Below are 72,089 nucleotides of genomic sequence, written 5' to 3' on the forward strand. Positions count from 1 at the left end.
CTAACCTCAGTCTTTAACTATACTGCAGTGTAATCTGAAATAGTGACATTTCCAATTATACAGGATGTTACCAAATCCAAGGATGATGCAGGGCTTAGGAAAAGATCATTCCTGGCATGACATTTGTGCAAATTAGAAAAGAACGTAAAGTCCCTACCTATGGGATGAAAACACCTCCAAATATCCGAGGTAAAAACAATGACTGCAGATGCTGGAAACCAGATTCTGGATTAGTGGTGCTGGAAGAGCAGCATCCGAAGCTCCTTGGATGCTGCCTGAACTGCTGTGCTCTTCCAGCACCACCAATCCAGAACCTCCACATATCCACCAATCTTAAGTCCTCGAGATGATTAGATTGTGAAATGCATGTTGAGGGGCCTTTAGGCATTCTATCCATCGCAGGATCCATGAGGCAATTAAAGTTTCCCCCTATAATAACCAGCCGCGGTGCAAGAGCTGTCAGTTTGGAGAATGCGTCTATCAAAAATTTAAGGAGGTGCACTGGGGGACAATAAACATTCAAAATACCATACTCTTCTCCATGTATTAAAGGAAGAGTACAGTCAATCAAACCCACCCTACTGCAATTTCAAATGTTCTTTATCATCGAGATGAGTCTCCTGCAAAAGGGCAATGTCCTTCCTCTCCTTTCTAAGACTAGTAAGCCCCTTTTTCCTCATAACTGGCGATTGGCTCCCTCTAATATTTCAGGTACACCATTTGAGGACACAATTAGATATGACTCTCTACAACATCATTTAATCTCCAAAAAGGAAGAATTTGATTTATCGACTGCTGAGCATAAACAAAAAAGGACTCATGAAATCTAAAAAATACATAAACAAAAACTACTACATCTAACATACTAACAACTACATGAACAAAAAACCAACAAACTAAACCAAATATAAAACACTTAATGAGGGGCTCTACACATCCCAAAAACACCTTCAAACCTCCTTTCAGCTTGAGCCGCATCCCAGACTGAGGCCAAAAAAGGAAAAAGATAAAAGAATATTAACAAGGAAATTAAAAGTAGACACTCTACCCAAGCCCAAATATATATTAACCTCCATTAATATCAGAAAAGATTTGGCAACATTTACTTTAAAAAAAAGGAGAGAAAAAGGAAAAATAAGCACTATTATTCACATCAGTTATCTGATCTATTTTAAAATATCCAAAAAATGTTTTCACTTTTTCTGAAGAGTCAAAACAGCTCACAGATCCATCGTACGTGAAGCGATGCGCTGCCGGATAACTCTGGGAATACTGGATACCAAGGTCTCTCAGTCTTCAGCAAAGGTCTTCCTTTTACGAATTACACCTGCAGAGAAGTCCTGAAAGAACATTATCTTAGAACCCTCATAACTTAAGGCCTGTGGATCCTTTTCCTTTATTCTGGAGGCCTCGATAACTTTAACTTTGTCCTTGTAGTTGTGGAGTCACTCTTGGATCGCGCGAGAACGCTGGTTCAAACCAGTCCTGTGCACCGCGATTCGATGGGCCCTTTCACACGGTCTGATGTGGCCTCCAGACCAAGGAATTGCAGCAGCCAGCTTTCAAAGAAGCTCGCTGGCCGGTTGCCTTCTACTCCCTCTGGCAACCCCATAGCGCGAGCGTTATTCCACTTCCATCTATTCTCGAGGTCGTCAACTTGCTCCTGTAAGGTAAGGACCTGTTTCTCCAGTATTCAAATTCGTTCTTTTGAAGCGTTGATCGCGGTTTCCGAAGCTGCTGTCCTTCTTTCATCTTCTTTTGTTCGGCGTCCAAGGCCTTCCATCTGCTCCTCGTGCTTATGGAGCATGGCCGCGATTGGGTCCAGTCTGGTGTGGAACTTCTGCTCAGTCGACGACTTGAGCATGTCTCTCAGTTTCACTAACTCCGCAGCAAGGGCCTGGTGAGTGAGCGACGCCGATGGACTAGCGGAAGGAACTGCAGCTGCGGCCGGGGAAGTGTCCGACTTCTCAGGTGAGTGATCCGTGTGTTGGGACTTAATGGAACCTTTACCTTTTGTCATGTTCTATAAGTTCTAGAGCTCTTTAAATGCAGAATTTTCATATAAATAACTTGTGGGGAGGTGAGAGTGTTATTTTGCCTGAACTGAGATGCAGAGCTCAGCAATGCAGACCTCTCAGATCGCCGCCATCTTGGATCCTGCTTCTGCTCTGATCTGCCTTTCCAAAATACAACACCTCACATTTATCTAAATTAACTCCATCTGCCATTTCTTAGCCCATTTGCCCATCTGATCAAGGTAACCTTCTTCGTTGTCCACTACATCTCCAATTTTGATGTCATCTGCAAACTTACTAATTATACCTCCTATGTTCATATCTAAATGATTTATTTAAATGACAAAACTTTGTTTACACTATCCCATGAACAGGATCTCCACATTCTGTTGGAGAATCGCAGTGCCATCTTTCCATTCTTCGGTGTACATCCTTGATTGGGTAGAGCACCTCAGAAATGCCAGTGCTCATCTGGATGCATAACAACCTTTGAAAGCTAGTACAGCTGCAAAGGCTGCTGGTCTTCCAGCAGACATCTGCTGACTGGTGAGTTGTTCTCAGAATGGCACAAGGTAAGATGGTGTAGAAATTGTACATGATGAATGCCAAGAGGAGGAAGAGGTACTGAATGAAATGGTTTCATTAAGATGATAAGACGCGGCAACAAGAAATCTCGCTAGACCTTACAACGGGGAGAAACAGCATCAAGACTTGGCCAAAAACATGCAAAATTCAGCCTGATATTTTTGAATAAGAAAAGAAATTCCAAGAGTATAAAAAAGTTGCGAATGGCATTTTGTGACAGTTCTTTCTTCCAATCAGCAATTTTTTTTAGAAAATGTGGAAGTTGAGTTTGTAAGAGTTCGTTGTTCAGGTAATGCTATCCATTTGCTTTTGACTGTAATTTGAGCAAATTAGCATGATTACATAAACAGATAGTGTTCTTAAACAACTCAGGAAAGATGATTCTTAGCTCTTGATATTTGACATTTTTGAGTAAAGTGCCTATATGGTTTCATAAACTATATGAGACATTGGACTATATGTATACTCATAGACAAAAAAATAATAATTAGCGTTGGTTTAATGCAACTCAGACAGTCAGTTACTTGGCAAGTTTTTTGGGCATTGTAATGTAATAGTCTCAAGAAATTCAATATTCCTGAGGTAAAGTTAAACAGATCAGGAAGGGAGGAGTAAAAGTATAAACAGTTTCATGAAACAATTCCTTTTTAGCAGACCAGATGAAGTAACATATGAGGATGGCTGCTGCATTGAATTAATTTTCAACAGGCCACCAGAAATTATTAGCAGCTTAGAAGCAAATAAACTCATGTTCTAGTGAACAGCAACAGAAGCAAAACATTGAATTATGGAAAAAATACTTTTAGGATTCACTTCTATCAGAAGAATTAAGTAACAGTAGAAAGGTAGTGGGCAAATTAAATAGGGAAAGAAAGTTAAGAACGATTTTAAAAGACTAACATCAAAATATCACATTGACAGAAAATAAGTTTATGATCATTAAGATTAGCTTTGCAACACGGAAGAGAACAGTAAGAAGCAGTAAGAATCATATGCAGAACATTTTGCAGCTAATTACAAAATAGGCAGAATGTCAAAATTCAGCTAGGTCCCATAAATAGGATGTTAAATAGAAATGAGTCCAATAATTTAGGCTGAATAGGAAATCAGGAAATGGCAGATGTGTCAAATTAATTATTTATATCAGTCTTGGCAAATGAAAACTGGACAAATTCCAGATTTGGTCAAACTAGTTTGGGAAACTATAACATATGTGGAGGTCAGTAAAACATATGTTGTGAAGAAACTTGAAGAATGTCTGGAGGGCACTGGGGCCAGATGGGATTCGCTTTTGAATCTTTAGGGAAATTAGTTAAAGGAAAATGTGGGACGGTGATTAATATTTTTATGAGTTCCATAGATATGAAGTTGAACTTGAATACTCGGGAATAGCATATATAATGCCACCATGTAAAAAAGAAAACAGATCAGTTGATTTGAACATAAGTGGTGCGGAAATCCTCAAGACATCCTTTTGGGCTCATTTATGTATTTTTTAAGATCATAGAGTGCCATAATTAGTAGTCATATTGGTTTTAGAAGCAAATGGTTGTACTTCATGAATCACAGAATTTTTTCGTGGTAAAGACCAGATTGTTGATGACGGTTATGTACAGGATTTAAACTATGAAGTATTTAAAAGCTATGTTACTTTGGAAAACTGGACAGTTAAAATTGGTTTAGGCAACTGATCAGTTGAAATCCTGCCCAGATCCTGCAGTCTTTTTTAAACTGTCCTGAGCAGGTGATAAGGACATCTGCCTGCAGCTGGTGGGGTCTTTCTTTAAATATGCAGATCAGAGTCTGAGTAAATAATTGGGCCCAGATTGCAATCTTAAATCTTTACTGAGTAGGCAAACCAACACAGTTAACCTACCAGGTTAAGAAAGCAAAAGGGGAATTCAGAGGTGGAAGAGGAACACAGAATTTTTGCAAAGCTTTCACCAGACGTAGGCAAGGCTGTCCAGCTTCTATCCTGTGTGATCCTCCTAAAACCCCTATCTGCAATGTACCTGACTGTCATGGGCGTCTCTCTAAGGCCACTAAAATAGGTTGCGAAATGGTGGTCATCTACTGTTCACTTCCCACCACTGGTGACCACTGAGTTTGCACCCATGATGGGTTTGTAATATGCATGTAAGGCCAGGAGTTAAAATCTATTGGGTTTCCAGCTAGTTTCAACCAGTACCTTACACCACTTGTCTGCTGACTGATATTCAACATTGATGTTCAAATCAGCCATGAACTATGTAGGTAATATTATTATAATTACATAGAGGATGAGTCAGGATCGGAAAAGTCTCCTCTGGTCCCAAAATTTTGGAAAAACATATTCCAAAATACCTCTCCACTAAAATCTTCCACTAAAATTTTCTTCACAAGCATCTCCAATTCTTTTTCAAAGTTACTGATGTAATCAGCCTACTGCCTCACTTGATAATCCATTTCATGCATTCACAACCCTCCAGGTCTATTTTCATCCAACCATCTGGTGGGAAGAATAAAAAGGTGTTAAAATGGAATAGCGTGTTGGTGTTTTACCCCACCATGCTAAATGATCTGAAATCTGGCATGAAAAGAATGCCTGACCTTCTTAAAGAAGTGAGGGCCTAATTTAAACAACAAAGTCACAATCAGTCCAGAAGTGCAGTGAAGCCCACGATTGTATTTAATTGTGTTACCATTGTTGACTATTCTTTTTGACTTTGCATTTTTCCCTGTTCATGTACATTCCATTTGCTACCGGGGATCCTGATATAGCACTGTTTTACCTCTAAGACCTTTGAAATTGGTTCCGCCAATTATATAATCATTACTGCAATGCAGCAAAATGTGGTAACTAATTTGTAAACAGCAAATTCTCACAAACAGCAATAAACTAAAAAGCGAGAGAAACTGTTTTTGGTGGTACTAATTGAGGAGTGAAAATGGAGCAGGATACCAGGAGAACTCCCCTGTTCTTTTTCAAAATGTGCCCTGGGATCACTTACATCCATTTGAGAAGGACTTTGGTTTAATGTTTCATCTGATCGATGTACCTACAGCAGAACAGTAATCTCGAGCAGTACTATACTGAAGTGTTAGTTAGAATTATTTGCCCAAATCTCTGGTGGGGCTTGAAGGCTGTGCCATCTGGGTCTTTTTATTTGATCAGCTTGTTCCTTGGATTGAGTTGCACCTGATTAGCATCATCTGCGAATTTGGAGTGTTTTATTTCTGTCTCCACCTCCAAATCATTTATTTACATTTTAAAAAACAAAAGTCCCAGTGCAGACTTCAGCTGGTTACTTCCTTCAGTTCTGATCTATCCCTGTACAACCAATCTTTGCTTCCAATTTGAGTTCATTTTCAACTCATCTTTCAACGCTGTGCACTAGTTTTCTAGGTTGCATTTTACAAAAGCCTTGCTGAAATGTAGGAAACAACTTCATTGAGTTTCCCTAGTTCACAAGATTCTTTTCTCCCTCCCGCCCTGACCCCCCTTAAAGAACTCCCAAGAGATTCATCAGTCAGGCCTGCTGTGCATTTCCTGTTTTGATTTGAGATTTCTATCATTTGCCATTTTTCTTTTAACTGCTGGTAGGTGGCCTGCTTTCCTTCACCTGTTCACTTTCTCTGTTCAATGTTATTTTGATGCATCAGATTGACTGTTGATGTGACAAATAAGAGGGAGCCAACTGGCATTTGTTTAGCATTCTATCAAGTTCCATCATGGTACTCATGCGTTTGAGATTTCTGTACAATTAATTATTCATAACTTTGCCATACATCCACTTGTAATTGAAATTAAGAATAAGAGATGGCACAATTATCTATTAGCAAGTTGATAATAGATAAAACCTACACAATGTCAGAACAAATTCCGCTCCTTCACCACCATCCCACTTTTTCATTCTTTGCTTTTTGTCATGTTTCAGGGGGAGGTGTGTGGTGGGTGATGAGGAAATAAAAATGAAATTTGACTCCTGGTTGTTACACTTTCAATGCAGAAGGAATGCAACAAATCCCAAAAGCTTATGGATCAGAGCAGTTTATTCCCAATTCTAAGGAGGAGGAAGTATTAGTAAAGTCACGCAATGTTCTCAGTTGAAAATTCTTAAGTGACATCAACCACAGCTCATTAAATAGGAGGGTGGCAAAGCTGATATTCACAATACTCATTTTAAAGAGTGCAGCTCCACACTCCACAAAACACCTTTTCATGAGCAATGAATTGGCACCTGCGGTGTGGCCTGAGAATGCACTTGCTCCACTAGAGAGAGGGCAGGTCCAGGCAGGATGGAAGAGCAGCAGCAAACACAAGCCACATGCTGAGAATACCTTTGTTTTCAGAAGACTCAGCGAAATCATTGTGACAAAAACCAACACCCACAGCATGCCACTTACCAAGCAATGATCTTCTTTAAAACCTTTGAAAAGGAGGAAATGAACCTCCGCTCAATTGTGTACTGAATAAGGTTAGTTAGAGTGCTAAGACAATGAAATCCAATAATGGTCATGATGTCTGATACCAACTTTCTTGATCTGCAATGGCGCAGCCTTTTAAAATTATTATTCTTATCCACTGGCATCAGGTGCATTAACAGCTGGCAGTGACCTGTAAGAACCTTGTCTGCCAAAAAGGAATGTAATTCAGTACATCTGAATCACGTAATCATACGATATATGCTCAGTTCAGAAGTGTGATCATGGCTACATCTGATATGCTAACTTCCAAAGGCTGATGCTAACCACGCTTTCACAACAAAGCAGAACATTAGCTGCAGTGAATTAATCAAGAATACAGAAACAGGAACAATATTTATTAAGATTTACTTTCTATTCCAAAATTTCAAAATAATGATTGCCATGCTTTGACCATTACTAAGTAAAGCAGTATACATGAGGATCTAAAGGTCTAATGAGAAGGAAGAAGTAATTAATATGATTGAAGAAAATATATTGGAGACATTATTAAAACTAAGAAGAAACAAATTCTCTGCAGCTAATGCCTATAACATGGATTATACAAGGCAACTGCAGAGATAATACGGGAACTGATTTTAACGTTTTTGGATTCCATACATTCCAGAACAGTTCCCAAAGATTGAAAAGTGGCAAATATAACCCTGCTCTTCCGGAAGGAGGGAGAGAGACAAAAGGGAAGTATAAGCCAGTTGGCCTAACACCAGCCATTAGGAAAATTCTGGAATCCATTATTAAGGATGTGCTGACAACATAATTGGAAAATAACAACATGATTAGGCAGAATCAACACAATTTAATGAAATGGGAAATCAGGTCTGACAAATCTATTAGGGCTTTTTGGAGGTGTAACCAGCAGGGTGAATAAAGAGGAATCAGTCAATGCATACATAGATTTTTGAAAGCTATTTGAGAAAGTGTCATAGGGATTACATAAAGAAGGGCATATGGGATTTGGGATAACATGTTAATATGGTTAACGGTCAGAAACCAGAGAGTGAGAATAAATGGGTTGCTTTATGAATGGCAAGATTTAACTATGGAAGTGATTCAAATTGAGGCTTTTGACTGCCTTTGCCTGTGAATTACGTGGAGGTTAACAAGCAGATACAGCAAGTAATTAGCAAACCAAACAGAACATTTGCTTGCTTTGCAATGGGGCAATGGAGAAAAGAGTAAAAAGGTCTTTCTGCAAAAACTGATTTGGTTTGAATATTGCTTTGATTAGAACATACAAACATACATGGGATATATGACAAAAAGCAGAACCAGGTCATTCCGTTGTTTGAGCCTGCTCTGCTATTTAATGGCTGAGCTGATTTTAACCTGAAATCCACATTCCTGCCTATCCATGATAAACTTTCAGTTGCTAAACAAGATTCTATTCACCCCAGCCTCAAAAATATTCAGACTCTGCTTTCACCAACTTTCCAAGACTCGACTGCCCTCTAAACAAAATAAATTCTCTCATCTCTATTTTAAATGGGTGACCTCTTATTTTAAAACAGCAATGACTGGTTCTAGATTCTTTTACAAGAGGAAGTTTATCAAGACTTCTCAGGATCTTATATGTTTTGAATGAAACATGTAATAGGTGACTTAAGATAAGTCATCTCTTGCTCTTCCAAACTCCAGCAGATATAAGCCTAGCATGTCCAACTTATTTTTATAAGACAACCTACCTGTTCCAGATGTTGGATCAGGAAACTTCTCTGAACTGCTTCCAACACATTTACATCATTCCATCATGAGGTGATGTGTTCTTACCAGTGCCATGTCACATGAAGAATAATCTCCCTTGTTTTGTAATCTATTAAATCACAATAAGTAATAACATTCTATTATCTTTCTAATTACTTACTGTACCTGCCTTCTAACCTTTTATGATTTCTGTGCGAAGCCACCCATCTGCATCTTAGAGTTCTACAATCTGTCACTTTTTAGATAATAAGCTTCTTTTTCATTCTTCTTCTCAAAATGATCAAGTTTATATTTTCTCACATTTTACTACATTTTTCAGATCTATCCACACTCAAATTAAATGTATTTTTGCAGCCTCTTTGTGCCCTCTTCACTTCTTACCTTTCTATCTATCTTTGTATCAACAGCAAGTTTGGCAAATATAGCTTACATCCCTTTGTCCAAGTCACTTATATAAATTATAAACAGTTGTGGTCCCAGCACCAATTCCTATGGCATACGACTCAATACATCCTGCCAACTTGAAAAAGATCCATTTAGGCCTATCCTCTATTTCTAATAAATCAGTCAATCTTCTATCCATAATTATATGTACCCCTTAAACCTGAGCTTTTAGTTTTTTACAAATATTGTTGATATCATACCTCAGTAAATGCTTTTTAGAAATCTAAGAACAGTATATTCATTGGTTCCCCCTTATCTACTGTGCATGCTACTTCCTCAATGAACTCTAATAGATTAAACATGAGTTGTCCTTAATAAAACTATGTTGATTCTGTCTGGTCACCTTGAACTTATCCAAATACCCTGCTATAATTCTTTCATAAAAGTTTTGAATATGTTTCCTGTAACAGATTTAAGCCAACTGGCCTGTTGATTCCTTCTTTATGTGTTCTTCTCTTTTTGAACAAGGGATTACAGTTGCTATCTTCTGAATAATAGGACTTTCCCTGAATCAAGGAGAATTAAAAGCAAAACATCAACAATCTCACTATCCTCTTACTGTAAGACCATAAGATGAAGTCAGTCATGAACCAGGCACTTCCCAGCCCACAGCTCCAATAATTTACTCAGTATCACTTCCCTGATCAGTGAAATTTAAAGAATCATAGAATCCCTACAGTGGGAAACTGGCAATTCGGCCCAATAAGTTGAAATCAACCTCCAAAGAGCATCCCACCTAGACCCACCTAGCCTGCACACCTCTGGACACTTTGGGGCATTTCAACATGGGCCAATCCACCTAACCTGCACATTTTTCAACTGTGAGAGGAAACCAGAGCATTTGGAGGAATGTGCAATCTCCAAATAGACAATTGCAAAATGGTAGAATCAAACCCGGCTCCCTGATGCTGTGAGGCAGCAGTGCTAACCACTGAGCCACCGTGCTGCCTTGAGTTTCTTAATTGTTCTGAGTTTCTCCTTATACGTATTCAGTTCATTTACTATTTCCTTATTTTCTAATATTAATTCTCCAATCTCATTTTCAACAGGATCAGTGCTTACTTTGTTAATTTTGTTCTTTTTGAATATTGTAGAAACTCCTAAAAGCTCACTTTCTTTCATCTATGCATTTTCACCTCTTTTTATAAAGTCAATCTTTGCCTTTTCTAACACTATCCAATTTTCTGACCTGCAACTTGGCTTGTCACAATTATATAGTCTTTAATTTTTATTCTATCGTACTAGTTAACTGTGGATGGTGGGTATGTACCTTGGAAATTTTCTTACTAATTTTACCCTGAAATATCCCCATAAATCACTGTAACTGTATCCATTGACATTTTCTTTAACCTAATTTGCTAATTCACTTTGCTAAGAGTACCATGTACAATATGAGTCTCCTTACCTAAGAGGGGCTATTCATGCTTAAAAGAAGGTGCAATAAATATTAATTGAACTGATTCCTTAGTTCAAATGGTTTGTCTTCAGACAAGATTGAGTAGAACATTCTCTGGAGTTGAAAAGAATGAGAGGCAATGTTATTGAAATGTATAAAATTCTGAGGTGAAAAGAATTTATTCACCCAGAAGGTTATGAACTTTTGAAATTCTCTATTGCAGAGGGTCACTGCTCAGTTTAACGAGAATATGCAACATTTAAGATTGATAAGCTCAAGGGCAACTAGAGATGGGCAATAAATTCTGGCTCAGCCAGCAAAGCCCATATTCTATGAATTAAGAAGAAACTAAGAACATCACAAGATTTGAGATTAGGCCTTGAAGGTGGCATCAGTCATGATCTTAAAAAATGGCTCAAAGGCTATCAAGTTCACATTTGCCTGTACAGTTCAATGTTTTATTGGTTTGTCGCTTCTCTAGAGCTACATAGATCACAAGGGAAAAAAGAAAAAGTGGTAGAGAGTCAAAAACGTTTAGGGAAGGAATTGAGGTGCTTAGGACCTTGGCAACTCAAGGCATAGTCAGAAAAGCTGGAGCAATCAAAATCAGGATGCACAAAGATTGGAATTTCAGGTACTTCAGGCAACTGTAGGGCTAGAGATCTGGAGGGGCAAAGCCACTGAGAGATTCAAAAACAAGGATATTAATGTTAAAATCAAGGTATGGTTTAACCCAGAAGCTATAGAAGGTTAGTGCTCATTATCAATGTAATCTACTTCTGACTTGGGAAAATGTAATTATGACTATTAGAAATGCAATAAATATGGGAGTATAATTTTGCTATCTTGTGTACTCAAAATGTGAAAACAATATTTCCCTGGAATACGATATAAAATAGTTAGCGTTATGGGAAATGTAACAAGTGTGCCCTGTAAAATAAATAACCAAGTTTTCTCACCTTTTAATATCCATATGTTTGGAATTAAATACTGTCAGAATTCCAAATGAAATTAAAGGTAAGAATAATGTTAAAAATATATATTTGCTAATTACAAGCTGCTGACAACTGGATGTTTTTTGAGTGGATGTACAGGATGGTTCACAAATTGTAGACAACTGTATTCAATCCACCTTCCTCAACCATTCACAGAAACATGATTTCCTTCATAAATGAATCTAACTGCCCTTTCTAGGTAACGTTTGCAGTATGATATTCTCTTTGACATCAGCCTTGAACTTGTCTTTTATCAGTTTGTGCCTTTATTCACTTGCTTCAGTAAGGGTTTAGCTTGATTTACATCACATTGTGTCTTGCACCCCAAGTCTGCAGATTTGCATTTACCAAGCATCTTTAGTGCAAGAAAACATCAAAACACTTCAGCAATGTAATCAGATACCCAGCTGTGAGCTCACTGAGGGGGTTTTGGTGCATCAAGGATAAATGGTCCATTTTGTTCCAATCACAACAATATTGCATTCTAAGGTTCAGCTTCATGTGTCAGCCCAGGAAATAGTGAAGAGCCATAAATAAAAACAGAAAGTGCCAGAAAATCTGTGTTGAGAGAATCAGAGTTAATGCTTAGTCTAATATGATTCTTCAATCTTCACTGAAGAAAGGAGAATGTGGGTTTACACTATTGGAAAGATTGAGGGGGGTTGAAACAAGGGAAGGTCAGATTGACAGATACAAAGATGTGACAGAACAAAAGGCAGAGGGAATGGTAATATTGGTAATAAAGAAAAAAGCATTGGCCCAGAGCAGGTATTTACACTACTGAAAAGAGCAGGGGAGGTGGTCTGAAATGCATGTGTTTCAGTGCAAGAAATGTAATAGGCAAGGCAGATGAACTTCGAGCTTTGGTTAGTACTTGGAACTGTGACATTATTGTGATTACGGAGACTTGGCTCAAAGAGGGGCATTCCTGATGAAGGGCTTATGCCAGAACCGTTGACTCTCCTACTCCTCGAATGCTGCCTGAACTGCTTGCGCTTTTCCAGCACCACACTTTTAGACTCTGAAAGAGGTACAGGACTGGCAGCTGATTGTCCCAGGATTTAGGATCTTCAGGAGTGATAGAAAGGGATGCAAAAGGGGTGGGTGAGTTGTATTATTGGTAACGGAGTATCTCACAGCTGTACTGAGGGAGGATATATCAGATGACTCGTGCAGCAAGGCAATATAGGCAGAACTAAGCAATAGAAAAAGTTAAATCTTAATACTGGGACTCTCAACAGCCAGCGGGAGATAGAGGAGAGATTATATAGATAGATTTTGGAAAGATTAAAAACAGCAGGGTTGTTATGGTGGGTGATTTTAACTTTCACTATATTGACTGGGATTCACTTTATGTTGGGTGCTTGGATGGGACAGAATTTGTAAGGACCATTCAGGAAGGTTTCTTGAACATAGTATATAAACAGTCCAGAACTGAAAATGTGTTGCTGGAAAAGCGCAGCAGGTCAGGCAGCATTCAAGGAGCAGGAGAATTGACGTTTCGGGCATGAGCCCTTCTTCAGGGGAAGGGCTCATGCCTGAAACATCGATTCTCCTGCTCCTTGGATGCTGCCTGACCTGCTGCACTTTTCCAGCAATACATTTTCAGTTCTGATCTCCAGCATCTGCAGTCCTCACTTTCTCCCATATAAACAGGGAAGGGGTTATTCTGGAACTGGTGTTGGAAAATGAGCCTGGTCAGGTGAGTGAAGTTTCAGTGGGGAGCATTTCGGAGCAGTGACCATAATACCGTGAGTTTTAAGATACTCATGGATAGGGATATCAGCAGTTCTTCGGTGAAAGTGTTAAACTGGGGGAAGGCAAACGATAACAACATTAGCCTGGAACTGGAGAATTTTAATTGGAGGTGGTTGTCAGAGGGTAAATCCAAATCAAACTCGTGAAAATATTTCAAACAACATTTGATAGGAGTTCAGGAGCGGCATGTTCCTGCTAGAATGAAGGATAGGTATGGCAAGTTACATGAACCTTGGACAAAAAGATAAAGGAAGCATTCATAAGGTATAGGAGGATGGGGACTGATGAAGCCCTTGAAATACATAAGGAAAGTAGGAAAGAATTTAAACTAAGAATTAGAATGGCTAAAAGGAGCCATGAAAAGTCATTAGCAAAGAGGATTAAGGAGAATCCCAAAGCTTTTTACTCATTTTTAAAATCAAAAAGGTAGCCAGGGAAAGGGTTGGCCCACTCAAAGACAAAGGACAGAATCTATGCGTGGAACCAGAAAGAGGTATGTGAGGTCCTGAACGAACGCTTTGTGTCGGTATTCACCAAACAGAAGGAATTGGTGGAGAGTGATCTCAGGTAAGGGAATGTCAAATTTCTAAGCTAAGATGCTATTAAAGTGGCAGCGATAGAGTCAGCAGTGTCTGGGATCCTCAGTCCAGGGTTTGTCCATTCCATTCTTTTTTTCCTTTTCTCATTCTTCTTCTCACTTTTTCGTTTTTTCAAAAATACCTACCTTACAGTGATAGTGACATCATTGAAGCAGCTGAGGCCTGAGCACAGAGGGGAAGGCCAACGTACCCCGAGCAGGGCGGGGATGGTCAATGTACCCCGAGCAGAGCGGGGAAAGTCAACGTACCCCGAGCAGGGCGGGGATGGTCAATGTACCCCAAGCAGAGCGGGGAAAGTCAATGTACCCCGAGCAGGGCGGGGATGGTCAATGTACCCTGAGCAGAGCGGGGAAAGTCAATGTACCCCGAGCAGGGCGGGGAAGGCCAATGCACCCCGAGCAGAGCGGGGAAAGTCAACGTACCCTGAGCAGGGCGGGGATGGCCAATGTACCCCGAGCAGGGCGGGGAAGGCCAATGTACCCCGAGCACAGTGGGGAAGGCCAACGTACCCTGAGCAGGGCGGGGATGGCCAATGTACCCCGAGCAGAGTGGGGAAGGCCAATGTACCCCAAGCAGAGTGGGGATGGCCAATGTACCCAGAGCAGAGTGGGGAAGGCCAATGTAATCCGAGCAGAGTGGGGAAGGCCAACGTATCCCGAGCACAGTGGGGAAGGCCAATGTACCCCGAGCAGAGTGGGTATTTCCAATGTACCCCGAGCAGAGTGGGGAAGGTCAATGTAATCCGAGCAGAGTGGGGAAGGCCAATGTACCCTGAGCAGAGTGGGGATTTCCAATGTACCCCGAGCAGAGTGGGGAAAGTCAATGTACCCCGAGCAGGGCGGCGATGGCCAATGTACCCCGAGCAGAGCGGGGAAAGTCAATGTACCCTGAGCAGGGCGGGGATGGCCAATGTACCCCGAGCAGGGCAGGGAAGGCCAATGTACCCCGAGTAGGGTGGGGATGGCCAACATACCCCGAGCACAGTGGAGAAGGCCAATGTACCCAGAGCAGAGTGGGGAAAGTCAATGTACCCCGAGCAGGGCGGGGATGGCCAATGTACCCCGAGCAGAGCGGGGATGGCCAATGTACCCCGAGCAGAGCGGGGATTTCCAATGTACCCCGAGCAGAGTGGGGAAAGTCAATGTACCCCAAGCAGGGCGGGGAAGGCCAATGTACCCTGAGCAGAGTGGGGATTTCCAATGTACCCCGAGGAGAGTGGGGAAAGTCAATGTACCCCGAGCAGGGCGGGGAAGGCCAATGTACCCCGAGCAGAGCGGGGAAAGTCAATGTACCCTGAGCAGGGCGGGAATGGCCAATGTACCCTGAGCAGAGCGGGGAAGGCCAATGTACCCCGAGCAGGGCGGGGAAGGCCAATGTACCCAGAGCAGAGTAGGGAAAGTCAATGTACCCTGAGCAGAGTGGGGATTTCCAATGTACCCCGAGCAGAGCGGGGAAAGTCAATGTACCCCGAGCAGGGCGGGGAAGGCCAATGTACCCAGAGCAGAGTGGGGAAAGTCAATGTACCCTGAGCAGGGCGGGAATGGCCAATGTACCCTGAGCAGAGCGGGGAAGGCCAATGTACCCCGAGCAGGGCGGGGAAGGCCAATGTACCCAGAGCAGAGTGATGAAGGCCAATGTACCCTGAGCAGAGTAGGGAAAGTCAATGTACCCCGAGCAGGGCAGGAATGGCCAATGTACCCCGAGCACAGTGGGGAAGGCCAATGTACCCAGAGCAGAGTAGGGAAAGTCAATGTACCCCGAGCAGAGTGGGGAAGGCCAATGTACCCAGAGCAGAGTGGGGAAAGTCAATGTACCCTGAGCAGGGCGGGAATGGCCAATGTACCCTGAGCAGAGCGGGGAAGGCCAATGTACCCCGAGCAGAGTGATGAAGGCCAATGTACCCTGAGCAGAGCGGGGATGGCCAATGTACCCCGAGCAGAGTGGGTAAGGCTAATGTACCCTGAGCAGAGCGGGGACGGCCAATGTACCCTGAGCAGAGTGGGTAAGGCTAATGTACCCCGAGCAGAGCGGGGATGGCCAATGTATCCCGAGCAGAGCGAGGATGGCCAATGTATTCCGCGCAGAGTGGGGAAGGCCAATATATCCTGAGCAGAGCGAGGATGGCCAATGTATCCCGCGCAGAGTGGGGACAGCCAGTGGGCGTGAGGCCCGAGCGGAACAGAACAGCCACTGCGTCCATAGCAGGGACAGGTGTTGGACTGGGGTCCCGTGCAGGCGGCCAGTGTGTGGAAGCCCCCTGCATTGATCTAGTCCAGGCCCTTTATAGAAAGACAATCATGTTTATCTTTTTAACTTTAGTTCATTTTTGAAAAAACTTATACTATGAATAACTGTAAGGTAATGTAACTTTTTGAACTCTATTTTATATCTAAGATTTGTGCCTAGATACTTTATACCTAAGATGGCACTACGTGACACAACATTGTAAACTTTTCACAGTACCTAAGTACGTGACAATAAAAGATATTTTAATTCTAATTCTAAAAGGAAGAGATGTTGTGTATTCAAGTCCCCAGGTCCTGATGGGATGTGTCCCAGAGTACTGGGGAGGCAAGAGAATAAATTGCTGGAATGTTAACAGACATCTTTGTATCCTCTTTAGGCACAGGTTAAGGTCCCAGAGGACTGGAGAATATCCAATGTTGTCCCATTGTTTAAGAAGCGTAGCAGCAACAATCCAGGAAATTACAAGCCTGTGACTGTCATGTTTGTGATAGGGTAATTCTTGGAAAAGATTCTTAAGAACAAGATCCTTATACATTTAGAAGCAAATGGACTTACCAGCGATAAACAGCATGGTGCTCTGCTGTGGACATCACATCTCACTAATGTGATCACGGTGTTTGAGGAGGTGACAAAGATGATTCACATGGGAAAAGTAGTTGATGTTCATAGAGAGTCATAGAGATGTATAGCATGGAAACAAACCCTTCAGTCCAACCCGTCCATGCCGACCAGATATCCCAATCCAATCTTGTCCGACCTGCTAGCATCTAGCCCATATCCCTCCAAACCCTTCCTATTCATATATCCATCCAAAGCCTTTAAAGGTTGCAGTTATACCTGCCTCCATCACTTCCTCTGGCAGCTCATTCCATACACGTACCACCCTCTGCGTGAAAAAGTTGCACCTTAGGTCTCTTTTATATCTTTCCCCTCTCAACCTAAACCTATGCCCTCTAGTTCTGGACTCTCCCCACCACTGGGAAAAGACTTTGTCTATTTATCCTATTCATGCCCCTCATAATTTTGTAAACCTCTATAAGGTCACCCCTCAGCCTCCGATGCTGCAGGGAAAAAAACCTCAGCCTGTTCAGCCTCTCCCTATAGCCACAACATGACCTCCCAACTCCTGTACTCAGTACTCTGACCAGTAAAGGAAAGCATACCAAACGCCTTCTTCACTATCCTATTGACCTGTGGCCTAGGACCTTACCATTAAGTGTATAAGTCCTGCTAGGATTTGCTTTCCCAAAATGCAGCATTTATCTGAATTAAACTCCATCTGCCACTTCTCAGCCCATTGGCCCATCTGATCAAGACCCTGTTGTAATCTGAGGTAACCTTTTTCACTGTCTACTACACCTCCAATTTTGGTGTCATCTGCAAACTTACTAACTGTACTTCTTCTGCTCGCATCCAAATCATTTATATAAATGACAAAAAGTAGAGGACCTAGCACCAATCCTTGTGCACTCCACTGGTCACAGGCCTCCATTCATGGGGAACCTTGTCGAACGCCTTACTAAAGTCCATATAGATCACATCTACTGCTCTGCCCTCATCAATCCTCTTTGTTACTTCTTTAAAAAACTCAATCAAGTTTGTGAGAATGATTTCCCATGCACAAAGCCATGTTGACTATTCCTAATCAGTCCTTACTTTTCTAAACACATGTACATTCTGTCCCTCAGGATTCCCTCCAACAACTTGCCTACCACCGACGTCAGGCTCACTGGTCCATAGTTCCCTGGCTTGTCTAATTGGACTTCAGTAAAGTTTTTGACAAGATCCCCCATGACAGACTGGCACGAAAGGTGAAGTCACATGATATCATGAGTGAGCTGGCAAGATGGATACAGAACTGGCCTAATCATAGGAGACAGAGGGCAGTTGTGGAAGAATGCTTTTCGGAATAGAGGGTTGTGACTAGTAGTATTCCATAGGGATCAGTGCTGGGAGCTCTCCTGTTCATGGTCTACATAAATGATTTGGAGGAAACCGTAGCTGGTCTAATTATTAATAGTGCGGACAATACAAAGATCAGTGGAGTCGCGGATAGTGAGGATCGTCAGAGGATACAACAGGATGTAGATCAATTGGAGGCATGGGCAGAAAAATGGCAGATGGAGTTTAATATGGACAAATGAGAGATGATGCATTTTGGAAGGTTGAGTACAGTTGGAAATTATACAGTGAATGACAGAACCCTTAGGAGTATTGATTTGCAGAGATCTGGATGTGCAGGTCCCCAGGTCACAACATGACAGCATAGGTACATAAGGTAGCAAAAAAGGCCTATGGCATGTTTGCCTTCATGGGAAGGGGCATTGAGTATAACAATAGACAAATGATGCTGTAGCTTTGTAGAACTTTAGTTAGGCCATACTTGGGAATATTGCCTACAGATCTGGTCACCACACTACCAAAAGGATGTGGAGAGGATATAGAAAAAGTTAACCAGAATGTTGCCTGCTGGACTTTAGCTATGAAAAAGGTTGAATAGACTGGGTTTGTTTTGATTGGAATGCAGGAGGTTGATGGTGACCTAACAGAAGTTTATAAAATTGTGATTGGCATGGATATAGTGTGAAGTATGAGGGTGCAAGGTTCAATTACCAGGGGACACAGGTTCAAGGTGCGGTTTAGGGGGCGGGGAGGAGGGAGTGATGTTTATAAGAGATGTGTGAAGCAGGTTTCCTACAAAGGGTGGAGTGCCTGGAATGCTCTACCAGAGGAGATGGAAGCAGACACAATTGCAGCATTCAAGAAGCACCTGGACGAATACATGAATAGGAAGGGAATTGAGGGATATGGATTCTCTAAGTGAAGATAATTTTAGAATGGAAGGGCAAAATGTGTTGGCGCAGGCTTGGAGGCTGAAGGGCCTGTTTCTGTGCTGTACTATTTTTTGTTACAGCACAATAAAGGGCAGCTGTCTGAAAGAATAAAAATGTACAGATTTGCACTTGGAAGGGGAGAATGCCAAAATGAGCAGAATTTGTTATCCAAAGTTGTTGAATTCAACGTCGTGTCCAGAAGGCGATAAAGTGCCTAATCAGAAGATGAGGTTCTCTTCCTCTAGCTTACGTTGGTCTTCACTGAATTACTGTTGTAGGCCTAGGCCAGAAAGGTGAAAGCGAGGCAATTAAATAGTGAGCAATCAGCAGACATGGGTCATTCGTATAAACTGAAGTACTCTACAAAACAGTTACCCAGTCTGTGTTTGGTCTCCCCAGTATAGTGGAGTCTCCATTGAGGAGCAAGCAAACCAAATTAAAAGCACAAGTAAATTATTTCTTTACCTGATTGAACATTTAGAGACTTGGACAGAGAAAAGAGGGGGTAAATAGGCAAATGTTACACTGCCTGTATAAGGAATAAGAGTACACCATTCAGCCCTTTGAGCCTCCTCGAATAAGTTCATAGCTGATCTGGTTTTTAACCTCAAATCTACATTCTTGCATCTCCCTGATCATCTTCCATCCACTTAGATGAGAGTGTCACAGAGATAACGGTCCCATCAAAATGCTACCAATGTGAGTTAAGCAAAGACACATTTGGTGACATAGTCTTGCTGGAGGTAGCAGAAATAGAACAGATGGTTCTTTGAATGAGGCTGGCAGGTTGGAAGGTGAGACAAGGGTATCATTATGGATCTGTTGTGCCTACTGTAGTTCTAGAAATGGAAGAAATACATAAAATGGGCTGGACATGGCTGAGGGCTTCAATCAACCACTTGGTTGAGGAATAGAGAGATATGTTGGAAGCACTGTTGTGGAAGATAGTATCATTGGAATAAATAAGACTGAAGATAGTGAAAGTGGGAGAAAGGTATGGAACTTCACAAGAAGCAGTGTGTGTTGAGGATGTAAAGGTAGCTGAGGGAGCTGGACTGTGTGAAATGAAGATTAGTAGACAGTCTAAAACAGGGATAGAGAAGTCAAAAGATTTCTGCAAGTGACAGAAATGTATAGAAGGGCAGAAATTGATGGAATTCCTCTCAGCTCTCAATGAGAGCAAGAAGCAACACTGATAATCATCAAATGTACTTGGAAGCAAGACAAGTAAAAGGAGAAATTATTCAATGACAAGAAATTTAGCAGTGCTGTGGAAGATGGCCATTGACTCTTTTTCGAATGGAAGGCTGGCAGGGGCGGGACATGAGATTGAATGTCCAGTGGAGACAGTTTGGGCTAGGAAATGGTTGAAATGACAAAGGGCATCTGAGTCACACAGGAGACTGAATGAGGGGAGAAAAATTTGAGTCAAGATAGGGAGAAATAAGTTTTGAGACAAAGTGATGGGTCTATCATGACAGGCATGCTGTAAATTTTGGGAAGGAGGTAGAAAGAGGCTTTCCAGCATTTGGAAATGAGGTGAGAAGATCTCTACAAGAGGTGCGGTCAGTCAAAGTCCTGGAGACATTAGGAATTAAGAAGGTTGCCCTTCACTATGCCAATGAGGAGGAGGAAAAAGTAGAAAAGGTCATACTTCAGCTTGTGCTCCCATTCACTGAGATCTTTTGACCCCAGTTCCACGTCTTCACCTGATCCCCTATCCCTCAATTCCCTTAAGAAACAAAACCTTATCGACTTCAACCTTCGCTATGTCAAACATGTTGTATCAGTAGCCTCTTACTCACATAATCCAACCAATTTATCATAGAAGCCAATACACCACTGTCATTCTAAATACTAGTTTACCAGTATGCTATGTGTAACACCAACTTCTGAATATTTATTGCTCAACATTTAAATGTTATTTTTGTATTCCTTCCGACCAAAGTAAATACTCACTTGTTGACATTGTAATGTCAGTCATCTTTTTGTCCACTCGTGCAACCTGCAGCACTTTGTAGGGGCTCCTCAGAGCTTTCTTTCCCTTATATTGTTGGCAAACTTGGATTCTCAGTTCATTCATTCAAGTTAAAAATTTGCAATTCCACTGATCCTTGCAACACCATGAACCAGAAGAGTGTACGCCTTCTTCCTGATTTCCATCGTTTAATGAATCTATAATCTGTTATTACCTACAATCCTACATCTTGAGCAACCTTTCATGTGACATCCTATAGTTTCCCTTCTTCTACTCAAACCTGTTGGAGCAGTTCATTAAATTTTATTGCTTCAATTATATAACCATCCTTTGCTAGATTTAAAACAGTACTCTTGACATTATAATTCTTATTTAATTTAATGCCAACTTTAACCTTTTTTGTTAGTCACAGATAAATCAATTTCCTGGGGTAATTTCTCAAATGTAATGAAACTTTTGAGAATAAATTTTATTTTTGCAATTGCTCATCATATCTTTATGCACCATACCTTTAACCTTCCGTGTCCAATTTACCTCAACCAACTCTATACATGAGTCAAAGTGAACACTATATCCAGAGATCTTTCGAGACAATCTTTTGGACCTGGATTCAAAATGCCAAGATGCAAATCTTTCTCGTTGATTGTAAGGGCACTATATAAATTTTGTTTAGGCAGACCAATTGTTGGGTTTGGCAAAAATGAAAAACTTAGCATTCAATATTTATTTAAAATCTGATCCAGGTTGACTAAACCAAACTATGTCCATGGAATAGCTGCACTCGAGTAGAGGGAGCCTTGCTGTACTGCTAGCTATTATCAGTCTGCTTGGTGTCAAATGCTGAAATGAAACAAAATTTTGAAAATGGGGGAGATACTAAATGAATATTTTGTATCAGTATTTACTGTGGAAAAGGATATGGAAGATATAGACTGTAGGGAAATAGATGGTGACATCTTGTAAAATGTCCAAATTACAGAGGAGCAAGTGCTGGATGTCTTGAAACGGGTAAAGGTGGATAAATCCCCAGGACCTGATCAGGTGTACACGAGAACTCTGTGGGAAGCTAGAGAAGTGATTGCTGGGTTTCTTGCTGAGATATTTGCATCATCGATAGTCACGGGTGAGGTGCCGGAAGACTGGAGGTTGGCAAACGTGGTGCCACTGTTTAAGGGTGGTAAGGACAAGCCAGGAAACTATAGACCAGTGAGCCTGATGTCAGTGGTGGGCAGGTTGTTGGAGGGAATCCTGAGGGACAGGATGTACATTTGGAAAGGCAAGGACTGATTAGGGATAGTCAACATGGCTTTGTGTGTGGGAAATCATGTCTCACAAACTTGATTGAGTTTTTTGAGGAAGTAACAAAGAGGATTGATGAGGGCAGAGCAGTAGATGTGATCTATATGGACTTCAGTAAGGCATTCGACAAGGTTCCCCATGGAAGACTGATTAGCAAGGTTAGATCTCATGGAATACAGTGACAACTAGCCATTTGGATACAGAACAGGCTCAAAGGTAGAAGACAGAGGATGGTGGTGGAGGGTTGTTTTTCAGACTGGAGGCCTGTGACCAGTGGAGTGCCACAAGGATCGATGCTAGGCCCTCTTCGTTTTGTCATTTACATAAATGATTTGGATGCGAGCAGATGAGGTACAGTTAGTAAGTTTGCAGATGACACCAAAATTGGAGGTGTAGTGAACAGCAAAGAGGGTCACCTCAGATTACAACAGGATCTGGACCAGATGGGCCAATGGGCTGAGAAGTGGCAGATGGAGCTTAATTCAGATAAATGCTGCATTTTGGGAAAGCAAATCTTAGCAGGACTTATACACTTAATGGTAAGGTCCTAGGGAGTGTTGCTGAACAGAGACCTTGGAGTGCAGGTTCATAGCTCCTTGAAAGTGGAGTCACAGGCAGATAGGATAGTGAAGACGACGTTTGGTATGCTTTCCTTTATTGTTCAGAGTATTGAGTACAGGAGTTGGGAGGTCATGTTGCGGCTGTACAGGACATTGGTTAGGCCACTGTTGGAATATTGCGTACAATTCTGGTCTCCTTCCTATCGGAAAGATGTTGCGAAACTTGAAAGGGTTCAGAAAAGATTTACAAGGATGTTGCCAGGGTTGGAGGATTTGAGCTACAGGGAGTGGAACAGGCTGGCTGTTTTCCCTGGAGCGTCAGAGGCTGAGGGGTGACCTTATAGAGGTTTACAAAATTATGAGGGGCATGGATAGGATAAATAGGCAAAGTCTTTTCCCTGGAGTCGGGGAGTCCAGACTAGAGGGCATAGGTTTAGGGTGAGAGGGGAAAAGATATAAAAGAGATCTAAGGGGCAACTTTTTCACGCAGAGGGTAGTACGTATATGGAATGAGCTGCCAGAGGATGTGGTGGAGGCTGGTACAATTGCAATATTTAAGAGGTATTTGGACAGGTATATGAATAGGAAGGATTTGGAGGGATATGGGCTGAGTGATGGCAGGTGGGACTAGATTGGGTTGGGATATCTGGTCGGCATGGACCGAAGGGTCTGTTTCCATACTGTACATCTCTATGACTCTCTGACTAAAATTACACAAATACAACATGTGATCAAAGGAAGTTCATGCTCAATTGGAGGATGCAGGTTTTAAACTTCTAATAGTTTAGATCAATACCATCTTTGAAAATTAAAGTAACACATGAACTTCAGAATTTATTTTGTAATGCCATTTTATTTTGTAAAATGTAGACATACATGAATCTCAAAAACAAAGATTTGATTTATGATTTGATCTTTTGTACCTGCTGAAAAATTATAGCTTTGATGAAATCTGTAAAGCAGGTTTTGTGGATTCTCGGGGTTTTGTACGTGTTTACACTCAGCATAGTGTTCTGCCATGAATGGCACCATTATAGAGGAGAAGAAAAACTTTGCAGACGACATTACGTTTCAAAACAATTTATGAAAATAAAAAGGAAAATTCACAAGAAAATTGTGTCCTCCTTTGCAAATGTTGAACAACATTTCAGTTTCTATTACATCTCATTTCCAGTGTTACATTTGCCACAGACCATTTTGAACATGTGTGCAGAATTCTTTATTCTATATTTTCCAGAGACATTCTTATCCTGCAGAACTCCACCTATGAGGTTTCCATCTTGTATCCAAATTTTTCTAATTCAGCTCTGGAAAACACAATTGAAATATTTCATTACCTTCTTGTGAAGAGGACACATATTCGAGTAAATTCAGACTGTATATTCACACAGTTCTCTAATTCTACCCCTTTCCTCCAAAAGGGAGACAAGCATAACTCCTGATTCAGAACAATTGTCTTTTCATGACTAATCCATAACAGACAGATGAAAGCAAAATGCTTTAAGAATTTTATATTCAGATTTTCAGGGGCTCCATTGAGTTAGTTGAGTTTGAGGTGAGGGAAGAGGTTTTGTACTGATAGAGGATTAATTAAGCTATATCAATGACAATTACTGAAAATTGTTGAAGTTACTTTGATATGTGCTGTATATAGCAGCTGTAATTTTCCGTTAGGAAGTTAACAGATCGGGGCCATCTCATCTAATCATGTATAAAGTGATGGAAGTTTGTGATTTATATTTTTTTATTTAAAAAAAGTTTGAATTTTAAAATATGGGTGATTTTACATTGTGAAGGGGTTTATAAATTAATTAGGTCAGTCCTTCCAGCACCTGGAAATCAGAATTGGCTCCTGGAGTGTTAATGGAAGTTTGTTGAGATTGTAGGGCTTAACAACAGCTGAGAATAAAAAAAATACTTCATTTTGTGTTTTGAATGATCAAGGATTGATTTTAGCTTAAGAAAAGACAAAATGGTGAAGTCTAAAGGAGACCAGACTTGTATCAGATACAGGTATAGCTTCTCAAAGGGAAAAAGAGATTGTCTTCATTACCTTACCGAAAGAGTTTAGTTTGTGGAACTTCCAGATTAGGAATGTTTGGTTAGAGACCTGCGTTGATCAGTTAAAGCTGAGAAAGATTAAAAACTCAGTTATGAGAGTGACTAAGCATAAAGGCCTCCCAGCTCCTGAGACTGGAACTAAGAAGAAGAGTTAAGTCAAACATACCAATTTGACAGAATCTCTCTGGATTTTGATCAACTGCAAAGTGATGGCTTTGGGGGTAGATGGGACTTTGTTGAAAGAGTTCAAAGCATACAGCAAAACAGTGTTATATTTAGCTAGCTTGGTTTGTTTTATTTTATGTTTATTTCTCTTGCTATAAACATTTGTTTTAGTGTTAAAACCAAATCAACAGTTTAGTATACTTACGTTTCAGTGAAAGACCACCATGGTGTATTAAAGGAAACCAAATTTATCAAGCCAGATTTAATTCTGGCATCTGACTGGTTTGGTTGTAATATCAGCCAGGATCATAACTACTATTTCTTATTTCCAAATTAGCCACTTTATGGAGTGCAAGAATAGTAAGAAGCTTTCCCAACAATTATTTTGCTTTTGCCAATCTATTATCTTGCAAGGAAGCTGAACAACTCTGGGGTTAAATAAAATATGCTACAAACCCAGATAAACAATATTAGACAAACTTAAGGTTGCTGACAAAGCCCACAATGGGACAATGCTTTGAAAATTGATAAAGTAAGTTTGGATAAGAATGGAGGAGAACTAGCAAAATTTAAAAAAAAAATCTATACCACCTTAAAATGTCTGAACTCAAAACTGAGGCTCTAGTGTCAATGGATGCAAGATATCTTCTTGAAAATAACTGGATAATGAGCAAAGTAATTGCACAAAATATACAAAATGTAAGTGGTTATCAAAGTTAAATGATCAACAGCCATCATCAATGCATGAAACCTAACAAACAGACTATGGATCATTCCTTGATTGAATAGTTTTTGTAAATTGATATTAGTACACCATATCGATGTATAATATGCACATTTCCAGATGTTGTTTATGACAGGCAATTGGCACCATCTATGTGATATTCCAATTCCATTTGAGATAGTGTGGTGTAAAATTCCAAGCAGTGGAATGTGGTGAAACGGTTAAAAATTATGTCCCAATACATGTGTGAATCTAACCGGAATGGAGGTGTTGCTTAGTCCCGTGTGAATCTTATTACACACCTCCCCGTGTGAATCTTCTTATCTGTATGTAACCAGAATGGAATGTGTTTTTTAGCCTTGCTCTGCTGTTCACATGAATGTTTATATCTGGAAAAGAGTATATCAGCTGGAAAAGTCTCCAGTTTGGTGAGTCTGCTCCGGGGTTACGTTTAACCGCCGAGCGTGGGTTGTTGGCAACCGCTCTACGAGAACTGACGGCTCCCAGTTCCGGTAACATGTAGAGTGAGTATAAGCCAGACCCGTTGTGGCGACGCTGCGGGGAATAAAATGCTCATATTCTAGCAGACTCGCCTCTTGGTCGTTTGTTCTGTGTCAGACTACTCTCCTACGAACCTGACCTTGAGAATTTTTTAAAACAGATAGCAGTGATCAACCAGCAGCAGCTGAGAATAGATTGAGATCAAGGGATAATTAAATCTATCAGGAATTATATAATGATCTAACATTATTATCTTGTTTGATTGAAGTGCTACAAAATATATTTGTTGCTAAATTAATGCTGGTAGAACAAAGGGGCAGTGATGATATGAAACAGACTCTAAAATAAAGAGCATAGTGTTGAAAAATCATTTTCTAAACCGAAGGGATGCACAGTGACATTTCTCTGATTTTGGAATTATTGCCATGGTTATTTTTGATGTGTTTTAATAAGCTTGAATTTAATATAGATATATCTTTTCAAAGTATGCAAATGACACAAATGTTTTAAATATGGAAAACAAAAGCATGAAGAGGGTTAACAGGCTCCAGGACAAGGATTTCAGACATATTGGATGAAATTTGTTAAAAAGCATGGGAAGAGATGAAGAGGTAAAAAAAAACCCTGGGTAAGGGTTCAAGTACAGACTTGAAATGTGGATTACATACTTTATAAACATCTACCAACATATAGTGCTGAAGGAAGTATAGTACTAACTAAAATCACTGCCATTCCTCTTATCATTTACCAGTCAAATTGTGCTCTCAACCCATCTATTGCCCGATAAATTGATACCATTTGTCTATCAAAAATCTAATTCAGTCTTGAACAAATTCAATGACGCAGTGTATTCATTGATATCTGAGGAAAGCCAATTCCACATTCTAATGACTGTCTGAGAAGGAAACAGCCTCTTGGTTTCCACCTTATGATGTCCCCTCAGGTTCTAAAGTTTCAATTAGATTATCACTCATTCTTAAAACTCCAATGGGTATATACTTAAGCTTTCAATAAAGCCCCTCACCCCATTAATAAATCAATTGAACATTTTCTGAATTGTTTTTAAACACTATATTTGTCATCAATAAGACGACCAAGACTCTGCATACCACACCACATTTTTCTACACTATATGTTCACTGCCAAATATGAAGTACATGTGAACTCAATTCATAAATGCTCAATTTGGTTCAACACAATACAAGATCACCAACACAATACAACAGACATGGAGAAGATATTTCCATTAGTAGGAGAGACTGGGACTTGGGGGCAGAGCCTCAGAGTGAATACATAAGCCCTTAAAACTGAAATGAGGAGGAATTTCCTCAGTCAGAGAGCGGTGAATCTGAGGAACTCATTGCTGCAGAGAGATTGAGGCCTGGAGGCTGGTACAATTGCAACATTTAAGAGGCATTTGGATGGGTATATGAATAGGAACTGTTTGGAGGGATATTGGCCGGGTGCTGGCAGGTGGGACTAGATTGGGTTGGGATATCTGGTCGTCATGGACAGGTTGGACCAAAGGGTCTGTTTCCATGCTGTACATCTCTATGACTATGACTCTATGATAGGTTCTTGATTGGTAAGGGGATCGAGGGAGACAGGCAGAAGGCAGGAGAATGAGGTTAAGAGACATAACAGTAGTGATTGAATGGTAGTGCAGACTCAATAGATCGAATGGCTTAACTCTGCTGCTCTATTTTACGGTAATGGTCCGAGATCCACAAATTCAGGTTAATGCTCCTCCCATTATAACCTCAACATAAACTGTTTATTCAGCACATTGATTACAGAAGAACCTCAATTATCTGGCATTCGATTTTCCAAATATCAGATTATCCGTGAAAGATCGCAAGGTTCTGATGCTTTGCTAAACTATGTTATCTGGCATTCAATTACCCAGAATTCAATTACCTTAACGAAATACTCCCTGCCCGTGTCACTTGGATAATAGAGATTTGAGGGTGGCCAGTGGCACAATGGTTAGCACTGCTGCCTCACAGCGCCAGAGACCCGGGTTCAATTCCCGCCTCAGGCGATTGACTGTGTGGAGTTTGCACATTCTCCCCATGTCTGCACGGGTTTCCTCCAGGTGCTCCGTTTTCTCCCACAGTCCAAAAATGTGCAGGTTAGATGAACTGGCTATGCTGAATTGCCCGTAGTGTTAGGTGAAGGGGTAAAATGTAGGGGAATGGGTCTGGGTGGGTTGCGCTTCGGCGGGTCGGTGTGAACTTGTTGGGCCAAAGGGTCTGTTTCCACACTGCAGGTAATCCAAGTAATCTAATCTAATCTAATCCTCTGTATACCGGGCAAATTTGAGACATTGTGGTAACAGTTGAAAAGTGTGGCACTGGAAAAGCACAACAGGTCAGGCAAGATAAAAGAAGTGGATGAATCGACGTTTGGACATAAGCCCTTAATCAGAAATGGGTAACACATTGTGGTCACTTGAGGCAACATGAAAAGTTTTGTTAATTATGAACTGATTATACATAGAGCACCTGGATTTTTTTTAAAAATCAGTTTGGTTGGGCAACATTAAAGATTTCACTTTGATCTGGAAAGAATTGCTGGAAAAAAGTCATGGAAGCAAACTCATTAGGACGCTTCAAAAAGAGTTGAATAATTATGTGAACGAAATAAACACTGCAGGGCAATGGCACAAGTACAGGGGATGGGACAGATGAGGTAGATAGGCTTGACAGGTACATAGGTCTCAGTCTGCACTTGGTGATGGTTTATGATTCAAAATTGTAATCTTTTCTTTTAATTCTATAAGAGTTAAGTTCTCTATTTTAAGAACAGGCAATGTTTAGGGTGTAGGTTTGCTCGCTGAGCTGTAGGTTTGATATCCAGACATTTCATTACCTGGCTAGGTAACATCAGTGGTGACCTCCAAGTGAAGCAAAGCTGTTGTCTCCTGCTTTCTATTTATTTGTTTGTCCTGGATGGGGTACCTGGGGTTTGTGGTGATGTCATTTCCTGTTCGTTTTCTGAGGGGTTGATAGATGGTATCGAGATCTGTGTGTTTGTTTATGGCGTTGTGGTTGGAGTGCCAGGTCTCTAGGAATTCTCTGGCATGTCTTTGCTTAGCCTGTCCCAGGATAGATGTGTTGTCCCAGTCAAAATGGTGGGCTTTTTTTTTCCTCAGTGTGTAGAGCTACGAGGGAGAGAGGGTCATGTCTTTTTGTAGCTAGCTGGTGTTCATGTATCCTGGTCGCTAACTTTCTTCCTGTTTGTCCTACGTAGTGTTTGTGGCAGTCCTTGCATGGAATTTTGTAGACGACGTTGGTTTTGTCCATGGGTTGTACTGGGTCTTTTAAGTTTGTTTGTTTTTGTTTGAGTGTGTTGGTGGGTTTTTGTGCTCCTCGGATTCAGAGGGGTCTCAGTAGTCTGGCTGTCATTTCTGAAACTTCTTTGATGTATGGTAAGGTGGTTAGGGTTTCTGGCTGTGTTTGGTCTGCTTGTCGTGGTTTGTTCTTGAGGAATCTGCGGACTGTATTTTTTGAGTATCCATTCTTCTTGAATATGTTGTATAGGTCATTCTTCTCTGTTTTTCGAAGTTCGTCTGTGCTGCAGTGTGAGGTGGCTCGTGAAATAGTGTTCTGATATAGCTTTGTTTGGGTGTGTTGGGATGGTTGCTGGTGTAGTTAAGTGTTTGTCGGTTTTCTGTATATGCAGGTTTGTAGTTCTCAGCGGTCTGTTCTTTCGACTGTGACATCCAGGAATGTGAGTTTCTTGTCCGTTTCTCTCTCAGTGTACTTTTTGCCTGTGAGGGTGTTGTTGATGTTAAATGTTTCTTCTATCTTGTTTCGTTTTGTGATGACAAAGGTGTCCTCTACGTAGCGGACCCAGATTTTTGGTTTGATGGTTGGTAGGGTTGTTTGTTCTAGTCTTTGCATTACCGCTTCTGCTATGAATCCTGATAGTGGAGATCCCATGGGTGTGCCGTTGGTTTGTTTGTAGATTATGTTGTTGAAGGTGAAGTGGGTGGTGAGGCACAGGTCCACTAGCTTCATGATGTTTTCATTAGTATGTGATTGATGGGGGTTGGGGTCTGTGTGATCGTCTCTTCTAAAAGTGTGGTAAGTGTTTCCTTTGCCAGGTCGATGTTGATGGAGGTGAACAGTGCTGTTATGTCGAATGAGACCATTGTTTCGTCTTCCTCTATTTTGGTGTTTTTTATGATTTTTAGGAATTTCTGGGTGGAGTGGATGGAGTGCTGTGACTCTTCTACAAGGTATTTCAGTCTTGCGTGTAGTTCTTTGGCCAGTCTGTAAGTTGGGACAGGCTAAGCAAAGACATGCCAGAGAATTCCTAGAGACCTGGCACTCCAACCACAACGCCATAAACCAACACATAGATCTAGATACCATCAACCCCTCTGAAAGCGAACAGGAAATGACATCACCACAAACCCCAGGAATCCCATCCAGGAAAAACAAATAGAAAGCAGGAGACAACAGCTTCACTTCACTTGGAGGTCGCCACTGATATTACCTAGCCAGGTAATGAAACGTCTGGATATCAAACCTACAGCTCAGCAAGCAAACCCTAAACCTCAACCTGAGATACAAACCTTCACAAACCTTGCACAGGCAATTTTTGTTTTTTAAAATAGATGTTTAAAGCAGGATATTGGATGGCACTTGGATGGTTAGTTGCCATTTTTGACAAACATGCATAACATTACATGCTTAATTTTCCTTTGTACATTGTTTAAATGAAAAATTTTATATGGAAAGACTTATGATATTAACTTCCTAAATTTTAAAGAGTCAGTGAGTGGAACACATGTTGCTGAATGCACTGTAAACAGTTCTAATTTAGCTCAATATAAAGTGATCCATACATCACGTTGCTGGTCAGGTACATACAATTATGCTGTGGGTATTGTGTAGGGAATAAGAACCAATTCATTATTGAAGCTTACAGCACAGAAGGTGGCCAATTATACCTGTGTTGCTTTATTGAATGATGCTTAATCTGACATTCTAGCTTTCTTTCCTGTAACCCATTCATCAACTACTTGCCTAAACTTCTTTTGAACTTATGGAATCAGATTTTAGAACTTTTAGAAACAATTGAAAAAAAAAGTCATGTTTACCAGATTCAAATAATTGGTAAAAGAACTATGAACTCTCATTACTGACCAAATGATTGACAGGAATTATTCTTCAGTATCAACTCAATCAAACCCTAATTTGAAATTCTATTAGGCTAACTCTTAATGGTCTCTGCTGTAGAAAGAACAGTCCAAACTTTTCCCGTCTCTCATCCCTGGCAACACTCTGGCAAACCTGCTCTGGATCTCTTCCACATGACATCCAGAATTGTCCAAAGTTCTAACTGAGGTATTCTTGGCTTTTGATTCTATTTTACTAATAAACCAAAGTAACTCAAGTATTTTAACCATCTTATCCACTTGCCTGGTCACCTTCAATGAAATGTGTCATGGACATCAAAATCTTCACTCTATTACAATTTTCAAAATTATCTAATATGTCATCTCTTAATGAGTCCTCCCTCAGCATGTCTCTTCACAATTGCTTTATTACATTCTCTGCGCTTAGGTCACACTTAAGCCTATAACTTATTCTCATCTTAGTTTGCCAAGTTTCATCACTTATACTCAACAAAAAAGACAGACCACATGGCCACCCAGGCTGCTCTATCATTCAATATGATCATGGTTGATCCTCAGCTGCAGCTCTACACTCTTGTCCGCTTGCTTTGTCAGATTCCTTGAAACACCAGACATTTGCCCATCTCAGCCTTAAACACATTTAATGGTGGAGCAGCCTTTAAGCGAAGAAATTTCACCTCATCGCAGTCCTAATGATCCTTTTATCCTTTGACTGTGTCCCCATGCTTTCCCAAGCCAGAACCTTTCAGTATTGACAATGTCAAGCCTCTTCATGATCATGTAGTTTTGTTCTGAATTAGAGAAAATTGACCACTTAACTCAGTCTCTCGCTTGTAAGAAAATCTTCTCTCTCAGGGACCAACATAGTAAAACTTTGCTGGAATGTTTCCACTGCAAGCATCTCCTCCTTTAAATACGCAGACCAAAATGCAAACAGGATTTCAAGTGTCATCTCCCCAAATTCATATACAATTGTACCAAAAATTTACTTCTTCACTGATTCCTGTGAAAGGTCAACAATACATTTGGTTTCCTAATGACAGTACGTGTTGTACCCGAATGTTAATATTTTATATTCCTTGTAGGAAAATAACATGACTCTGAACAGCATTTTAAAATAAAAATCTGTTTTTCTATTGTTCCAAGCAAAGTAAATAACTTGCACTTCCCTGCTTGAAATTCCATCTGCCATCTTATTGCCAATTCACTCAACCTATTTCTCTTTGCACACATGTCCTCGTGTAAAATTTCTTTTCTCAGCAAACCTATATACATTGTGTCTTCGAGCAAGTCATTAATAGGATGCAAATAGTTGAGGTCTCACTACTGTTCTTTTTGACACCACTAGTCACAGCCTGCCGACTTGAAAATGCCCAGTTTATTCTGACTAACTGTTTCCCGCAAGCTAACCAATCCTTTAGCAATGCTAATACAGAAGCCCTTATCAACATTGAATGGTATCATATTGAATACCTTTGGGAGATATACATTTACTGGTTCCTTTTTATCTATCCTCGCTACATCAAAAAATGAACACAACTGCCTTTTGGCAAAAGTTGGTTTTATCTGTTAATACAATGATTTAAGTGTATTGTTAAGACCTCCTTAATAGTAGACTCTAGCAACCTTATGGCAGGCAAATTGTAATTCTGTTTTCATCCACTTTTTTTGAATAGTAACATTACCAGTTGCTAACGTTCAATCTGCTGGGCCTAATCCAGAATCTTGCATCTACTATCTTTGCTGCTATTTCTTTTAGTACCCTAGGATACAGGCTGTCAAATCCTATGCATCTGTTTGATTTTAGCCCCTCCAGATTCTCTATAACACATACTGAGGACGGATCACTAGACAGTAATTTCTCTCCACAGACGCTGCCAGATCTTTTGGGCTTTTCCAGAAATTTCTATTTTTGTTGACGTTTTCCAACATCGACAGTTTTCTCAATCTTCTCTTTCATATTTTCTCAGCAAATAAGTTTCTTAAAAAAAATTCTTATTCTTTTTAGCAGCTGGTTGCTTTCAATTTCTTGCTTAAGATTTTTCCACTGTAAAGATTGGAGAATTATAATATCCAACTCTATTTTCTCATTGCCCAAAATAACTTCTCCCATCTCGAAGGAAGCAACTCTCTTCTTTATTTTGTGGACTTGCACTCAGTTTTAAAAAAAAATTTTTTAAAATTTATCAGGAACTCTTTCCTAGCCTCCAAAACATTTTCAATTCTCAGATTTGCTTGCTACAATTTGTTGCAACATTGTCTTTTTTTAATTTATGATTCCTACCATACAAAGTAAGCTATGGGATGGTTCTTTTTCACCAAGTTTTGTTTTTCAATGATGTGTATTTTTGTTTAAAGTTTTAAATTGCTTCTTTTAAAATCTTCCCACTGTTTACTAAGAGCTATACTGTTTACCCAATCAATTATAACCAGCTTTCCTCTCAACTATGTAACTTATTTTAAGTTCGACATTCTTATTCATGATAGGAGTAGCTTGCTTTCAAATACAACATTGAATTTATCTGCATTATGATCACTAATGCGCAATGGATCTTCCATTATGAGATGGCTAATTAAACCTACCTCATTATACAACAGTAGATCTGAAATTGTTTTATTCTTAGTTGGTTTGCAACTATTTGATCTAGAAAATGGTCACTATTATAAAAACACATCATCCATACCACTCATCAAATTGACAGCTGAAGCTGTCACAGTTAAAACTCAGCTGAGGTGCATGAAAAGCAGTTACGACACTGCATGTGCGCACAAGATATTCTACATCTCTGCTATTAAAAGGTAAATTAGCTAGTGTTAGCAATGTAAACATGAAAAATTTGTCCCACAAACTTGTTCCTTGAAGGGTTTACCCAAGCCATTACTTCACAATCCAAACAAAAAAGCGTATTAAAACCTGAATGTTATTTTCCTAACAGAGGAATGGCCAAACCAATTAAGATTCTGAAAAGATGTAACTATTTAATAAACATGTCCAAGTTGTCATGGCTATTAGAAAATCAGAAATTAACCCTTCTGCTTAAGATGTGGTAACATTAAATTGGTCAGGTGTCATGATTAACATTTGATGAATGAAACTGGAAAGGGATGTTTATTAATACTAATGCAGCTAATTTGATGACAGTTTCCACCTTTTAAGAAACAAAGTTGCAGAAAAAATAATAAATATGGTAATCCATGCTTCTGTTTAGAAATTGAGATCCAAAATATATAAATAAGTTAATCGGTAGTTTGCAGTTTTCAATTATCTTTTAATTTTTACAATTCAGGGTATGTTTTGTATGTAATTTAGATTAAACAGTTTAAACATCTAAACTAATATATACCAGCAAAAAGAGAGACAATAGCAAGCACCAAGTCATTAATCAGCAATTACTGTCTATAGTCAAAATGTGTGGCGCTGAAAAAGCACAGGTCAAGCAGCATCGGAGGAGAATGCGCTTGATGAAGGGCTTATGCCCGAAATGTTGACTCTAGCATCTGCAGACCTCACTTTCTCCCAATTACTGTTTATAAACAAATCAAACAATACATCTGAAAGATAGCACCTCAAAATGCAGCAACATGACCACCTCAGTATTCCAATTAATTCCCTTTACATCTGGCCTTTGACACAAAGGTAAATAAATTTTAGTGGGTTTCTTTTTTTTTTTAAGTAGGATATCCTGACACCGAAATAGTTTAGAGATCACAATACATTTTACAAAATCTCAAAATAAAACATTCTTCACAAATTCACAGTCCTATTTCTCACACACACCTGATCACAAAATAAAATGAACTACTTTTAAACTGAACCTAAAATTGCTAAGTACACTCCTTCACCATTGGTTACGTGAGGTAAAAAATCTCTATCTTATTTTCGGACTCTAAATTGGAACCTGAACAACACCATTGACATTCTGAAGAACTTTTTAAATTCTGAACATACAAAATTTTGAAAAGGCTAATATTCACCACGATAATTCCCTAAATATTTCAGCAGCCAAATATATCTTATAAATTCTTGGTTTTAAAATGCCACTAATGTCCAGTGGATTATTCCAAGTTCTTAATACATTTGAAATTTACTTGTCATAATTCCCTTTCAAACTTGCTATTTTAAGAGCGTGCTTTGAAAATTAACTTCAATGAAATTCCCATTTAAATCATTCACAACTGTGAAGCCTTAAAGCTCCTCACAGATTAATAGTTGAGATCAGTCTTGTCGCTCTTTTCTGTACCATTTTTGCAACATATCTGTGGTATACCTCTAACTTAAATTACAAAAGGTTAACACTAAACTCAAGTGGGGTCTGATCAATATATTGCAAAGGATGAAATAGAAATATATGAAATGATAGCCAGAATTGTTGAATAAGTATATTTGTGAATAGAACTAAACTGGCACTATATTTCTTACACCCAGAAAATATTCAGGATTTGTCAGTGCTAAAATTTAAATTTTCCATTTGGTTGGCCAATTTCAAAACTGCTGTGACTCTCCTACAAATCTATGGTCATATGCTTGTTATTGCTGTCAGTTTTTTTTCAGAATCTAATACCCATTGTTAGATACAAAGATCTGACACAATTACCAATAGCCAAAGCCTCCTCTAGACTGAAAGTACACCTCAACTGAGCTTTAGTCCCATTTTCTACCCTAGAATTTTTATGGTTTGTAGCATAATGAGAAATCTTTCATGTAGAATGTTACAAAAATGTTTCTGGAAAGGACAAAGAGCTCCATTATCAGCTTTTTTTTGGAAGAAAACACTATCTGAATTAGTATTTTAATTAATAATTTCTAGCTTGAGAAAGTAAATAGCTACCTGATTTTAAGCAATAATGGACATTGGTGAATTATTATTTCCACAAGATGATGCAAATTATCTACTAATTTACTGCCATCACTTACATCTCCAATAGCTGTCTAGTTCAATTAAATCCATTGTATAAGTAATGGTAATCAGTGAATGGAGTATGTGCATTTCCAAAGACTCCCTCTTATATTCAACAGCATATGCCAAATATTGGACACAAAATGCCACTTACTTTCAACCCCATTCTGTGATTTGTTTTCCCCCAAATGTTTTAAACACATTCTAAATGTTAAGTTTAGAAGTAAAAATAACAAATGTGATGAATCTATACAAAGAATAATTCTCAAATAAATTACAAAGTTACAGCACAAGGATAATACATTGACATATTAAAGATGTGAACCAAACACAAAACAGTTAGTGTTGCATTTTATTGTCAACTAATACAAGCCAACATTGCAACATATTGACTTTATTTACACAGTAATAGTACATTCAGAATGATAACATCCAAATAGTTAAAATGCCCAATTTTGCTGTACTGTTACAAGCTCCATTTCTACTTTGATACACTTTTCCATGTCTATTTGAACATCCACTAAGGAAATCCCATGTTTGTGATAAAATGAAGATTCTCTTTAGAATTAATATTGTACTGTGCCCCCTAATTCAGTCACTGTACATAAAGATTTATTGACTGAAATTATTACAGATTTTAATCATTATCAGTCTGACGGCCATAGTAAGTGGTCTACTGTGATCAACACATATAAATATTGTGGAATTTGTTCAAAGTTGCTTGGCAGATTTTCTTTGAACTAGAGTTCTGTAAAATGCATAGTTAAGCTAATATGCCTTATTCTTCACTGTTGATTAAACTTACTCAAAGTCTGGTGTAGTGTTATCCTGCTGTTTTCCAATGAAGAGGGCAAGGAAGATCACATGAAGGTACAGGATAAATTAATAACAAATAAATTCTGAAGTTCGTGTTCACTGAAACTATGAATTTATCTATACAACTGAAAGAGTGTCTCTTGACCATGTGTATATGGGTTTCCTCCAGGTGCTCCGGTTTCTTCCCAGTCTAAAAAGTATGCAGGTTAAGTGGATTAACCATGCTAAAAACAATTACCCAACAGGGTCCAGGAATGTGCAGTGTAGTTGGGTTAACTACAATAAACTCCACGTGGGGTTACAGGATGGGATGCTCTTTGCAAGGTCTGTGCAGACTCAATGGACTGAATAGCCTCTTTCTGCACTGTGGGGATTCAGTGGTCACAGGGGCCAAGGACTTACTAAAACATAGCCTGAACATTGAAAACTAAAAAAAAAGATAACCTACAGCAAATAAATCATAAAATGCAACCTTCTGAAAATAAAAATGGAACAGAGAAGCTTTTCTTTCCACTTCTAGGTCCTTAAGTTGACGAAATTATAGGCTGGTTGTTGCTTTGAAAAATAACCAGTCAGTCAGTCATTTTAAAAAAAAAAAGATGCATTGAGACCACGGAAATAAGTAATTTTCCTTTACAACTTACACCAACTGAGCAATAAGCAATCATGACAAAAATATAAAGCTTTTGCCATACTTTAAAAATACAGAAATAGTTTAAGCATTAACTTTGGAGCATTCATAAACTAAAGTCTTGAAGATTTAAATACATTGTTCCACAATTACTTTTAGATGTTGCACCACATTCAACATTCCTTAATTAAAAACTGATGGGGAAGTAAATTGGCAGATTTACAACTTATGAATTTTTACAAGAAAATACTCAACTCCCAAAAATGAGTCTTAATAGGTAACTTTAATATATTTTATTGTCTCAATTTTTATTTAATATGCTAAACATCATTGCTGAAAAACAATCCAATTTCTGTGTTACACAGTAAAAGGTAAGCACAGGTCCAGAAAGAGAGAGATTTTCCAACCTAGGGAGGTTAGAAAATTGCTATGCAAGAAACTACATACAAAGAAAATGGATACCACAAAGTATCAGTGCACTGAAGTTGTCATAATGAAAAAGATGTTAACTCAATGCTCAAATTAAATTTCATATAGGTATTGGAACATTCAACTTATTCCCACAAATGTATACAAGATGTATGACAAAATAGCTAAATGTTATTAGGTTTACTGTATTTTTTTCATGTTATAACTAGAGGGCATAGGTTTAAGGTGAGAGTGGAAAAAAGTTTAAAAGGGACCTAAAAATCAACTTTTTCACGCAGAGAGCAGTGCGTGTATAGAATGAGCTGCCAGTGGAAGTGGAGGAGGCTGGTACAATAACATTTACAAGGCATCTGGATGGTATATGAATAGAAAGGGTTTAGAGGGATATGGGACAAATACTGGCAAATGGGACTAGATTAGGTTAGGATATCTGGTCAGCATGGACGAATTGGACTGAAAGGTCTGTTTCTGTGCTGTACATCTCTATGACTCGATGATATCTTATGGAAAAATTATCAAAATAAAGGCAAGAATCAACTTCACACAACCAGCTAACTCTACAGTTCATCTGAGTGTATTTCTATTTGACACTTAGAGAGTTTGAAGTTTTTTGATTCAATGTTTTAGGGGAGAAGTTAATACCTTAAATTATTAAGGTAAGCACAGGTTCAGAAAGAGAGAGATTTTCCAACCTTAAATTATTAAGGTATTAATAAATTATTGAGGAGGAGGAATCCAATGAATGTATGAAATATTTGACTCTTAACAGCCCACAGTATCATTTTAGGGCTTATGTTTTTTAAAAGTTGTCAAAATTATTAGATAGAAGCGAAGGTTAAATAATTAATTTCACTTGAGAAATTTTAAATATTGCCAGACCACCAACTAGCTCATTAAACAAATTGAGTCTTATGTGAAGAGGATTCCTACAGCGTTTCAGGATACAAGACTGCTTTGATACACTTTGCCCATTCTGTTTTTAACAGAAAGCTTAAAGCCGCAGGGTACTGAAGACGAGCTTTACAAGACTTGGCAATCTTAAATAACAGATCTCTGAGCACCAGCAAAGAACTTTTAATAAACATTTAGAATATTCTAAATTTTTAATTTTAGTTTTCAAGTGTCTGGAATGCAACATTCCAGACAACTTAGTAAAACTAGTGCTTTTTAACTGCAATTAAAAGGTCTATGAGACAAAAAAAATTGCAGAGCAAAGTTGGAAACGTGATAAATAACTAGCCAATACAAATTGAACTATATAGCATTCATTAAAAAGCAACATTGCTATACAAAACAACATTTTCACTAAAATTTTCCTTCCCTTTCAGATTAAAATAGGCAAAGAATTCTCTAACTCAACAGGAGATATTTCATCACTTCAGACTCAAAGTGATTAGTCTCCAGGCATTGTGGATGAAGCTCAGGAAATAGCCACTCAGGTATATTATTGACAGCAGATTCCAATCCAAGGTTACTTGCTTTAAAATTCAAGTCTGACTGTGCCCCATAAAAAGAATAGGAGAATAAATTTAACTGTATATTGCTTAGCAAGTAACTGCCAATGGTGAATCAACTGCCTGAATTGCAATATCTCATTTTCCTTTTCTTTGACTGCAATGGAAGAGTAAATCAGCGGTTTACTCACTGTCAATAGCACCCTGCACAAAGGACGCCATTCAGCACATTCCTCATGATGTCAAGCTAACCAACCAATAATTTTCTGGGTTAACATTTCTGTAAGTTACTTCTATTTAAAAATAAAATCCCTGCTTTGAAACTTCACTCCAAAAGACTGAGGATTTTGCTGAATAGAAGCAAATAATTCAGCAAGTATTCATTAATTTCATTTCCCTAAATACTTATATAAAACTTTCCTTTTCAAATCTTACCTACCTATTGCTTTGAATTTACTCAAAGCTTTTCATGTTCTTAGTAATCCTACTGTGATCTTAACCTAACCCTACAGTACATAGGCTGCAGAGGTTCAAGGCGGTTACTCACCACCACTTTCTCAACAGTAACTAAGGATGGGCATGCCCCACGACTGAATATAAAAAATACTTGTTTTGTTGTCTTGTCCAGTTTTGCAGCACCTTAACACCATATTAATCACTATCTTTTCATTTGAGGCAAGTTTTTTGATTTCATATCATGACCACTAGTTTCAGGATGCTCCCCTATTGAACCTGTATTAATCAAGTCAAAGTGAATTTCAGCTCATGGTGAAAGTGAATACTGCAGATGCTGGAGATTAGAGTCAAGAGTGTGGTGCTGGAAAAGCACAGCAGGTCAGACAGCATCTGAGGAGCAGCAGAAAAAAAACAAAAATTAAATTAAAGAAAAAAAAAAATCGACATTTCGGGCAAAAACCCTTCATCAGGAATAACTTCAGCTTATACTACAGCACATTGGGGTCTTTTGCCGATAGTTGCCATGATATACCTGTGCACTACTGCTAAGAAAATAAATCGCAAGCTAACCTTAACTGGTTAGAAAAATCGTCCTCTACATTGTCATCATCCCAGTTATCTTCCCAGACATGGGCATCTTCATCTTCATCTAAACCAGTCCAGCCTGTACAGGAAAAAAAAAAGATGTTGTTAATTTAAATGGATGTTTGATATTTTTAAAAAGCACAAATTAAAATTGAAACTTTTACCTCTAAGAACAAAAATCTAAATTCAAAACACAAAGGCTACTATCAAGGATCTTTAGCTAGTTGTAGATACTTAAAAGAAGAAGTTGTGCAAGATTGTTAGTTTTCCCACAACTTGTTATCATCTCCATATTTGATCTCACTGGTATAAACCATATTATAAATTGGTTTAGGCTACAGGGAAGAAATGGTAGGTATAACTTCTGTTGCTACAAGATGAAAATCTTTACTTCTGTTTACATACATAAAGTACACACAGCATATCAAAAATATTTTGACAATTTAAACAGATCTCTTTCTTCCGGAGCCTTCACTTATGACAGTTTGCATTTCAAAAGGCTGAGAAACATATTTTGCCAGATGGTTAATGAGACAGGGATAATAGAAGGGTTGATGAGCATCCAATCTCACATAAATCTTTCAATTACAAGCATCTGGCCAAACTAAAAACACCCTCCGGTTCCCACATTTCAATCCATGAACCTCTTGATCCTACTATCAAACTGCTTCCTCATATCCTGCTGATTTTACCTCTGTCTTTAAAACACTCAAGTAACCATCTCTATGACCAAGTTAATGCTGTCATATTTTGTTTATTGATGCTCCTGTAAAGCACCTTAGAATGCTTCATTATCCATTAAAGGTGTTAAATATAAAGTTAAAAATCACAACACCAGGTTATAGTCCAACAGGTTTAATTGGAAGCACACTAGCTTTCGGAGCGATGCTCCTTCATCAGGTGATTGTCACAATCACCTGATGAAGGAGCGTCGCTCCGAAAGCTAGTGTGCTTCCAATTAAACCTGTTGGACTATAACCTGGTGTTGTGTGATTTTTAACTTTGTACACCCCAATCCAACACCGGCATCTCAGAATCATGACCTTTAATGTATGATCTGGTTATTGGAGGCATTATATAAACCTGTATTAAGGATTGGGTAACAAACGATGAAAGATCTGATCCTTTGTGCGGTACCATAAGGGTCAGTGCTTTTAGAGGTGGGGGACCAAATGCATGTCAATCCAAGTTTCCTGACAATACAAAGTTAGGTGGAAGATGGCCTGCTAATAGGATGCAAACAGACTACAAAAGAATGTAGATAAGTTCAATGATTGGGAAATGTGGAGTTACCCAATTTCATAAATGGTGAAAGATTGGGAAATGTTTGTGCCCAGGTGACAATGGGTACCTTTGCACCCAAACTGTAAACATAAAAGACCAGCAACCAATTAAGAATACAGTATGTTCGTCATTACTACAGGGACATTGGTTTGCAAGAGTTAAAAAATTATATAAAGATTTTGATATTGTTCAAAACCCAGGAACTGCTTATATAAATGAAGTTTGATTTTGCTGAAAATGTTTGATGGGCATTTAGTTTTGTCTTGTAATGTTCTAGAATTTCTTCACATTGTGAGGTCAGTTTTAATTCATAGGAACAATGATGTTAATCAACAAGTTTTTGGTAATGGACCTTATACAATATGGGGTGAATCTCTATATTGCATTGCTCGCCCATCTTTAACATGCAAATTTTCTAAAGCTGAAAATTCATGCAGTTCATTGAATCAGCTTTACTTGTAGTTTAAAGGTGTGTTTATATTTGTTGCAGTTCTGATAATCATCTTGCATTGATGTACCCTGAAAATTACCTTACCTAATTTAGTATAATGCTTTCTTTCGAAATAAAAACTGAGGCAATTTAAAAAACCTTCCACCTAAATGTGGTAAGTAAAATTAGTTTGTTTAAAAAAAAAGCTTATTCTGACTTAGCAGTAAGTGATTAGAATGAGTTGTTTAAATTAATGAATAGGCTAAACTTTCATAGTTGACAGTCATCCGGGGTAAGAATTGGTCTAGTACTCAGCCAGGTATTCAAGGGAACCACTTGATCTCAAATCCAAAAATGGGTTTGTTGGTATTCTCTAACATCATTAACATGCTAAACTACAGCCTACTGCTTCATGATCAGCTTTTTACAATTCATATACAGAAGTAATTTGTATCCGGAGGAAATGTTTCTCATGTTAATGTGGCTCATTAAATTGGCCAAATTTGAATTCAAATGCATTCATCTGAAAAAGAATAAATTGTTGAATTTTTGACAATATATTGCCAAATTGGTTACAAAACTTAAGTTTTCTTATTCAACACTGAATTTAATCCTTGATCTTATTTTGCACTGTGCCTCATTGGACTATCAGGATTTCTGTTTAAAACTGATGACTATGATGCAGTATCCACTTTCTTTCCTGTCTGCCATTGTTTGTAATGCATGGACTGCTGGCATTGTAGTTTGAGATTTGTCTTATTCCTGACTTTTATTTCTTAATATTTTGAATTAAACTCTAATGCATTTATTAATTCTAACAAATTAATTGAGTTATTCCGGAATAAAAACTTTTCCTTTAACTAATTATTCAATCTTTCCTCAGGTTCCTGACTCTCACTGGAGCCTGGGCATGGGTCATATGCAGTGATTTTAATTGTCTAAAACACATGTGTGCATCCTTTTACAAAAGAGTTTCCACAATCTATATTGGCAAATTATTTAATTGTGGAAGACAGCACATCAAAAACAATTATCTTTCTGCTATTCATATAAAATGTTCTACCACTGGGTTGAAATAGTGAGTTATGACCTTGACTTTAGCTTTTTCCTTTGGCTTTGACTTGGCAGTCTTGATTTGTATGAGCACATGCTGTAATGCGCATGTGACTGCACTGGTATCTTGTAATTTGCTGTAGTATATGAGGATGTCTTTGTTCCTGTGGATCAGTAACCACTACATGACTAGCCTCTAGGATCAGTGCTAGCTGCTGACCATTTTGTTTTTATTAATTCGGTACACCCATAGTTTTAAGGACAGGGTGACAGCTGACAGCAACTGTTGCAAGAAAAATAAACTGGTTTTTTTCAGGTTCACAGTGGATTTGACTTCAGAGAACAGAGTCTCCTTCCAACTTGGGTAAGAGCTGAACATTTCCCCCCCACTTCCGTAGTAATGCAAAGTTGAACTACAATAAGTTGGCAATTAAGTGGCAACAATTACTGAAATGTTACCACACCTTTGCATAAATTATGATTTGCTGGGCCACCTTCACTCAGAGGCACATAAATGACATCCAGATTCTCAGCAAAGCCGATGTGCAAGTTAGAAATCTTTAGGAAAAGAAAATCGTATTTGACCAATCTACTGGAAATAATACAAGCTATAGATAAAGGTGAACAGATAAATGTACTCTATTGTTTTCTGGAAAGCACATGATAAAAGTACCACAACAAAGGTTATTGCATAAAATCAAATCTCAATGTAGGGGGTAGCAAATCAATATGCATAGATGACCTGGTTAAAAGGAAGCAAGTGACCATAAATAGGTCTTTATCAGGTTGACAGGACATAACAAATAGCTTGTCACAAGGATCGGTATCGGAACCTTAACTGGTTACAATTTACATAAATTACAAGGAAGGAAGGAACAGAATTTTTTTTCACTAATGACACAAAGGTAGGAATGGAAGTCGTGTAAAGGACATAGACTAAAACTACAAAGGTAGGTTAAGTGAGTGGGCAAAAAATGGGAGCACAGTGTAGGAAAACGTGAAACTATTTTGACAGGAATGGAAAAAAGCATGCTAACTCAATGTTGAGAGTTTGCAGAGTGCTGAGATGCATGAATCACAAAAGATTAGGTTACAGGTATAGCAAATAATTAGGAAAACTAATAGAATGTTAAGATTTATTGTGAGGGAATTGAATACAATAGTTTTAAGGGTTCAACTCCAGTTATACAGGATACTAGTGAGACCACATACAGGGTATCTTATTTAATGAAAGAGGTAAATACTTTGGAAGCAGTCCAGAGAAGTTTTACCAGACCTACACCTGTAATGAATGAGCAGATTAACTTGAGGTAAGGTGGACAGGCAAGATATGCATGAGCTGGAGTTTAGAAAGAGTGAGAGGCAATTTCATGAAATATAAAAGATCTCTAATGGGTTTTGACACGATGGATATGCAGAGGATGGGAAAATCTGTACTGTTTAAAAATCAGGTATAATCCGTTTAAAAGAGTTGAAGTTGTGTTTTTGAAGATTGTGTGTCTTTGAAACCCTTCCTGAAAAATTGGGGTAGCAGAGTGTTTAAATGTTTTTAAGGCAGAGATAGATAAATTCTTGGTAAATCAGTGATAGTTAGGGGTGTGGATTTGAGGTTATAGTCGGACTAGTCATGATCTCATTGAAACGAATTCACAGGCAAGCGGCCAAATGGCCTCCTCTTTTATATTTGCACGTGGTGGGTGACATTGATTTCAATTTCAGGATGAAATCTGAACTAACAATGAGATTGAAATAGATACAAAAATTTACAGCTAACAAAATATGAAGATTTCCCAAAATTAGGACAATCATGATTCACAATTACCATCCTATGCTGTAAAGTCAAGCAGGCCGACAGTATGGACAATTACTCCGGGGTATGTCCGACACATAAGCAGGGTAAATCCAACCCAGCCAATTACCACCTCAGTCTATAACGTGATGGTTGTTTTCATGTACAACCCCGCATTATAGAAAAATTATGCTTTAGAAACAGTGCTTAAAGCGTTGGCAATGTAATCACATTTCAGCCAACACGTTTTAAGAATTGGCGCTTTAGAAACAGTGTCCCCAATTTGTCAATCACATTACAGTAAATTCGTGTTCATGAAATGCACCTTATAGCAGAATGACCTGTATTCTCAATCATCAGTAGAGTGATGGAAGATGGTGTCAACAGTGCTATCAAGCAGCACCTGCTCAGCAACGTCCAGTTTGGGTCCTGCCAGTACCATTCAGCTCCTGGTGTCATTACAGCCTTGGTTCAAACACAGACAGAAGCGTTGAATTCTGAGGTTTGGTGAGAGTAACAGCCCTTGATATTAAGGCTGCATTCAACAGTAGTATTAAGGAGCCCTAGCAAAACTGGTGTTAATGGGTATCATGGGGCAAACTTGTCGCTGATTGGATTTATATCTGGCACACATGAAGATGGTTATGGTTTGTGGAACTCAGTTCCAGGACGTTTTTGCAGGAGCTGCTCAGGCAAACCTGCAATTAGTGGTACAGCAAACTTCGTTTTAACCAGCACCCTCGATAAATTGGCAAAAATGATATACCTGAGATACCAGAAGTTTACTGCATTACTGTGATTTCGAGTAGACAGTTGAGGGTCCAAATAATAAGCTGGTAAGTTTTATTTAGGGCAAAGTTGCATTATTATTTATGAGTTTTATGTTGTAAAACAAGTATAACAGTGATGAGTACACTCCCTGCATTACCTATCCATTACTTAATTGTGTTTTTACATTGATTGTGTGGATCTCTTGATCAACTGGAATGTTTAATCAACCAGCACACTTCAGCTCCTGAAGTGCTGGTTAATAAAAGGTTTGCTGTAATTAATGGTACCGGATGCCCTTGATCTTCTAATCTAGGCTAGATGTCACAAGTTGAAAGATGTTGCCAGAGAAACTTGGGAAGCTGCTGTTGTGCACATTGTAGATATCACACTGCACCCCCTGTGCATCAGTGGTGCAGGTGAATCTTTAGGGTGGTAGATGGGATGTCAGTCAAATGAGCCTCTTTGTGTCAATTTCTGAAGTGTTGTTGGATCTGTACTTGTCCAAGCAATGAAACAGTCTGCAACCGCATTCCTGACTATTGCCGTGTAGATTAGGGACAGGCTTTGGGAAATCAGGAAATTAATTAATTACCACAGAATTTCTAGCCTCTGACCTGCTCCTGTAGCTACAATATTTGTGTCCCATTAAGTTTTTGATCAATGATAATATAAGATATTGACCTAGGAAGATTCAGTGATGATAACACTGTTGATTGTGAAATGAAAGATAGATAGCATCTGGTTGGAAATGGTCAATGCTTGGTCATTCTGCAACCAAAGTTACCTACTGGGCTGTAAGCAATGTCATCCAGTTCTTGCTGCATGCATAATCTGGGTTGTAAGTGCCAACAAACATTTTTGCTTCTGATTTTAGGTGGTCAGGAGACGCTTGGTGATGCAACTGGCAATGATCATTACTGGAATGCAGTTGAGAAACTGCTGCCAAGGTGCCCATAGGTTAAGAAACTTGGTCTCCAATATATATATTCACATTTGTGCTTGGCATGATTTCGGTCAGGCAAAAGTGAGGACTGCAGATGCTGGAAACCAGATAAAGGCAAATTACTGCAGATGCATGAATCTGAAACCAAAAGAGAAAATGCTGGAAAATGTCAGCAGGTCTGGCAGCATCTGTAAGGAGAGAAAAGAGCTGACGTTTTGAGTCTAACTGACTCTTTGTCAAAGTGAAAGGGGGGTCAGTTAGACTCGAGACGTAAGCTCTTTTCTCTCCTTACAGATGCTGCTAGACCCGATTTTCCAGTATTTTCTCTTTTGGTGCTGGAAACCAGAGTTTAGATCAGAGTGGTGCTGGAAAAGCACAGCTGGTCAGACAGCATCCAAGGAACAGGAAAATCGACGTTTCAGGCAAAAGCCCAAGATCAACACCACCTCACCCCAAACCTCCCCAGTTGCTGCTGACTTCAATTTTACTACAATTTCTTGATAGCACATGTAATCAACTGCTGTCTTGATATAAGTCACTGCCCCCTCACACTGCTGGCATTCAGTTCAACTTTTTAATATCCTTTTTGATCTGCTGCCTAGCCTAATTACCATATCCATTCCTCCTTTGAAGTGCCTGGGAGTTTGTAGTGTTATATGTGCTCTATAAATCAAAGTTGTTGTTTGAAAAGGAATGCTCTGATTTCATCACTGGGAGGCATGCATATATCTAAATACAACAAGTTCACACATGATGTGGAGGAACTGGTGTTGGACTGGGGCAGACAAAATTAAAAATCAGAGTGGTGCTGGAAAAGCACAGCAGGTCAGGCAGCATCCGAGGAGCAGGAAAATCTATGTTTCAGGCAAAAGCCCTTCATCAGGAATACAGACAGGAAGCCTCCAGGGTGGCCAGATAAATGGCCATTTATCTCTCCACCCTGCAGGCTTTCTGCCTCTATTCCTGATGAAGGGCTTTTGCCTGAAACGTAGATTTTCCTGTTCCTCGGATGCTGCCTGACCTGCTGTGCTTTTCCCGCACCATTCTGATCTAAACTCTGGTTTCCAGCATTTGAAATCCTCACTTTTGCAAAATTAAAAATCACATCAGGATGAAGGAGCAGCACTCCGAAAGCTAGCGCTTCCAAATTAACCTGTTGGACTATAACGTGGTGTTGTGTGATTTTTAACTAAGCTCACATTTGACAGTAATGGATCCAATGATCAAATAGTTTACCAGTAGACACATTACAAATTCAGTGGTTAATTCAGTTCAGCACTGGAGGATAACAACAGATAAGTTTACTCCACACAGAATGGGGAATGGGGGCGGGTTGGTGTGGGCTTGTTGGGCCAAAGGGCCTGTTTCCACACTGTAAGTAATCTAAGAACCTTAGGAATGAACACATTCCAGACAAAAAAATGGGTTAGTATTGTCCCATTAATTCAAATAACTGTCAGCATAATCACCAATCATCAAATGCTTTAAGGCAAATCTTGTCTGTAGTAATTTTTTATTACAAGCATCTCGAATCAATGGAAGCTCCGGATCAGAACACTGATGACTAAAAACTAAACTATTGGTCACCTACTGCCTACCCTGCCTGATTTCTGGCAAAATCTGTTGAATTAAAGGTTATCTCCACAAAACACATACATTGAGCCAGTCACAGAAATTGAAGCACCACTGCTAGCAGCCTGTATGGCATGGAAGAAATAAGGGTGGTTTGAGTACTTCAACCTAGTGCTGCTCTTCTAGCCCTGTGTCATCACACTCCAAAGAGCCGCCAACCCCATTCTCCATTACCGAGTCCGCTCTGGCTATGCTAATAACTTGTGGTTAACTTGAGACTAGAATCATGACTTATCATCAGGCCTGCATGTCACCTGGGATGGGTCACCAAATGAACATGAGATCCTCCAAGAAACCTGATGAAGGAGCAGCACTTCAAAAGTTAGTGCCTCCAATTAACCTATCGGACTATAACTTGGTGTTGTGTGATTTTTTTTAACTCCAAGAAACAGTTATCCTGAACATAGGGGAGACCATTCTAACTGTACAGGATAGCCCACTGTCAAGAATAACAAACAGCCCAACTCGTGCTCTCTGCTCCAAACTTGGGATTGGTCAAAGTCACAGGAGGACCAGTGGAAACTTTTCAAAAAACCTCCCCGCAAGTTCACTTGGAAGGAGGTTGCCTTAGATTTCAGTAACTGGGCAGAGTGGGCACTGGGCGAGTGAGCCCGGGCGAGAGGATCGGAGTAACCCCTCATCCCCCACGGGGAGAGGGCCGAACATGGTTTGAATAAAATGCTGTCCTCCCCGTGGCCCGGTTCACTTCCCTCCTCCATCCCTCCATCACCGCGCGCTCCCTCTGAGGCTCCTCCATGTGAAAACTCACACTCGGCCGCAAGCCCGGGGACAGACGGAGACATCAGGCGGAAAAGGTCCGCCCAGTGCGGCGGCACGGTCCGAAGGGCGCTCACCTTCAGCGGGGAACTCCTCGAACTCATCGTCCTCCTCCAACAAGCCGAGGTCGACCGGCGCCTTCTTCTCCGACATGATTCAGCAAGATGGCGCAGGCCCGCACGCTGGGCCGTGGTGACGTCAGGGGCACGCCGGGAGGGCGGGGCCTCGGGGGAAGCTCCGCCCACAGCCTCCAGCTGCAGCAACTCATTCACTGAGCACCAGAGAATGGTGCTGGAAAAGCACAGCAGGACAGGCAGCATCCCAGGAGCAGGAGGATCGACATTTCAGGCAAAAGCCCTTCATCAGGAATGAGGCTGGGAGTCTTGGGCGTGGAGAGATGAATGGGAGGGGTGTGGGCAGGGGAGAAGGTAGCTGAGAGTGCAATAGGTGGATGGAGGTGGGGGTAATGGTGATAGGTCGGAGAGGAGGGTGGAGTGAATAGGTGGGATGGGAGATGGACAGGTGGGAGAGGTCATGAGAGTGGTGCTGAGCTGGAAGGTTGGATAAGGTGGGGGGGAGAGGAAATGAGGCAGCCGGCGAAGTCTACATTGATGCCATAGGGTTGGCGGGTCCGAGGCATTCTTCCTCCAGGTGTCGGGTGGTAAGGGAGTGATGGTGGAGGAGGCCCAGGACATGAATGTCCTCAGCAGAGTGGAAGGGGGTGTTGATGTGTCCGGCCACGGGTTGGTGCAGGTGTCCCAGAGATGTTCTCTGAAGCGCTCTGAGAGTAGGCGCCCTGTCTCCCCAATGTAGAGGAGACTGGATCGGGAGGAATGGATACAGTAAATGACATGTGTGGAAGAGTAGGTGAAACTTTGATAGACGTGGAAGGCTCCTTTTGGGACTTGGATGGATGTGAAGTGGGGGGAGGGCTGCTGCTGTGGGCACAGGTTTTGCAATTCTGCGGTGGCAGGGGAAGGTGCGGGAGGAGAGGATGGGTTGTTGGGGGGTGTGGACCTGACAAGGTAGTCGTGGAGGGAATGGTCTTTATGGAAAGCGGATAGGGTGGGGAGGAAAATATATCTCTGGTAGTGTGATCTGTTTGTAGGTAGCAGAAATGGCGGAGGATGATGCAATGTTTTCGGAGGTTGGTAAGGTAGAAGGTGAGGACCAGGGGGTTGTCCTTGTTGCAGTTGGAGGGTTGGGGTTCAAGGGCGGAGGTGCAGGAAGTGGATGAGATGTGCTGAAGGGCATCATCAACCCATGAGAGGGCAGATTGTGGTCTTTAAAGAAGGAGGCTATCTGGTGTGTTCTGTGGTGGAACTGGTCGTCCTGGGATCAGATACGGCAGAGGCGGAGGTTTTGGGAATAAGGGATATCATTTTTACTGGAGGCAGGGTGAGAGGTGGTGTTGTTCAGGTAGCCGTGAGAGTCGGCAGGTTTGTAGAAAATGTCAGTGTTGAGTCAGTCACTGTTGAGGGAGATGGAGAGGTCCAGGAAGGTGAGGGAGGTGTCAGAGATGATCCAGGTGAATTTAAAGTTGAGGTGGAATGTGTTGGTGAAGTTGATGAACTGTTCAATCTCCTCGTGGGAGCACAAGGTAGCACCAATGCAGTCATCAATGTAGCGGAGGAAAAGTTGAGGCATGTTGAAGATAAACTGTTCCACGTAGTCAACAAAGAGACAAGCATAGCTGGGGCCCATGCGGGTGCCCATGGCTACCCCTTTCATCTGGAGGAAGTGGGAGGATTCGCAGGAGAAGTTATTGAGGGTGAGGACCAGTTCAACCAAACAAATCAGTGTCAGTGGAAGGGTACTGGTGGGGACATCGGGTGAGGACCACCCTCATGACCTCTCCCACCTGTCAATCTTCCTTCCTACCTATCCGCTCCACCCTCCCCTCCGACCTATCATCTTTACCCCCACCTCCATCCACCTATTGCACTCTCAGCTACCTTCCCCCCAGCCTCACCCCCCTCCCATTTATCTCTCCACCCCCAAAGCTGCCAGCCTCATTCCTGATGAAGGGCTCTGGGCCGAAACATTGATTTTCCTGCTCCTCGGATGCTGCCTGACCTGCCATGCTTTTCCAGCACCACACTCTCGACTCTAATCTCCAGCATCTGCAGTCCTCACTTTCATCTCATTCACTGAGCTGTCAGACAGGGAACATGCACATGTCCAAGTGTACAGGCTGTGCCTCTTTGATTAAACCACATCTTATGTGTGTTTCTTTTCACCAGTGTTAGGGGGTTACATCCAATCGATGAAGTGTTACAGCACAGAAGAAGGCCTTTCAGCCCTTCCTCTCTGCACCAGTTCTCCAAATGAGCATCCTACTAAATGTTATTCCCCTGCCCTGTACGTTGTGCCTTTTCAAATAAACCTCCAATTCTGTGTTGAATGGCCCAGTTTAAAGTCTTAACTAGTATCATTTGCAAATTTGGAAATAATTTATATGGTCCCAACTCCAAATCTTTAATATTTATTGTGAACTGCTGGGGCCCAAAAGCAGATTCTTGCAGTACCTAACCAGTCACAGGAATCATCCATTAATTCCAACTCTCCACCATTGAGATCATTGTTGCCTAAGAGAAGCTCTCCTCATTACTTTTGTTTCTTTTACTAATTACCTTAAATATGTACCAATACAACTGGAAATACCATTTCCCTTCTGTCCAGACTTGGTATGATATCGACTACTTCAAACAGATTATTGTCAACATTGTCTTCTCCAAGGAAAACACTCTGAACTTCTTTAATATCTTCATAGCTAAATTCCACATCCCTTGAACCATTCTCGTAAATCTCCTTTGAACTCTTTCCAATGCCTTTGCATCCTTTCTAATGTGCAGTACTGGACTTAACACTCCAGCTGACAAAAGGTCACTGGACTGTTGAAGGAATTAGCTATAAAGCTAGCTGATGCATTGGTGATTATCTTCCAAAATTCTATATCTTCGGAATTGATTTCTGTGGATTCAGAGGTGACACATGTCACACTATTATCTAAGAATGGAAAAATAGACAGCTGATTAATAATGATCTGATTGAGCATTGTCAGCATGGATTTGTGAATGGGAAATGGTATTGGATGAGGTAATTGAAGTTATTTGAAGTTCTTCCCAACAAAATTAATAAAAGAGAGCTGAAAGACCAAGCATACTTAGATTTTCAGAAGACTTTTGATAAACTTTTCCACAGGAGGCTGGCTAAAAAAAATTAAAGCACATGGGAAAGGAGATAATGTACTGGCAGAAAAGAGAGAGTAGGAATTACTGGGTGATTCCTGTGACCAGTTGGGTACTGCAAGGATCTGTACATGGGCCCCAGCAGTTCACAATAAATATTAAAGATTTGGAGTTGGGAACCATATATAATATTTACAAATTTGCAAATGATACCAGTTATATGAAAATGTATGTTATGAGGAAGCTAAAATTTGTCTTCAGGAAGATTTGGACAGGCTTAGCGAATAGGCAAGGACATGGCAGATGGAATATAATGTGGAAAAATGTGATGTTATCCACTTTGGTAGGAGAAATAGATGTGTTGAGTATTTGTTAAACAGTAAGAAGTTGGAAAGTGTAGGTGTACAAAGGAACCCAAGTACCCTTGTTGATATGTCACTGAAGGCTAATGTGCCAGTACAGCAACTAATAAGAAGGCGAATGGGATGTTAAGCTAGATAATTTGGATACAGGAGTACTGAAGTCTTGTTTCAATTTTATTGAAGCTTGGTTAAGCTGTAGTCTTTGAGTATGTTTAAGCCACAAGTTAATAGATGTCGGATTACCAGTGGTATACAGGATTGTGGGGATGGGGTGCAATGCAGGTCTGTGTTTTGTGAGCAGCATGCCACTGTTTAGGAGGGGTGCTAGGATGGCTGTGATAGATTGGCAGATACTGCATGCCAGTGTTTGTAGATGAAGGTTATATGTTCTGGTGCTGGTGGCTATGGCCTGAGATGTTGTCCAGTGTCTAATATGGAGGTTACTGAGGGCAAGTGGAAAGCTGATTCAGCTGATGCTGTGCTTTCCTTGTTGGGTTTTCTCAATGTATACCTTGTTCAATGGGTTTGACAAAATAGGAGTCTGAATATTAATGACGCAAGTTGAAATGTTAATAAGGTGGCTATCAAGTGTTAATCCCATCTTAAAAAATAAAAGGTATATTAAGATAATCTCAATTTCAAAATGGGTCTTGTCACGCTTGTTCCAGATTCTGCCACACAGCTCACCATAGTCAATATCATTCAGACTCCTATCAGATTCGAGAGTGTGTTGCTGGAAAAGTACAGCAGCCCTTCATCAGGCTCCAGCCCGAAACATTGATTCTCCTGCTCCTCGGATGCTGCCTGACCTGCTGTACGTTTCCAGCAAAACACTCTCAACTCTGATCTCCAGCATCTGCAGACCTCACTTCCTCCTATCAGATTCTGCCATCTGCTTCCACTGAGATTCAAAGAACCACAACTGTCTGAAAGAAATGTTTTTTGTCTCATTTCTGTCTGAAATGGTGAAGCTGATTTTTAAATAGGCACCCCTAGTTTATATTCTCCCATATTTCCTGGTAAGGCCCCTCAGATCTTACTCTACTAAACCTCAGCAAATATGAACTGAACTTGTATAACATTTCTTATGAGGTAACTTGCCTTTTCCAGGTATTAGTTCAGTAATCCAATCCTGTACATCACAGGGTAATTTTTAGGGGAGCCATATCTTTGGACTATGGGAGGAAATTGGAGTACCCCATACAGACACAGAGAGAACATGCCAACTCCACCCAAGGCTGGAATTGAACCTAAGTGCCTAGCATTGTATGGTAGTAGTGCGAACCACTATACCACCATGCTAGTCTGTGGACTTAAGGAATTACAATAACAAAGTGCACATGCCACAGAGTTTGGCTCAATCTCAGATTTATTCATTTATTGAACACTCAAGATTTCCTACGATGTACGAATCCTCCTGTGACTTGTCTGGCAGTTTACACAGGTCCACAGCACAAGGCTCACTGAAACGTACACTTACTAAACAGATCAAACACCTCAGGGTCATGGTGTTGTGGTGGTAATGTCATTGGACTAATAATCTAGATCTGAAGCATCGCAGTACTTTGTCTTTATTTAACTACTCCACAGTTGGATTGAAGCTCACAGTCACAGGCACAACTGGTTATTACTGATATTAATTGTGGACCTGGATCTAGAGGTAAAAACAAGGACTGCAGATGCTGGAAACCAGAGTCTAGATTAGAGTGGTGCTGGAAAAGCACAGCAGGTCAGGCAGCATCCGAGGAGCAGGAAAATCGACGTTTCGGGCAAAAGCCCTTCATCAGGAATAGAGGCAGGGTGCCTGCAGAGTGGAGAGATAAATGAGAGGGGGGTGGGGGTGGGAAGAAGCAGCAGAGTACAATAGGTGAATGGGGGTGGGGATGGAGGTGATAGGTCAGAGAGGAGGGTGGGGGAAGGTAGCAAAGAGTACAATGGGTGGATGGGGGTGGGGATGAAGGTGATAGGTCAGAGAGGAGGGTGGAGTGGATAAGTGGAAAGGAAGATAGGCAGGTAGGACAAGTCATGAGGGCGGTGCTGAGCTGGAAGGTTGGAGCTGGGGTGAGGTGAGGGAAGGGGAAATGAGGAAACTGGTGAAATCCACATTGATGCCATGGGGTCTGGATCTAGAGATGACCTGTCTCCAATCTTCTCCCAGCAGCTACCCTCTGATCTTCTACTCTTTTTATGATGATTAATATCACAAGGTCATAAATACTTCTTTTGTCATCCTGCTGAATCCTCTGATGTTTAACACCGCTCTCGCTTTTAGTTTATTCTATACCATGACTCAAGTGGGATTAGATTTATTTCTGTAAAAGAAAACAGTACAATCCCAAATACACAGCGAGAGATACTGACTCCAAGATTGATGGAAGTGTGAAAGTTCCTCCTGTAACATTATTATCAATGATGATGCCTCTCCCAGTCTCTTAATTTTATTAGACAATGGCAATTACTTTGCACCATTGCTTGTGAGAATGTTATTTTCAGTCTTTTAGGAAACTAGAAGTTTGATTGGACCGAGGGAGATAGCGAAGAAAGAGATCAGTCTGAGACTGGTACAGTTGGGAAAAGGAGCAAGTCAAACAGTCAGGGCAGGCAGGAACAAAACAGAGAACAAGGTAAATTAAACTGCATTTATTTCAATGCAAGAGGCCTAACAGGGAAGGCAGATGAACTCAGGGCATGGTTAGGAACATGGGACTGGGATATCATAGCAATTACAGAAACATGGCTCCAGGATGGACAGGACTGGCAGCTTAATGTTCCAAGATACAAGCTATAGGAAGGATATAAAAGGGAGCAAAACATGAATTTTTATGAGGGATACTACTGTTGTTACGACATGGGATAAACCCTCCTGCTTAATTTACACCAGCAACACAGAAAAGATTTATCCTGCAGAGTAATCTGTAAAAAGTCGAGAGGCCAAGATCTACTTAATGTAAAAATTAATAACAGTATTTCTTAAAGTAAAACAGCGAACAATTAACAAACAACTATTTACAACCCCTTCCTCTAACCTATCTTTTATCTTCCCTTCTATAATACTAGTCCGATAAAACCCCCGATTAAGATTTACCAAAATTTCAAGTTTTCAAAACCAGCCAGCTGTTGGATCGACTATTTGGATCTTCCTGTGTCTTCTTTTCTTCTTCTTGGGGATTATGCTTCACAGGTCACGGAACGATAAAAGTACCTTTAAGAGAGCTATTTTTTTGGGCAATCTCTACGTGCTGGTGGCGTGGCAGTTCTCTTCCTAACTGTTCAACTTTCCCCAGTCTTCTAGCCCCAAAGCATTGGATTGTTTCATTGGCTTCTAAGATTGTCAATATACTAAATTCAAACTTGATTGGAATTTGATATTTTCCGGGGTATAATTTAAACTGATTGGCATAATTCGAATCTGTTTTTTTGTCTCCAGGCAACCAGCTACCTTAGCTACCCCCGTAGCTAGACCACATGTTACATTGTATCTTATTCAGAATGCTTCGTGCTGTCAGGTAGTTCTGCTAGCTTTTAACTCTCTTAAAGGCACCGTATACTCACATCTTCATAGTGATGCACTTAGGGAGGATATTCCAGGAAGGCTATTTGGGTGGAACTGAGAAAAAACAAAGGAATGATTACCTTACTGGGATTGTACTAAAGATCCCCCAATAGTCAGCGGGAAATTGAGAAACAAATTTGTAAGGAGATCTCAGTTATCTGTAAGAATAATAGGGTGGTAATGGTAGAGGATTTTAACTTTCCAAACATAGTCTGGGATTGCCACAGTAAGGGTTTAGATGGAGAGAAATTTATTAAGTGTGTACAAGAAAATTTTCTGATTCAGTATGTGGATGTACCTCCGAGAGAAGGTTCACGTAGTGACCTACCCTTGGGAAATAAGGCAGGGCAGGAGACTGAGGTGTCAGTAGGGGAGCACTTTGAGGCCATAATTCTATTAGTTTTAAAATAGTGATGAAAAAGGATAGACCGGATTTGAAAGTTAAAGTTTGAATTTGGAGGAGGGCCAATTTGACACTATTAGGCAAGAACTTTCACAAGTTGATTGGGTGCGGATGTTCGCAGGTAAAGGGACGGCTCGAAAATGGGAAGCCTTCAAAAATGAGATAATGACAATGCAGAGATAGTATATTCCTATTAGGGTGAAAGGCAAGACTGGTAAGTACAGAGAATGCTGGATGACTAGAGAAATTGAGGTTTTGGTCAAGAAAAAGAAGGAAGCATATGTCAGATATAGAGATCAAGTGAATTCTTAGAAGAGTATAAAAGCAGTAGGAGTATACTTAAGAGGGAAATCTGGAGGGCAAAAAGGGAACAGAAAATAGCTTTGGCAAATAGGGTTAAGGACAATCCAAAGGGATTTTATAAATGCATTACGAACAAAAGGGTAACTAGGGAGAGAATATGACCCCTCAAAGATCAGCAAGGGCAGCCTATGTATGGAACTGCAGGAGATAGGGGGGATATTAAATGAGTATTTCCCATCAGTGTTTACTATGGAGAAGGACATGGAAGATACAAAATGTGGGGAAATAGATGGTGACATCTTGAAAAATGTCGATATTATAGAGGAGGAGGTGCTGGATGTCTTAAAATGCATAAAGTTGGTTAAATTCCGAAGACCTGATCAGGCATAGAGTCAGAGAGTCACAGAGATGTACAGCATGGAAACCGACCCTTCGGTCCAACTCGTCCATGCCGACCAGATATCCCAACCTAATCTAGTCCCATTTGCCAGCGCTTTGCCCATATCCCTCCAAGCCCTTCCTATTCATATACCCATCCAGATGCCTCTTAAATGTTGCAATTGTATTAGCCTCCACCACTTCCTCTGGCAGCTCATTCCATAAACATACCACCCTCTGCGTGAAAATGTTGCCCCTTAGGTCTCTTTTATATCTTTTCCCTCTCACCCTAAACCTATGCCCTCTAGTTCTGGACTCCCCAATCCCAGGGAAAAGACTTTGCATATTTATCCTATCCATGCCCTTCGTGATTTTATAAACCTCTATGAGGTCACCCCTCAGCCTTCGATGCTCCAGAGAAAACAGCCTCAGCCTATTCAACCTCTCCCTATAGCTCAAATCCTCCAACCCTGGCCACATCTTTGTACATATTTTCTGAACCCTTTCAAGTCTCATAATATCCTTCCAATAGGAAGGAGACCAGAATTGCACACAATATTCCAAAAGTGGCCCAACCATCATCCTGTACAGCCACAACATGACTTCCCAACTCCTATACTCAATGCTCTGATCAATAAAGGAAAGCATATCAAATGCCTTCTTCACTATCCTATCTACCTGCAACTCTACTTTCAAGGAGCTATGAACCTGCACTCCAGCATCTCTTTGTTCAGCAACACTCCCTAGGACCTTAACATTAAGTGTATAAGTCCTGTCAAGATTTGCTTTCCCAAAATGCAGCACCTCACATTTATCTAAATTAAACTCCATCCCACTCCTCAACCCATTGACCCATCCGTCAAGTTCCTGAGGTAACCTTCTTCACTGGGAGAAAGTGAGGACTGCAGATGCTCAAGTGCCAGAGTTGAAAAATGTGGTGCTGGAAAAACACAGCAGGCCAGGCAGCATCCGAGGAGCAGAAGAATTCCTGAAGAAGGGCTTATGCCGGAAACGTCGATTCTCCTGCTCCTTGGATGTAACCTTCTTCGCTCTCCACTACACTTTCAATTTTGGTGTCATCTGCAAACTTACTAACTATACTTCCTGTGTTCATATCTAAATCATTTATATAAATGACAAAAAGTAGTGGACCCAGCACCGATCCTTGTGGCACACCACTGGTCACAAGCCTCCAGTCTGAAAAACAACCCTCCGCCACCACCCTCTGTTTTCTACTTTGAGCCAGTTCCATATCCAAATGGCTAGTTCTCCCTGTATTCCATGAGATCTAACCTTGCTAAACAGTCTCCCATGGGAACCTTTTTGAATGCCCAACTCTCTGGGAAGCTAGGGCAATGATTGCTGGACCTCTTGCTGAGATATGTGGATCACCAACAATTACAGGTGAGGTGCTGGAAAACTGGAGGTTGGCTAATGTGATGCCATTATTTAAGAAAGGTGATAAGGAAATGCCAGGGAACTAAAACCCAGTGAGCCTGGTGGCAAGTTGTTGGAGGGAATCCTGAGGGACAGGATTGACATGGATATAAAACAATGTCACAACTGACAGCAAAATGCCTGATTTGTCTAATGTCAAGTATATTGAGATCATTGATTTTGATAGGGGACTGTCTAGTCAGAGGCACAGACAGATGTTTCTGTGGCTGACAGCAAGAAATCTGAATGGTGTGTTGCGTCCCTGCTGCCAGGATCAAGGATATCTCAGAGAGAGTGCAGAATATTTTCAAGCGGGAAAGGGATCAACAGGAGGTCATTGGACCTAATGACATAGGAAGGGAAAAGGATAAGATTATGAGGAGAGAATATAGGAAGTTAGGCGGAATTTAAAAGGAAGTCATCGATGGTAGTAATATCTAGATTATTACAAGCTAGTGAGGGTAGGAATAGGAGGATAGCGCAGATGAATCTGTGGCTATGGAGCTGGTGCAGGGGAGGAAGATTTTTGGATCATTGGAACCTCTTCTGGGGTAGAAGTGACCTGTACAAAAAGGACGGATTGCACCTGAATTGTAAGGGGACTAATATACTGGCAAGGAGATTTGCTAGAGCTGCTCAGGACGATTTAAACTAGTAAGGTGAGGGTTGGAACCCAGGGAGATACTGAGGAAAGAGATCAATTTGAGACTGGTACAGTTGGGAAAAGGAGCAAGTCAGGGCAGACAGGAACAAAGCAGAGAACACGGTAGGACTGAGCAACTGCATTTATTTCAATGCAAGAGGCCTAATAGGGCAGACAGATGAACTCTGGGCATGGTTCGGAACATGGGACTGGGATATCATAGCAATTATAAAGATGTGGCTCAGGGATGGACTGGACTAGCAGCTTAATGTTCCAGGGTATAGATACTCTCAGAAGGATAGAAAGGAGGGTAAGAGAGGAGGGGGAAAGATGTTTTTGATTAGGGATCACAGTACAGTTGTACTTAGCGAGGATATTCCTGGGAATACATCTAGGGAGGTTACCTGGGTGGAACTGAGAAGTAAAAAAGGTATAATCACCTTATTGGGATTGTACTATAGATCCTCCAGTGGTCAGTGGGAAATTGAGAATCAAATTTATAAGGAGATCTCAGTTATCTGAGAGTAATAGGGTGGCTATGATAGGGGATTTTAACTTTCCAAACATAGACTGAGATTGCCATAGTGTTATGTTTTGGATGGGGAGGAATTTGTTAAGTATGTACAAGAAGATGTTCTGAGTCAGTATGTGGATGTACCCACTAGAGAAGGTGCAAAACTTGACCTACTCTTGGGAAATGAGGCAGGGCAGGTAACTGAGATGCCAGTGGGGGAGCACTTTGGATCCAGCGACCATAATTCTATTGGTTTTCAAATAGTGATTGAAAAGGTTAGACCAAATCTAAAGGTTAAAGTTCTAAATTGGAGGAAGGCCAGTTTTGACAGTATTAAGCAAAAGCTTTCAAAAGTTGATCAGGGCAAATGTTTGCATGTAAAGGGATAGCTAGAAAATTGGAAGCCTTGAAATTGAGATAACGAGAGTCCAGAGACAGAATATTCCTGTTAGGGTGAAAGGCTTGCCGGTAGGTGTGGGGAATGCTGGATGACTAGAGAAATTGAGGTTTTGCTCAACAAAAAGAAGGAAGCATGTGTCAGGTATAGACAGGATAGATCGAGTGAATCCCTAGAAAAGTGTAAGGCAGGAGAAGTATACTTAAGAGAGAAATCAGGAAGGCAAAAGAGAGGACATGGGATAACGTTGGCAAATAGGGTTAAGTAGAATCGCAAGAGATGGGAGAGAGACTAAACAAGTATTTTGCATTTGTGTTTACTGTGGAGAATGACATGGAAGATATACAACATGGAGAAATGTCAATGTTACAGAACAGGAAGTGCTGGACAGCTTAAAATGCATAAAGGTGGATAAATCCCTGAGACCTGATCAGGTGTACCCTAGAACTCTGTGAGAAGCTAGGGAAGTGATTGCTGAGCCCTTGCCAAGAAATTTGGATCATCTATAGTCACAGGTGAGGTGCCGGTAGACTGGAGGTTGACTACTATTTAAGAAAGGTACTAAAGAAAAGCCAGGGAACTAGACTGTTGAGCCTGACATCAGTGGTGAGCAAGTTGATGGAGAGAATCCTGAGGGACAGGAGTTACATGCATTTGGAAAGACAAGGACTGATTAGGGATAGTCAACATGGCTTTGTCTGTGGTAACTCATGTCTCACTAACTTGATTGAGTGTTTGAAGAAGTAACAAAGAGGATTGATGAAGGAAGAGCGGTGGACATGATCTATATGGGCTTCAGTAAGGCATTCAACAAGATTTCTCATGGTAGACTGGTTAGCAAGGTTAGATTCCATGGAATACAGGGAGAACTAGCCATTTGGATACAAAACTGGTACAAAGTTAGAAGACAGAGGGTGGCGGTGAAGGGTTAATTTCAGATTGGAGGCCTGTGACCAGTAGTGTGCAACAAGAATCGATGCTGGGTCCACTGCTTTTCGTCATTTATATAAATGATTTGGATGTGAACACAGTAGGTATAGTTAGTAAGTTTGCAGATAATGCCAAAATTGGAGGTGTAGTGGACAGCAAAGAAGGTTACCTCAGATTACAATGGGATCTATATCAAATGGATCAATGGACTGAGGAGTGGCAGATGGGGTTTAAATTTAGATAAATACAAGGTATTGCATTTTGGAAAGGCAAAGAAAAAGGCAGGACTTATACACTTAATGGTAAGGTACTGGGGAGCGTTGCTGAACAAGGTGACTTTGGAGTGCGGGTTCATAGTTCCTTGAAAGTAGAGTCACAAGTCGATAGGTTAGTGAAGAAAGCATTTAGTATGCTTTCCTTTATTGGTTAGAGTATTGAGTACAGAAGTTGGGAGATCATGTTGCAGCTGTACAGAACACTGGTTAGGCCACTTTTGGAATATTGTGTGCAATTTTGGCCTCCCTCCTATAGGAAGGATGTTATGAAACTTGAAAGGATTCAGAAAAGATTTACAAGGATGTTACCAGGTTTAGAAAGACTGAATAAACTGGGGCTGTTTTCCCTGGAGCGTTGTAGGCAGAGGGGTAGCCTTCTAGAAGTTTTAAGGCCATGAGGGGCATGGGTAGGGTAAATAGACAAGGTCTTTTCCCTGGGTTGGGGGAGTCCAGAACTAGAGAGCATAGCTTTAGGGTAAGAGGGGAAAGATTTAAAAGGAATCTAAGGGGAACTTTTTCATGCAGTTGAGCTGCCAGAGGAAGTGGTGGAGGTTGGTACAATTACAACATTTAAAAAGCATGTGGATAGGGATATGAATAGGAAGGGTTTAGAGGGACATGAGCCAATTGTTGGCAAATGGGGCTAGATTAAATGAGGATGTCTGCTCGACATGGACAAGTTGATCTGAAGCGTCTGTTCCTGGCTGTACATCTCTATGACTCTGCGGCATTTCTGCAAGGTTACAGATAATCTCTTCAAACCTGTATAGCTCACCTCTGTGTGTTGTGTTGTGGTTTTATTATTTGTAAGTCACAATTCAAGGTCATGTCTGTTGTTTTGGGGTTTTTATATTCTTTAACTGTTAAGGGTAAAACGAGTCCATGACCTTTAGAGAGCTTGGAAAGGAAACATGAGGGGCATGAAGAATGGACTCCAAAATAAAAGAAGGGTCTTGGTGGGTTGTGGTAGTGACAAAAAGGAGTTAGAAGGGAAGGGAACAGTGGATTAAAGCAGGGGAGAGGAGTGGAGTACATTGTGTGGCAGAAAGGAACAGGGTCAAACGGAAAAAAACAGGGGAGGGTGGAGAGGGGAACCACAGAGAAGAGAAGAATGGGGTGGCAGGGGATAGAGGGATGGGGGTGAGTGTGTGGTGTTGAAGGAGTAGGGAGAAGAATGGGGATGGGGTTCAGAGAGTAGAGTGGTTAGCAATGGGGAGGAGATGAGATTAGCGAAGAGAGCTGTGGAGAATAGGGAGGAGTTTGAGTGCGGCTAGGGAATTGTACAGAATGGGGAGGAGAGTGAGTGGGGCAAGGAGAGCTATGAGGAATGGGTGGGGGAAAGGTGAGTATGGTGACTAGAAAGCAGTGATGAAACATGAAGAGATAAGGAAAAGTGGAACTGGGAAGAGAGTGGGCCAACAGTGGAAGGGAATTAAGTGGGCAGAGAGATGAAAGGACTACAAGATACAGGAGCAGAATTAGGCCATTTGGTCTGTCATGTCCCCTCTTCAATTTGATTGTGGCTGATATGTTTCTCAGCCCTATTCTCCTGCCTTCTCTCCATAACCCTCGATCCCCTTAACAATCAAGATCCTATCTACATTTGTCTCTGCCTAGTGAGGGGGAGCAGACAGACAAGCACTATAATAATTTAGAACAATAAAAATGCTGCATCACATTATAATAACTGACAATAGTAATTACAACAACCAATATAAGTAATACTAATAACACTATAAAGATCATTGTAATAACATGTCTGTGTTAAACAATTACAGCTCGCAGTTGGGACTTTGAATAATTCTGATCTGAGTTTTCTTTCTTTTGACTGTTTTGGGATGAGAAAGCTTTTGTTTCAGTTTACTTTATTTTCAGTTCATTTCCTATGATTTCAGTTGAACGCTATTGAGTGTTTTAAAGGAAAACGAATGTTTGCAATTGATGTGCTTGGAGTGCTGGGTAATTTCATTTCATGGTCACTGATTTCAATAGATTACCACCTGATGTCAGTGATGACAGAAGAACGCTTTGCAGATCATTGCAAATAAGTACCAACACACTCTGTTCTGTGCAGAATGATGTCACATTTTCCAAGCCTTTCAGCTCCTGCCAGTTGATTGATCAGGATTTCTCAGCCAGACTAAGGTAAAATCCTAACTGCATGGTAGGCACAAGCCTATGCTCCTCCAGCAGGGAGTTCATACAACACTGACTGACCATGCCTCTGGTACATTCCCCTCCACTAATCCTTGCAGAGTACACCTCAGAGGACATCTCAAGGCACTCTTGCATCCTGTCCTGGTCAGATGGGTCTATGAATGAGAAGCATGTCATCAGCATTAACCAAAAGGATCAACTACGTACGAGGCTCATGCAGATCCAAACCTGACAACCTTCTCCACAACAGGAGAGGGATGGTGTATGTAACCAGTGCACCCCGATGCAATCCTCTCATAAAGCAAAGGGATGCCATCAGGGACCTGTTCAGCTTCATTAGACACTCAGCAGCTGCATGCAGACATCAGAACCAGGTGATAAATTCAACCTGAACCTGAATGGTTAAAAATGTGTGATTAAATGTTTGTGAGTCACTCTGCTGAACTGATCAAGGAACAGGAGATAGAACATAGAACATAGAACATAGAACAATACAGCACAGAACAGGCCCTTCGGCCCACGATGTTGTGCCGAACTTCTAACCTAGATTAAGTACCCATCCATGTACCTATCCAAATGCCGCTTCAAGGTCGCCAATGATTCCGACTCTACCACTCCCACGGGCAGCGCATTCCATGCCCCCACCACTCTCTGGGTAAAGAACCCACCCCTGACATCTCCCCTATACCTTCCACCCTTCACCTTAAATTTATGTCCCCTTGTAACACTCTGTTGTACCCGGGGAAAAAGTTTCTGACTGTCTACTCTATCTATTCCTCTGATCATCTTATAAACCTCTATCAAGTCACCCCTCATCCTTCACCGTTCCAACGAGAAAAGGCCGAGAACTCTCAACCTATCCTCGTACGACTTCCTCTCCATTCCAGGCAACATCCTGGTAAATCTTCTCTGCATCCTCTCCAAAGCTTCCACATCTTTCCTAAAGTGAGGCGACCAGAACTGCACACAGTACTCCAACTGTGGCCTAACCAAAGTCCTGTACAGCTGCAACATCACTTCACGACTCTTGAATTCAATCCCTCTGCTAATGAACGATAATACTCCATAGGCCTTCTTACAAACTCTATCCACCTGAGTGGCAACCTTCAAAGATCTATGTACATAGACCCCAAGATCCCTCTGTTCCTCCACCTGACTAAGAACCCTACCATTAACCCTGTATTCCGCATTCTTATTTGTTCTTCCAAAATGGACAACCTCACACTTGGCAGGGTTGAACTCCATCTGCCACTCCTCAGCCCAGCTCTGCATCATATCTAAGTCCCTTTGCAGCCGACAACAGCCCTCCTCACTATCCACAACTCCACCAACCTTCGTATCGTCTGCAAATTTACTGACCCACCCTTCGACTCCCTCTTCCAAGTCATTAATAAAAATTACAAACAGCAGAGGACCCAGAACTGATTCCTGCGGAACTCCACTTGTAACTGGGCTCCTTGCTGAATATTTACCATCTACCACCACTCTCTGACTTTGACCGGTTAGCCAGTTCTCTATCCAACTGGCCAAATTTCCCACTATCCCATGCCTCCTGACTTTCCGCAGAAGCCTACCATTTGGAACCTTATCAAATGCCTTACTCAAATCCATGTACACTACATCCACTGCTCTACCCTCATCCACATGCTTGGTCACCTCCTCGAAGAATTCAATAAGACTTGTAAGGCAAGACCTACCCTTTACAAATCCGTGCTGGCTGTCCCTAATCAAGCAGTGTCTTTCCAGATACTCATAAATCCTATCCCTCAGTACCCTTTCCATTACTTTGCCTACCACAGAAGTAAGACTAACAGGCCTGTAATTCCCGGGGTTATCCCTATTCCCTTTTTTGAACAGGGGCACTTTATTCGCTACTCTCCAGTCCCCTGGTACCACCCCCGTTGCCAGTGAAGACGAGAAGATCATTGCCAACGGTACTGCAATTTCCTCTCTTGCTTCTCACATAATCCTAGGATATATCCCGTCAGGCCCGGGGGACTTGTCTATCCTCAAGTTGTTCAAAATGTCCAACACATCTTCCTTCCTAACAGGTATCTCTTCTAGCTTACCAGTCCATTTCACACTCTCCTCTTCTACAATACGGTCCCTCTCGTTCGTAAATACTGAAGAGAAGTACTTGTTCAAGACCTCTCCTATCTCCTCCGACTCAATACACAGTCTCCCACTACTGTCCTTGATCGGACCTACCCTCGTTCTCGTCATTCTCAGGTTTCTCACATACGCATAAAATGCCTTGGGGTTATCCTTGATCCTATCCGCCAACGATTTTTCATGCCCTCTCTTAGCTCTCCTAATCCCTTTCTTCAGGTCCCTTCTGGCTATCCTGTATCCCTCCACTGCTCTGTCTGAATCCTGTTTCCTCAACCTTATGTAAGCCTCCTTCTTCCTCTTTACCAGACATTCAACCTCTCTCGTCAACCAAGGCTTCCTCACACGACCATTTCTTTCCTGCCTGATAGGTACATACATATCATGGACACGTCGTATCTGCTCTTTGAAAAAATTCCACATTTCCACCACATCATTCCCTGACAGCCTATGCTCCCAACGTATGCTCCTCAAATCCTGCCTTACAGCATCGTAATTTCCCTTCCCCCAATTATAAAATCGACCTTGTTGTGCGCATCTATCTCTCTCCATAACCAAGGTGAAAGTCACAGAATTGTGGTCACCATCACCAAAATGTTCACCCACTAACAAGCCCACCACTTGTCCCGGTTCATTACCGAGTACCAAATCCAATATGGCCTCCCCTCTGGTTGGACAATCTACATACTGCGTTAGAAAAGCTTCCTGGACACACTGCACAAACACCGCCCCATCCAATCTACTTTATCTAAAGAGCTCCCAATCAATATTTGGGAAGTTGAAGTCGCCCATGACTACGACCCTGTGGCTTCTGCACCTTTCCAAAATCTGTTTCCCAATCTGTTTCTCCACATCTCTGCTGCTATTGGGGGGCCTATAGTAAACACCCAACAAGGTGACTGCACCTTTCCTATTTCTGACTTCAGCCCATACTACCTCCAGAGGCAGATCCCCCTCAAACTTCCTTTCTGCAGCCGTTATACCATTTCTAATTAGCAATGCCACCCCCCCTCCTTTTTTCCCACCCTCCCTAATCTTACTGAAACACCTGTAACCAGGAACCTCCAACAGCCATTCCTGTCCCACATCTATCCACGTTTCCGTGATGGCCACAACATCGTAGTCCCAGGTACCGATCCACGCCTTAAGTTCACCCACCTTATTTCTGATACTCCTTGCGTTGAAGTATACGCACTTGAGCCCATCTCTGTGTCCGCAAGTAGTCCCTGTCAGTGCTACCTTCTCCACAGCCTCCCTACAGTCTTGGGCATCCTGACACACAGCTAGCTTACTTGCTGGACTACAAGTCCGGATCCCACCCCCCTGCCAAATTAGTTTAAACCCCCCCGAAGAGTGCTAGCAAACCTACCCCCCAGGATATTGGTGCCCTTCTGGTTCAGGTGCAACCCGTCCTGTTTGTACAGGTCCCACCTTCCCCAGAATGCAGTCCAATTGTCCAAATATCTGAAGCCCTCCCTCCTACACCAGCCTTGCAGCCACGTGTTCAACTGCACTCTCTCCCTATTCTTTGCCTCACTGTCACGTGGCACCGGCAACAACCCAGAGATGACGACTCTGTCTGTCCTAGCTTTTAGCTTCCAGCCTAACTCCTTGAGCTCTTGAATGACCTCCCCACCCCTCTTCCTACCTATGTCGTTGGTGCCAATGTGTACCACGACTTCTGGCTGCACACCCTCCCCCTTAAGGATTCTGAAGACACGGTCTGAGACGTCTCGGACCCTAGCACCCGGGAGGCAACAAACCATCCGTGAATCTCGCCCATGTCCACAGAACCGCCTGTCCGTCCCTCTAACTAGAGAGTCCCCTATAACTAGCGCTCTCCTCCTCTCCCCCTTTCCCTTCTGAGTCTCAGAGCCACAGACCCCTTCACTGCAGCTGATCAGCAAGAGACCAGTTCTCTGAGAAAGATGGATCAGTCACAGAATAGATAAAGGTTTTCAATATAATCCACCCAGGCCAGTGTAGGGTAGACTCTGTTGTCAGCATGATGATAAAGTGTGAAGTTAAAAATCACACAACACTAGGTTATAGGCCAACAAGTTTAATTGGAAGCACTAGCTTTCGGAGCACTGCTCCTTCATCAGGTGGTTGTCACCCCAGTCCAACACCAGCATCTCCAAATCATGGTTAAAGTGGGAAGACATTGTCCGAGCAAAAGTTTTATAATCTGTGCTGAGGAGAACACTGGACATTAAGGAGGTGGAATTCAACCCTCTTTGGAAGCAGAGCAATAACAGACCTGAGCCTTGAGAGAGACATCACCCCAGTCACTAAACATTCCTCTAAGGCCCACAATCAGTTACTCCCAGAGTTCTCTGTAGAGCTCAATGGTCAGTCCAGCTAGTCCCCAAGGTTTGTTTGTGGAGAGCTGGTTGAAAATTCCTGTGTGCTGTCTAGACTCCTGGGCTGACCTCTAGCAGATCCTCTCACAAAACTGTGGGAGGACAAAGCATTTCAATAGACTCAGATGTGAGCCCTTATGTTCTCTGGATCCAAGACAAGGAGCCTGTCATTAACTGACTATGTAAGAAGCTGTTGACAGAGCTCAGACGTTATTCTCAGCATGCAATTAAAGAAAGAGCTACAGTTCAGCTCCTGAGAGAAACAGACTCTAACACATGCATGCATCTTGGGACTTGGTGGATTTCTGCAGGTTCCTCAGCACCTCCTTCTCCTTGTACACTTCCCTTCCCATGGGCTCTGTCATTGGCAGCCATTGGATGTGATTCCAGGTTGAGGGGAGGGGGGAGTTGGTCAAGCTGCTATTGGGCAGGCGCAGCCTCAAGAGCCACACTCCCCCAACTCCAAGGGTACCTGACCTGATTTCAGGTGATTGCAGCAGGACACATGACCTCTCCCACCCCAAGGGAGCACAGAGAATTGTCAGCAAGAGAATGCACCACCTCTTCCATAGAGGTGGCTGATCTTCTCCCAGCAAACAGCCCCCCCCCCCCCCGCTCCTCCATCCCCCTTTTGCTTCTGAGGAGTGATGCCTCCTTCTTTATATAGAAGAGTGTGAAGTGAGGGCAACCTCCATTTCTCTAGAAGCTTCCTGCTCCACATGATCTTTACAGCTGTAGACTCCCCTCCATGTTCAGACATAAATCAGCATTGGAGCAGGAACTTTTAAAAATTCATTCATGGGATGTGGGCATTGCTGGCTGGGCCAGCATTTCTTTCTCATCTCGAGATGCCCTTGAGAAGGTGGTGTTGAGTTGCCTTAGAACATAGAACATTGAAAAGTACAGCACAGAACAGACCCTTTGGCCCACGATGTTGTGCCGAGGTTAATTGTAATGTAAAATATAGTAACTTAACCTACGCACCCCTCAACTCACAGCTATCCATGTGCATGTCCAGCAGTCGCTTAAATGTCCCCAATGACTCTGCTTCCACCACCACAGCTGGTAACGCATTCCATGCATTCACAACTCTCTGCATAAAGAACTGCTGCAGTTAGACCCAGAATGCTATTATGGAGGTATTTCCAGGATTTTGACCCAATGACAATGAAGGAACAAAGACATATTTCCAAGTCAGGATGGTGATTAGCATGGTGGGGAACCTGCAGGTGGTGGTGTTCCCATATATTTGCTGCCCTTGTCCTTCCAGATGATAGTGGTTGAGGCTTTAGAAGGTACTGTCAGAATCCAGAAAGATGAAGAAAAATATTGATGAGAAAGTTAATCACTAATTCAGACTTCTGTGCATTCATTCTTTCTATTTGTTGTACTATCACTAGACACTTAGTTCTTGAATATGTATACATCTGTGTAAAAGCCTTCAAAGTCTGACCACAAAACACTGATGAAAGTGTAGCCTATTAGTTCATGGTATGGAATATAAATGGGCTCATGCACCCACATAGACAAAAGGTTGGTCCATTTGAAATCCATTTGTTTTTTGCTTTCATGTTCAAATTTATCAGTGAAAGATTTTGATAGATAATGTTTGCATTCTTTTCAACAGTGAGCCCTTTATTTTTGGCAGAATTACAATTGAAAGGATATGAAAGCTTGTAGCAGGAATTGAACGAACTCATAGATTTTTGAAAAGTGACATTTGCCAAGTTAGCCCACTGCCTGGCAGATAAGTTCTTACTTTTGCATCTTTAATTGCCATATGGTTCACACTTGCTGTTGAAAGTTGGGGTGTCTTTATTCTGAAATCCTTTCTTAACTTATATTAAACAAAAAAGATTTTAGTAGTCGCTTAAAAGTTCCAGTTTACATGTTTCCGCGAATCATTATTTTATTGTTCATTGGAGAAAATATTAGTACTTTCACAGAAGAATGCAGATTACAATTCCAAATGATAAGATGATAGAAAATCACTTGCAAATTCTATTAGTAGTGGATATTACTACTTGAATGTTTTGATCCCCATGGAGATCAACAAGTCAAAATAATTGAATTTAGCAAAATTACCCCAAGGTAAACTCTGTTTCACTTACCTTTTATAATATTCATCATAGCAATCAAAGCAGAATCCAAAAGAATTAACAAACAAATTAAGGTCAAAATTGGAAATTACACATTAAATAGCAGACAAACCAAAAATAGATTTCACAGCTTTTTTAGGCAGCCCTGAATATATGGCACCAAATTCAGTCACAAAGTCCTTCAAGCCTCTTATCTTCCTTTGATGGAATTCCAGTTCCTTTCCTCTTAAGATTTAGTCACTGATTCTTATCCAATTGCAGCTCCCTGAATTCCAGAAGTACAGTCAATAACAAAATTGCGCACTTCACCAGAACCTTCACAGCTTTGATCTTGATTGTATTACTCCACCAAAATCACTTGGATATGAATCATCAGGAAAAGCCTTGTGCAATGTATTGTTGATTCTGCCCACTTAATCCTTTTAAGGTAACAGAACGAATAGTAACAAACTTAATTTTTGCTTATCCCTTCTTTCAGATACAGGCTTTGTGTTTTCCTTCTCTGACTATGCCACATCCTCTACTCCTGCCCAGACCCAGTTAAAATGACCCACTTTTACACTGCACCCCTGCATCCCCTACATTAAGCATCTTGTGCAAATTCTTCTCAATTCTGCCTTGGATGCTGATCTACCTTTATAAACCATGAGCCCAAGTACTGTTCATAGTCATATAGTGGTGCTCAGTGGCATGTTTCCTCAACTGGGCCTGCTGTTGGCATCAAAGGCAAAAGCTACATGTCCATTATCTCTGCCAACCCTGCCTAGGAGGCCCATGGGCTATGACAACAAGGAGCTGGAGAATGCGCAGAGGCTGTAGCTTGATGATACAGCAGGGGTAAAGTACTGTACTGGTTGGCCACCTGCAGCTCTGAGCTATCACCATCAGGAGGTTCATCATCTCATTCAACTCTCACAAAATGGTAGCAGAATGAATGAGTAAAAGAAAGCTTTATTTCAACTTTGCAGTAATTCAAATGATTAGGCATTGGGTAACAAAGTCTCTTAAGTAAACATGAATACAAATCATTTATTTAATTTTTTTAGGAGCAAATGTATTGGGTATCTCGTGGTAGCTTGGATTCATTGTTTCCATAGTGAAACCAGACTGGTTTCATGAAGGTTGGGATAAATTAGAATAATTTGTGGTCCTTGTTGATTGTGAATGCACTCTTATAACTTTGAGCTTTAGAGTTCATGTTTCAAAAAGCTGGACTCCTTTTTACTGAATTCAGATCATTTGTATAAACTCATGCATATATAAGCTTTCAATAAAGCTCAAGTTCAGAAAGGTGAATTTACTTCTTTTTATTTGTGATATCAACGTGTAATTTGTTCTTTCGAATATAAGTTCTAAAGGTATGGTGGGAATATTCAGTATGTACTGATGTTCAGATGTGATAAATTATAAAGGCAATAAATGCTAGACAAAGAATTTGATTATAAGTTTTACCATGTGAAATGCAATCTACTGCATCCTGTATTTTGGCATTTCTATAAAATGTAAGTCTAACAAAAAGATATTGAAGAAAATGGAGTCAGGTGACAGCTGA

The 72,089-nt window shown here is 40.8% G+C and overlaps 1 protein-coding gene across 2 annotated transcripts; it reads right to left on the reverse strand.

Annotated features, from left to right (window-relative positions):
- Window positions 1-23,708: 23,708 nt before the first annotated feature.
- On the reverse strand, window positions 23,709-49,620 carry sem1 (SEM1 26S proteasome subunit). 2 transcript variants are annotated; one of them, XR_006311672.2, is made up of 3 exons: window positions 49,416-49,608; window positions 40,730-40,823; window positions 23,709-24,182 (listed from the first exon to the last, which is right to left on the reverse strand). XR_006311672.2 is itself a non-coding variant. In XM_043689906.2 (3 exons), exons 1-3 carry the CDS (start codon window positions 49,574-49,576, stop codon window positions 24,140-24,142), a joined length of 213 nt encoding a protein of 70 aa, XP_043545841.1. In that variant the 5' UTR covers window positions 49,577-49,620; the 3' UTR covers window positions 23,709-24,139. The 2 variants fall into 2 exon arrangements, 1 of the variants encoding a protein (XP_043545841.1); XM_043689906.2 differs by having other exon boundaries at window positions 49,501-49,620.
- Window positions 49,621-72,089: the final 22,469 nt, after the last annotated feature.

This window comes from Chiloscyllium plagiosum, unplaced genomic scaffold (assembly GCF_037043375.1).
Source record: "Chiloscyllium plagiosum isolate Xiang-an unplaced genomic scaffold, Cpla_swu_hap1 HiC_scaffold_5, whole genome shotgun sequence".
NCBI lineage: Eukaryota > Metazoa > Chordata > Chondrichthyes > Orectolobiformes > Hemiscylliidae > Chiloscyllium > Chiloscyllium plagiosum.

What these genes read in the sequence shown, in the direction of transcription:
- sem1 (XM_043689906.2), bottom strand. Translation starts at nt 49,576, where the DNA reads ATGTCGGAGAAGAAGGCGCCGGTCGACCTCGGCTTGTTGGAGGAGGAC. An exon ending in CGAGGAGTTCCCCGCTGAAG is followed by an intron (nt 40,824 to 49,500) that starts GTGAGCGCCCTT and finishes TTTCCTGTACAG; the next exon opens with GCTGGACTGGTTTAGATGAA. An exon ending in GATTTTTCTAACCAGTTAAG is followed by an intron (nt 24,183 to 40,729) that starts GTTAGCTTGCGA and finishes TGTGTTTTCCAG; the next exon opens with AGCTGAATTAGAAAAATTTG.